Here is a 50,571-nt window from a genome sequence, read left to right as displayed (position 1 = left end):
GTCCAGTTCTGGAACCCGATTCATAAAAAGGACGTTCTAGAGCTGGAGAGGGTACAAAGACGGGCAACTAAACTAATAAGGGGAATGGAACATCTTAGTTATGAGGAGAGATTAAAAGAATTACATTTGTTTAGTCTGGAGAAGAGACGTTTAAGGGGAGGTATGATTAACTTATTTAAATATATAAATGGCCCCTACAAGAGATATGGGGAAAAGATGTTCCAGGTAAAACCCCCTCAAAGGACAAGAGGGCACTGCCTCCGCCTGGAGAAAAAAAGGTTCAATCTCCGGAGGCGACAAGCCTTCTTTACCATGAGAACTGTGAATCTGTGGAACAGTCTACCACAGGATCTGGTCACAGCAACAACAGTAGAGGGCTTCAAAACAGGGCTAGACAAGTTCTTAGACCAAAATAATATAGATGCATATGTATAGAACCTATCACCCCTCCCCCCTCCCTGCATCCATCCCCTCCTTGTATACCTCCCTTCCCTGCATCCATCCCCTCCTTGTATACCCCCCCTCCCTGCATCCATCCCCTCCTTGTATACCCCCCTTCCCTGCATCCATCCCCTCCTTGTATACCTCCCTTCCATGCATACATCCCCTCCTTGTATACCCCACTTCCCTGCATCCATCCCCTCCTTGTATACCCCCCTTCCCTGCATCCATCCCCTCCTTGTATACCTCCCTTCCCTGCATCCATCCCCTCCTTGTATACCCTCTTCCCTGCATCCATCCCCTCCTTGTATACCCCCCTTCCCTGCATCCATCCCCTCCTTGTATACCCCCCTTCCCTGCATCCATCCCCTCCTTGTATACCCCCCTTCCCTGCATCCATCCCCTCCTTGTATACCCCCCTTCCCTGCATCCATCCCCTCCTTGTATACCCCCCTTCCCTGCATCCATCCCCTCCTTGTATACCCCCCTTCCCTGCATCCATCCCCTCCTTGTATACCCCCCCTGCATCCATCCCCTCCTTGTATAACTCCCTTCCCTGCATCCATCCCCTCCTTGTATACCCCCCCTCCCTGCATCCATCCCCTCCTTGTATACCCCCTTCCCTGCATCCATCCCCTCCTTGTATACCCCCCTTCCCTGCATCCACCCCCTCCTTGTATACCCCCTTCCCTGCATCCATCCCCTCCTTGTATACCCCTCTTCCCTGCATCCATCCCCTCCTTGTATACCCCCCTTCCCTGCATCCATCCCCTCCTTGTATACCCCTCTTCCCTGCATCCATCCCCTCCTTGTATACCCCCCTTCCCTGCATCCATACCCTCCTTGTATACCCCCCTTCCCTGCATCCATCCCCTCCTTGTATACCTCTCTTCCCTGCATCCATCCCCTCCTTGTATACCCCCCTTCCCTGCATCCATCCCCTCCTTGTATACCCCCCTTCCCTGCATCTATCCCCTCCTTGTATACCCTCTTCCCTGCATCCATCCCCTCCTTGTATACCCCCCTTCCCTGCATCCATCCCCTCCTTGTATACCCCTCTTCCCTGCATCCATCCCCTCCTTGTATACCCCACTTCCCTGCATCCATCCCTTCCTTGTATACCCCCCTTCCCTGCATCCATCCCCTCCTTGTATACCCCCCTTCCCTGCATCTATCCCCTCCTTGTATACCCTCTTCCCTGCATCCATCCCCTCCTTGTATATCCCCCTTCCCTGCATCCATACCCTCCTTGTATACCCCCCTTCCCTGCATCCATCCCCTCCTTGTATACCTCTCTTCCCTGCATCCATCCCCTCCTTGTATACCCCCCTTCCCTGCATCCATACCCTCCTTGTATACCCTCTTCCCTGCATCCATTCCCTCCTTGTATACCCCCCTTCCCTGCATCCACCCCCTCCTTGTATACCCCCCTTCCCTGCATCCATCCCCTCCTTGTATACCCTCTTCCCTGCATCCATCCCCTCCTTGTATACCCCCCTTCCCTGCATCCATACCCTCCTTGTATACCCCCTTCCCTGCATCCATACCCTCCTTGTATACCCCCCTTCCCTGCATCCATACCCTCCTTGTATACCCCCTTCCCTGCATCCATACCCTCCTTGTATACCCCCCTTCCCTGCATCCATACCCTCCTTGTATACCCCCCTTCCCTGCATCCATACCCTCCTTGTATACCCCCTTCCCTGCATCCATACCCTCCTTGTATACCCCCCTTCCCTGCATCCATACCCTCCTTGTATACCCCCCTTCCCTGCATCCATACCCTCCTTGTATACCCCCCTTCCCTGCATCCATACCCTCCTTAGTTGAACTTGATTCACAATTGTCTTTCTTCAACCGTATTAACTATGTAACTATATTCCATATACACTGCTCAAAAAATAAAAGGAACACTTAAACGACACAATATAACTCCAAGTAAATCAAACTTCTGTGAAATCAAACTGTCCAATTAGGAAGCAACACCGACTGATTGACAATCACTTTCACCTGCTGTTGTGCAAATGGAACAGACAACAGTTGGAAATTATTGGCAATTAGCATTATACGCTCAATAAAGCAGGGGCTCTGTAGGTGGGGACAACAGAACACTTCTCAGTACCTGTGCTTCCTGGCTGATGTTTTGGTCACTTTTGAATGTTGGTGCTTTCACACTCGTGGTAGCATGAGACGGACTCTACAACCCACACAAGTGGCTCAGGTAGTGCAGCTCATCCAGGATAGCACAGCAATGCGAGCTGTGGCAAGAAGGTTTGCTGCGCCTGTCAGCGTAGTGTCTAAAGGCTGGAGGCGCTACCAGGAGACAGGCCAGTACACCAGGACACATGGAGGAAGCTGTAGGAGGGCAACAACCCAGTAGCAGGACCGCTACCCCCACCTTTGTGCAAGGAGGAACAGGGGGAGCACTGCCAGAACCTGGCAAAATGACCTCCAGCAGCCACAAATGTGCTTTCAAATGTGAAACTGACTCCATGAGGATGGTATGAGGGCCTGACGTCCACAGATGGGGGTTGTGCTCACAGCCCAACACTGTGCAGGACAATTGGCATTTGCCAGAAAACACCAGAAGTGGCAAATTGTCACGGCCGCGGCGGCGTCCCATGTTCCGGGCCACCGCCGCGACCTCCTCCTGCCCCATGCAGCCGCCGGCGTCCCTGTGCAGGGACCCGGCGCTGCTGCTAGTTCGGCCCCTGGGGGCGCCCCACCTCTCCTCCGCTCCTGTCTCCGTCTGTGCCGGCCGGCGCGCGCCGGCTGTCTCAGATTTAAAGGGCCAGTCCGCCCTTAATTGGTTAATTGCACCTATTACTCCCTATAAATCCCAGCATGCCCTGTCCCTTGTGTTGGAGCCTCTACATGCTTCCCATAGCGTTTGGCCCAGCTCCCTGTTGTTCCTGATTCCTGTCCGCTACCTGCTCCCTAGTCCTTGTCCCTGATTCCTGTCCGCTACCTGGTCCCTAGTCCTTGTTCCTGGTTCCTGCTTCCCCGTTACACTTTAGTTCCTGTGTTCTGCCTGTCACCTGCGGTCACGCCTATAGACCTCTGCCAATACCATCTCCTGCCTACTGCTCCTGCCACGCCTCGCCTGCCGTCACCAGCAACCAAGCCAGGGGTAGCGACCTGGGGGTCGCCTGCCGCAGCAAGTCCATCCCGCCTTGCGGCGGGCTCTGGTGAAAACCAGCGGCCCCTTAGACTCCGCTCCCTGGTGAGGTTAGTGCCATCGCTGGTGACGGTCCAGTGGATCCACTACTCCAGGCGTTACACAAATTCACCACTGGTGCCCTGTGCTCTTCACAGATAAAAGCAGGTTCCCACTGATCACATATGACATGAGTCTGGAGACGATCTGCTGCCTGCAACATCCTTCAGCATGACTGGTTTGGCAGTGGGTCAGTAATGGTGTCGGGCGGCATTTCTTTGGAGGGCCTCACAGCCCTCCATGTGCTCACCAGAGGTAGCCTGACTGCCATTAGGTACCGAGATGAGATCCTCAGACCCCTTGTGAGACCATATGCTGGTGCGGTTGGCTCTGGGGTCCTCCTACTCAGACCCTAGATTAGACCTCTAAATAAATTCAGACCCCAAAGCAGATCCTAAATGAATACAGACCCCAGATCATATTCAAGTAACTGGATCCTAGACTAAGGGTCCTATTCCACCGTACGAGCAACGACGTAAACGAGCACCGATCTGCTAGATCGGCGCTCTTTTACTGGGCCTATTCCACGGCCCCGATGATCGTGAAACAAGGGCTGCAGGGACATCAGTACCGATGCCCTTGCAGCCCTTGCTTCATATATTACCTGTCCGGGCCGCAGGTCTTCTTCTCCCGGTCCCGCGAGCCGCAGCAGCTTCGGAGCGAGGCAGTAAGAGTTCACCCGGAAGAATTACCACGGGACTACACACTTGCCGCAACAGAAGACTCTGGGAGGACTTCCAGCAGTAGTATACTGCCTATCCTAATACAAGCGATCCGGGCATTGGGGGGGGGAGTAGGTCGATCTCCCCTCCGAGAAGTGAGTGAACATTGGTTTACCTTCTTTTTATTGTATAATAGAGCTGGTTTAGAAGTTGATCGCTCCCCACTTTTATATTTTTTTGTGCTTGTTGCCGCTTTTATCTACCTATACGAGCCAGAGCTTACAACAGTGTCCGGAGGCAGCAGCGATCCCGGCTGAAATTATTGGATCCATGTGTATGGCCGTTGTATCTTTGTGTTTGCACCTCTCACCAAGTATAAGTGTGTCTTTTCTTTGTTTTTGTTACTTCATTTATAAGAACCCAGCCGCTCCCGCAGTATTTTTTCTTTTTTTCATTTAGTATACATGACAACTAAGAATAGTCCAGAACTAGACAGGGTTACAGCAAGGGATCAAATATAATGCAAAAACATATAGTGTGATAGACTATATATTTTAATATACTACAGAACAGAGGGCGGCTACAGATCATACACTGGGGTCTAGAAGCTTCTAGTTATAGCAGTAAATCCAGCCTTCTCGTTGTCTGCTGCTACTTACAGTACATGTTCTGTGCAGACTGGCTGAACAACAAAGCTGTCATCTGCATGACAGGAGCCAGTCCCCATTAATAAAGGTGACGCCTGCAGGACAATAATTCAATAAAGCCACAACTGACACAAACAAGAAAATCAGTCCTTAGAGAGTAATCCCTCGAAGAAAAAACCTGCCGACCTCGTACAGTCACATGGCTGCAGGTATATTATGTCCCCACCGAAGTCAATGTAAATAAGATGAAAGATTTACAATGACTGTGCTGTACGCAGGTGTGTGATGCTGTGCTGTACGCAGGTGTGTGATCAGGGGCGTAACTAGAGATGGCGGGGCCCCATAGCAAACCTTCCAATGGGGCCCCCCTCCCGGCTACTGGGGGGAAAATGGACGTGTGGTTTCGGCCACATGCAGTGTCCGAATTTTTTTTTCTGCTTACACTATCTGCATATTGTCTGTAGCCATTCTTGTCACAGGATTGGTAGGCAACAGCTTCAGACAATGCACATTTAAAGCACACAGCCACACCAGATCTGAACAATACCGTGACTGTATAATAAGTATATAATACAGTGCTGTATACCTACACAGAATGGGGATATATATACACTCATACAGGGTGGTAATAAGTATATAATACACTGCTGTATACCTACACAGAATGGGGATATATATACACTCATAGAGGGGGATAATAAGTATATAATACACTGCTATATACCTACACAGAATGGGGATATATACACACTCATACAGGAGGATAATAAGTATATAATACACTGCTGTATACCTACACAGAATGGGGATATATATACACTCATACAGGGTGGTAATAAGTATATAATACACTGCTGTATACCTACACAGAATGGGGATATATATACACTCATAGAGGGGGATAATAAGTATATAATACACTGCTATATACCTACACAGAATGGGGATATATACACACTCATACAGGAGGATAATAAGTATATAATACACTGCTGTATACCTACACAGAATGGGGATTTATACACACTCATACAGGAGGATAATAAGTATATAATACACTGCTGTATACCTACACAGAATGGGGATATATACACACTCATACAGGGTGGTAATAAGTATATAATACACTGCTGTATACCTACACAGAATGGGGATATATACACACTCATACAGGAGGATAATAAGTATATAATACACTGCTGTATACCTACACAGAATGGGGATATATACACACTCATACAGGAGGATAATAAGTATATAATACACTGCTGTATACCTACACAGAATGGGGAGATATATACACACTCATACAGGAGAAGGATAGTAAGTATATAATACACTGCTGTATACCTACACAGAATGGGGATATATACACACTCATACAGGAGGATAATAAGTATATAATACACTGCTGTATACCTACACAGAATGGGGATATATACACACTCATACAGGGTGGTAATAAGTATATAATACACTGCTGTATACCTACACAGAATGGGGATATATATACACTCATAGAGGAGGATAATAAGTATATAATACACGGCTGTATACCTACACAGAATGCAGACATATATACACCCACTGCTGTATACCTACACAGAATGCAGACATATATACACCCTGCTGTATACCTACACAGAATGCAGACATATATACCCCCTGCTGTATACCTACACAGAATGCAGACATATATACCCCCTGCTGTATACCTACACAGAATGCAGACATATATATACACCCACTGCTGTATACCTACACAGAATCCATAGCAGTCAGACAGCAGTGTGATGCTGACCCCCCCAGTGGAGTTAGGATGCCGGTAAGCTCCCGAGTGCGCTGGGACCACACAGTGTGACCTCTCCCGGACCCCTGTCTCTCTCTCTCAGCCCCCATAGTGAACAGAGAGGATTCTCCCAGATACAGAGAGAATCATCTCTCTGTAACCCTATAAATGCTGGAGCCGTGCTGGCCACAGCGTTTAGGGTTATCTGTCAGCACTGAAGCGCGGCTCCTGTGCTGACAGGTGAGGCGGGTCCCTGTCTGACAGCCGGGACCCTGCGTTTGTGTCATCTGTGAACCTTAATTACCAGGGCAGGAGGGGGTTACTTACCATCAACTCGGACTGTCTGCTGGGTGACTCTGGAGGTCCCGGACAGGCTTCTGGAGCTGCTCTTGGGGGTAACGTCCATCTGGGTCAGTCTCTGAGGGGTCCTGGTGGCGGCTGCTGAAACTTACCGCGCCAGGAGACCCAATGTACTGATTGGTTGCTGACCATCACATGACCAGCACATCCACCTTCAGTGATTGGTGGAGACTGGGCCATGATGGTCTAATGATATTAACTTGCCTGCAGCATATTGCGGGACACATTGGGGCTGTTCCAAAACAGCGGGACAGAACCCCGAAATCGGGACTGTCCCGCTTGATCCGGGACAGTTGGGAGCTGTGCCGTCAGGAGATTCGAGGCGGCAACTTAGAGATGCGTACTGGCCCCATCCTAAGTTTGAATGCAGGCTGCAGACGGTTTCTCCCCGATTAGGTAAACCGGGGAGAGATGACCAGCTGGCCGGGCCCGGGCCCCTTGATGCGGCGGGCCCCATAGCAACCGCTACGGTTGCTATGGCGGTAGTTCCGCCCCTGTGTGTGATACTGTGCTGTACGCAGGTGTGTGATGCTGTGCTGTACGCAGGTGTGTGATACTGTGCTGTACGCAGGTGTGTGATACTGTGCTATGCTGTACCCAGGTGTGTGATACTGTGCTGTACGCAGGTGTGTGATACTGTGCTGTACGCAGGTGTGTGATGCTGTGCAGTACGCAGGTGTGTAATGCTGTGCTGTACCCAGGTGTGTAATGCTGTGCTGTACCCAGGTGTGTGATGCTGTGCTGTACGCAGGTGTGTGATACTGTGCTGTACGCAGGTGTGTAATGCTGTGCTGTACGCAGGTGTGTGATGCTGTGCTGTACGCAGGTGTGTGATACTGTGCTGTACGCAGGTGTGTGATGCTGTGCTGTACGCAGGTGTGTGATACTGTGCTGTACGCAGGTGTGTGATACTGTGCTATGCTGTACCCAGGTGTGTGATACTGTGCTGTACGCAGGTGTGTGATACTGTGCTGTACGCAGGTGTGTGATGCTGTGCAGTACGCAGGTGTGTAATGCTGTGCTGTACCCAGGTGTGTGATACTGTGCTGTACGCAGGTGTGTAATGCTGTGCTGTACCCAGGTGTGTGATGCTGTGCTGTACGCAGGTGTGTGATACTGTGCTGTACGCAGGTGTGTGATGCTGTGCTGTACGCAGGTGTGTGATGCTGTGCTGTACGCAGGTGTGTGATACTGTGCTGTACGCAGGTGTGTGATGCTGTGCTGTACGCAGGTGTGTGATACTGTGCTGTACGCAGGTGTGTAATGCTGTGCTGTACCCAGGTGTGTGATACTGTGCTGTACGCAGGTGTGTGATACTGTGCTGTACGCAGGTGTGTGATGCTGTGCTGTACGCAGGTGTGTAATGCTGTGCTGTACCCAGGTGTGTGATACTGTGCTGTACGCAGGTGTGTGTGATACTGTGCTGTTCGCAGGTGTGTGATGCTGTGCTGTACGCAGGTGTGTGATGTTGTGCTGTACGCAGGTGTGTGATGTTGTGCTGTACGCAGGTGTGTGATGCTGTGCTGTACGCAGGTGTGTGATGCTGTGCTGTACGCAGGTGTGTGATGCTGTGCTGTACGCAGGTGTGTGATGCTGTGCTGTACCCAGGTGTGTTGTTCTATCTTTAGGACCTCAGGCTGATATAGCACCAACCATCAATAGTGCAATTACCTTTCACAATGTGTCTCCACCACCCTGCCACTTCTACCACTAGTATCTTTAAAGGGTCTATATCACTTAACAAAACTCTTGACAGGTCTCTTGGTAAAAGTGTTGATTGGTTGGGGTCTGGGTGTTCAGATCCTGACTGATCCTTAGAAAGATATGGTCTCCATCTGGTTGTAGGAGGTGCACTGCATTATAAGCCTATGTGGCTGTTCCCTTTAGTAGGACAGAGATTGCAGTGATAGAGGTAACAGCCGCACTATTCTCCCAGCTCACTGTAGTGATTGGCGGGTGGGGGTCTAAACGCCCAGATCCCGATCAATCAAAACTATTGGAATGTAAAATAGTTTGTTAAGTAACAAGGACACTTTATATTGATACCATGGGGACAGGCATTATTTAGGCACTGTACAGTCCTGTTATTTGGGCTCTGTTAAATGATCAGTTATTTTTACAAACACAAATCAATAGTACAAGCAAATATAACAAACTGTTATATATCTTATCAGAGTGAAGTGCATCTTCCTCCTCTTATCAAGCAAACTGTCCTCCACTCTTAAAGTAAAAAAGTGACCATGCTTTTCTAAGCCCTGATAACCCCTTTAAAGGAGAAGTCTGGCGCAAATTTTTATTAAAGTATTGTATTGCCCGCCAAAAGTTATACACTTAGTTATACACACAACTGCCAAATAGTGAGCAACATTTTTTCCATGACCACCCTTATGTAATAGGGCCAGTGTCCTATTACTGATATATTCCCTGACCCCCCTTATGTAATAGGGCCAGTGTCCTATTACTGATATATTCCCCGACCACCCTTATGTAATAGGGCCAGTGTCCTATTACTGATATATTCCCCGACCACCCTTATGTAATAGGGCCAGTGTCCTATTACTGATATATTCCCCGACCACCCTTATGTAATAGGGCCAGTGTCCTATTACTGATATATTCCCCGACCACCCTTATGTAATAGGGCCAGTGTCCTATTACTGATATATTCCCCGACCACCCTTATGTAATAGGGCCAGTGTCCTATTACTGATATATTCCCCGACCACCCTTATGTAATAGGGCCAGTGTCCTATTACTGATATATCCCCCGACCACCCTTATGTAATAGGGCCAGTGTCCTATTACTGATATATTCCCCGACCACCCTTATGTAATAGGGCCAGTGTCCTATTACTGATATATTCCCTGACCACCCTTATGTAATAGGGCCAGTGTCCTATTACTGATATATTCCCTGACCACCCTTATGTAATAGGGCCTGTGTCCTATTAGAATGTTGCTCATAATATATATTCATGAGCAAAACTTTTAAAATTCATATCAAAATTCAATTCTACATTTTTTAAAGATTTTTTTCCGACTCCAACTCCAGCCAAAACTAGCTCCGACTCCGACTCCACAGCCCTTATAGTGTATATTGGTGATTTGTATGCATTTTGGGGGACAATACAATACTTTAATAAAAATTTTCGTCGGACTTCTCCTTTAAGTTTAATAACATCAAATGTTTAGAATAGGGACTAGTAGCCTGAGAGGTTAGATTACATGCTGCCAAGTCTATGGAGGGGAGGGGAGGAGGGGGAGATGGGAGGGGGAAGTAGAGGCAGAGGCATTACAGACTGCAAACTGACTGATAACTATAGGTGTTAGGCCCCATTCACACGTCCGTGTCAGTTTTTACTGTCAGGAAATCCTGATCAGGAGACCTCAAAAGTCATCAGGAAAGTATCAGGATTTCCTGACAGTAATCCGTTTTTACCATCAGGAAACCATCAGGAAAAATCTTCAGGATTTCCTGATGAGTAAAAAGTGTTCCCACATTGCCTCTAGTGTACCTGGATGGCCACAGGCTGCAGAAGTACAACTCCCATCATGGCCTGTTAGAAGGACATGGTGGGAGTTTTAGTATTGGGGGGGGAGGGGGCTGTGTATCTCACCTGTCGGTGGAAGAACAGCGGCGGCAGCTGGTGGGAGTCGCGGGCGGGTGCAACCTGCTGCGGTCTCGGGGGGGGGGGCCAACAGAGGTCGGGAGTGGCGGCGGGGTGATGCAATGCGGCGCGGCGGGGTCATCGGGCGGCGGCGGCGGGGTGATGCGATGCGGCGGGCAGCTGATGTCCTTTTCGATCCCTTGGGGTGGTTGCGCTGCGGGGTGATGCGGTGCGCCAGGGTCATCAGGCGGCGGGGTGATGCGATGCGGCGGGGTCATCGGGCGGCAGCGGCGGGGTGATCGGGCGGTGGCGGCGGGGTGATGCGATGCGGTGGGCAGCTGATGTCCTTTCCGATCCCTTGGGGTGGTGGCGGCGCGCCGTTCGGGCAGCAAGGGGTGCCGGCGGGCTGTCAATCATCCGGAATCACGGGCACTTTCCTGATGTACATCAGGAAAGTGCCCGTGATTCCGGCGCTCCCATAGACTTCTATGGGGGCGTCCGGGACGGAATTCCGGACAAAAATAGGACATGTCCTATTTTTTCCGGATATATTTTCCGGAACGGACACCCTTCCGGAAAAATCCGGAAGGGTGTCCGTGACCAATTAAAGTCTATGGGTCCGGAAATCCGTCCGGATTTCCTGATAGGTAATCCGGATGGTTTTTCCGGACGTGTGAAGGGGGCCTTAGATCTCATTGATTCACATCTTCATTACTCCTCTATAATGCTCTCCATGCTGCTGCTGCTGCTTCTTAGGGTATGTACATACAGGAAAGCAGGATCCCTCTTCTGTGTCTGTGTGCAGTGTATGGCAGATACCATAGACATTAGGCTTCACCACTAGCTCAGTGACAATTACAGAAGGAGCTTGCAGGTGGGAAAACTGGTGAAAAATATCATATACAAAATATATAATGATGAGATACAATTCCCCTCCTCGTGTACACACATCAGACAGCTTATTCTGAAGGTTACCTGCAGTGACAGGTATGCACTGAAGTAAAAACCTGAAATTAAAGGGGTTTTCCAGAACTTTTTAATTGTATAGTACAAATGCCTAGCTTGGTTACTGTAGCTTGGCCCTCTGCATCACATATAGATCCATTCTCTATAGGGCTTCCCAACATTGCTGAGCGTGGGCCAGTCACTTTTATTTTATTCATTTATATAGCACCAACCTATTCTGCAGGGCTGTACAAACACTCTCACACTCATGTAGTTCACGTTTCAATATTTCTCAACTTTATAACTGTAAGAAAGGTTATCATTATTTAAGCGCTGACTATGCATTGAAAACCTGACAGAACATGACAGCCCAATGACCTAGTTACTAATAGTTTTATATTTTACATGTAAATGCCCTTAAAATTTTTTAGACTGAATATATGGGCACCCCTATAAATGAGCCCTTCCACATACTCTACAATGACCTAAGTGACGGACTGTCACATTGAGGGGCTATTATAGGGGGGGCTGGGGTTCCAGATACAGAACCCTGCACAAACACGTACCAAGTCTATGGGGTGTGACGCCCAGCAGGAGACAACAGAGCTCAGGAAGCCACGCCTCTTCGTAAATCCTGCCTCTCTTATTGGACAGTATATAAGAGCTCAGAGATAGAGGGATCGTAGAGCCAATAGGCGGGTTGGGGGCGTGGCTATAGCAGCTTGTTGTGGTGCTCGGCACAACGTGTGGCAGTGTCCGGAGCTGCTCGGAGATGGCGGCTGTCATGTACCGGCTGCTGCGCGGCTCCTCCTGGAGAGCAGCCTCGGCTTGTTACAGCAGCGCGGCCCGGGATGGAGCTCCAGCCCCCGCTCCCTCCAGCGTGCCCCCCGTCCAGCCGTCCCCGGGGTCTCCTTCCCCGGCGCAGCCTCACCTGCACCCACCTCCCCCCGGCCGCCGCTTCGCATCCTCCACCGCCCCCAAGACGGACAACAAGACGTTCCTGTGGTCCCGCTATGGGGAGATGAAGAAGCTGGTGCAAGGTACGCCCTGCCCCCCGCCATCCCCAGCCATAGGGAGCGCGGGGACTGCTGGGAGTTGTAGTTGCACTGGGGGATTACTGGACGCTGACACAAGTTTGTTTAAAGGGGAGTTCCACCTGTCAGATTACTGAAGTCATAAGAGTTTCCGTAGACAGCAGTGGAAGGAATAAAGGTGCATGCTGGGAGTTGTAGTTTTGCAAGCTCCTAGAACCCTATAAACTACAACTCCCAGCATGCCCTGCCAGGACTTGTAGTCTTGTGCAGATGACTAGACAGGCTGTGGCACTTGTGGACCCCCTTATCCATCTTGTCTAACTTGTCAGAGCTTTGCTGGGGAGTGGTAGAACTAGACCACAACTCCCAGCATGCCACTCCCCCCCCCCCCCTCTCTTGTCTCCAGATCAGGTGCGGTTTGCAATTAAGTTCCATTTACTTCAATGGAACTGTGTTTGAAACCCTGCCCAATCTGGAGACAAGAGAGGGGGAAAGTGGCCATGTTTTTGTAGCGCTGGATAACCCCTTTAAGGGTACGTTCACACTTACCGGATCCGCAGCGTATTTTCTGCTGCGGATCCTGTAGGTGTGAACGCACCCTAAAGGAACACTCTAAGCAGAAGTGAAGCTGTGGTATTACTAGTGCAGGGCGGACCACCTCACCCAGTAGTGATGGACGCTTTGATATATACTCCATAGGGAAGTGTCCCTTTAAATGTCCCATTGATTGGCATGTATGGTGCGTTACGCTGCAGTCAGTCTGATCAATATCCCGGTCGTGTCTTTGTGTCCGGGGCCTTTGTTCTCCTTGTTGTGATATGACTAGGGATATGCTGTATACAGGGGGATATCCTATAGGATGCTGTATACTGTGTATATTCCACCTCTCCCATAGGGACCCCTGCATGTATACCAGCTCGGGTGGGGCACATTACTAATGCCCCCCCCCCCCCTCTTCCCTAGGGATGGGACCATTTAGCCTTTGCACACAGTCGTCTGGCTCCTTAGATGAGGCTGTGGGACTGTGATGGGTTTATGGCCGAGCAGTGGGCTTTTATTAGTCAGGTTATCTGTGGTTAATGTATCTTAAATGGTCACAGGCAGATGGGGGGTCTTTGCATGAGACCCTCACTCGTAAAGACAGCAGGGCTAAATAAGAAACACGTTGGGGTCCCAGTGTGTCAACCCCACTTCAGGTCTATCCAGTACAATGGTTCAAAAATCCTAATAAAACAATTTGTTGATGTTATACCAATAAATATTATTACTTTTTATCACTCCATCCGAGAGAGCAGGCTGTTTTTGACATTTCATCCCAACGTGTTTTGCACATTGTTCTGATTCTTATTCAGCCCATGGCATAAGGACTTTTTTATTGTCACATGTGAAGACCTGGGATCTATCAGTAAAAAGGACGTTTCATTAGGATGTTAGGACCACTATGCTGGGCAAACCTGAGGTGTGGGTTTTGCATGGGACTCTATCACAGTTCAAACACTCTTCTTATTCAGTTCTTCTATCTTCAAAACACGTTGGTGTCACGTGCACAACAGAGTTTTCTGCCCATGTTGTGTTTTGTTTTTTTTACTGAACTTGGCTTACTATTCTTTACCCCAATTAGGACCCTGCTGTGTTAATCATGTGACTACTTCTGTGCAGGTCAGTGGGGGTTAGAGCTGTGCTCACCGGGGTCCCCGCTGTAATCTGCTTACCAGTTTAGGATCCTGTGGTTTGTCCAAAGCCAATTTGGACAAGTAGTATATAGATGCAGTTATCCAGTCTTAGCTTTTTTTGTGGACTACAACTCTCAGCAGCCTCTAATGCATGGTGGGAGGTGTGATTCTGTAACAAAGACTAGTTTAGGGTGGGTTCACCCTGCTTTATATGTCCATTTAAAGGGGTAGTTCATAAAAAAAATTCAATCAACAGGTGCCAGAGATATGTAACTTCTATTAAAAACTCTCAAGTCTTCCAGTACTTATCAGCTGCCGTATGTCCTGCAAAAAGTGGTGTATTTTTTTCCAGTCTGGAGAGCAGTAGAGGTTTTCTGAGGGGATTTGCTACTGTTCTGGACAGTTCCTGACATGGACAGAGGTGGCAGCTGTCAGACTGGAGAGAATTCACCACTTCCTGCAGGACATACAGTAGCTGATAAGTACTGGAAGACTGGAGGCTGTCAGGGCATGCTGGGACTTATAGTTTTGCGACAGCTTTAGAGCCCCAGGTTGGGGGCACTGCCAGTATACCCACTAATCCCTCTTTGCACAGCACTGGCAGGGGATGCTCTGGTTACGTTGCTTGCAGCACGTACAGGCACAGTCAGCGCTCACATCCACAGGAGAGAGCCAGCGGTTGAGTCACTGCACCTTTATGCAGGATTACCCTTGTTACTGTATAATTATATACAAGGATCCGCTCCGCACACTGCTACATTGTTACAGAATAACCTGCAACAAGTGTAACCACCAAATAACAATCCTGTGACTGCTGGATGTATAGCATGCTGTGGGAACTACAAGTCTCAGCATACCCTGGGAGATTTATCATAGATGTTCCTACACAATACATAGTGTTAGCATATACCCTGCAGTTTCCAGTAAGGCTATAAACCCGTGTTCACACTACAACCTTTGGTATTCTTCCTTTTGCAAACTACAACTCCCACCATGTCCTAGTAGTCTTCAGCTGTTCAGAGCTAAAATGCTGAAGTTAAAGGGGTTGTCCAGGATTAGAAAAACATGGCCACTTTCTTTCATAAACAGCGCCACTCCTGTCCTCAGTTTGGGTGTGGTTTTGCAGCTCCGTTCCATTGAAGTGAATTGTAATAGTGCACACAACCTAAGCATGGGGGTGGCACAGTTTTGGCAAGAAAGTAGCTGCTGTTATCATGGATAACCCCTTTAATTGAGAATATCCGCAACAAATCTGCAGTATTTCAGCCCTATGTGAACATGCCCTAAGGCTGCATGGAGATGAGAGGAGTCTGTTGCGACACGTCTTCAGATTTTTACTCCGACTTCTTAACTTCTCAGTTGCAGATGTTAATGCAGCTATGTGTGATTATACCTAATCCTCATACAGGAGACCGGAGGCAGGTGTGTTTTTTTTTTTTTTTACAATTGTAATAAAAAAATTCCATTCAGAATATTCCAAACTTGATTTTTATACAGAACTTTCTATGTTCAGAGTTCTATTGTTTGTACCTTATATTAATAATGCTGTTTTCTACAGCGCCACCCCTGCCAGCAGGTCCTGTGTGGCATGGCATCTGGTTCCAATTTTTAGGTTAGACCTGCACAGGCACAGAAATCATGTGATATAGCTGGAAAAAAAAACTGTAGGTGCATGTGACTTGCGTTAAAGGGAACTAATCACCTCAAAAACGCATATATAGCTTTTTAAATGTGCTGTTAGAGCCCACAGCACACTTTCCATACATGTTTCTATATACTCCCTGCCTCCCCCATGTAATCCATAAAGTAACTTTATAAAACTGGCGCCCGGTATGCAAATTACATCAGGTAGTCACCTGGGCGGTGTTCGGCTAGATGGTAGTCACAGTCAGTCCGGGTCCCCTGGGCGTTCTTCGGCGGTAATCACGCCCCTCTGGGCGTGATTCAAATCACCCAGTAGCTCCGACGTCACTCGGGAGCGCGCCGTGCACTATGTCAGCGCGCCGTGCACTATGTCGGCGCGCCTATGTTCTTACGCCGCCGCGCATGCGCAGTACAGCCGCTCCCATTCAGGCTGTACTGCGCCTGTGCAGAATAGCCTCGAACTCCGGCTCGCACTGAGTTCGAGGCTATTCTGCACAGGCGCAGTACAGCCTGAATGGGAGCGGCTGTACTGCGCATGCGCTGCGGCGTAAGAACATAGGCGCGCCGACGTCGTGCACGGCGCGCTCCCGAGTGACGTCGGAGCTACTGGGTGATTTGAATCACGCCCAGAGGCGCGTGATTACCGCCGAAGAACGCCCAGGGGACCCGGACTGACTGTGACTACCATCTAGCCGAACACCGCCCAGGTGACTACCTGATGTAATTTGCATACCGGGCGCCAGTTTTATAAAGTTACTTTATGGATTACATGGGGGAGGCAGGGAGTATATAGAAACATGTATGGAAAGTGTGCTGTGGGCTCTAACAGCACATTTAAAAAGCTATATATGCGTTTTTGAGGTGATTGGTTCCCTTTAAGATCAGTGCTGTGCAACCAAAACTTCATCAAAGTTGTATATTTTGCAGCTGTGCGACCACACTGATAATCATGAAGTTCAGTGTATTATTTCTATCATCATGTCACACAACCAAAGCCATTATATAGTCCTAGCTGTATGGTGCTGAGCTGCAATACCACACACAACCTGTAAACTGGGTGGTGCTGTTTCTGCAAGGAATCTCCATGTTTTTCTAATGATCTTTAACCCCTTTAAGCCCTGGACGCAGGAATAAGAATACACAACCAATGTGAGCAGAGCCCCATAGACGCACACACTGTTTAGTATCCGTGTTTAAATGCAGAAGAAGCATTAGAAGATCCCTGTGCATAAGAGCTTACACTCTAAAGAAAAGAAGGGGCAGAAACAGTACTCAGGGTTACTATTTACTTTGCCTTAGTGACTTTTAGGGAAGAAAGCCTGCAGCGTCTTATCAGATTTCATCAGGCCGGCCCCGGGCGTCTTGGGAAGCGATGATGTGGCAGTCTCAGTAGATGGGCAGTGACGCAGCAGAGCCATGTGTATCACCGCTGCCAGAATCCACAGTGGCCGTACAGCAGCCACCCCTCTGCTTATTTATCATGGGTGGAAAACTGAGAAAGTTGCTGAAATGTAGATTGCAGGCGGCAGGGCGGGGGAGCCTGCTCCATATACATTATATAGGTGCACACTGTAGATTGGTGGGGGGGAGCTGACTCCATATACATTATATAGGTGCACACTGTAGATTGGTGGGGGGAGCCTGCTTCATATACAATATATAGGTGCACACTGTAGATTGGTGGGGGGAGCTGACTCCATATACAATATATAGGTGCACACTGTAGATTGGTGGAGAGGGAAGCCTGCTCCATATATATAGGTGCACACTGTAGATTGGTGGGGGGAGCCTGCTCCATATATACATTATATAGGTGCACACTGTAGATTGGTGGAGAGGGAAGCCTGCTCCATATATATAGGTGCACACTGTAGATTGGTGGGGGGGAGCCTGCTCCATATACATTATATAGGTGCACACTGTAGATTGGTGGGGGGAGCTGACTCCATATACATTATATAGGTGCACACTGTAGATTGGTGGGGGGAGCCTGCTTCATATACAATATATAGGTGCACACTGTAGATTGGTGGGGGGAGCCTGCTCCATATACATTATATAGGTGCACACTGTAGATTGGTGGGGGGGAGCCTGCTCCATATACATTATATAGGTGCACACTGTAGATTGGTGGGGGGAGCTGACTCCATATACATTATATAGGTGCACACTGTAGATTGGTGGGGGGAGCCTGCTTCATATACAATATATAGGTGCACACTGTAGATTGGTGGGGGGAGCCTTCTCCATATGTATTATATATGTGCACACTGTAGATTGGTGGGGGGGGCCTGCTCCATATACATTATATAGGTGCACACTGTAGATTGGTGGGGGGGAGCCTGCTCCATATACATTATATAGGTGCACACTGTAGATTGGTGGGGGGAGCCTTCTCCATATGTATTATATAGCTGCACACTGTAGATTGGTGGGGGGGGGCTGCTCCATATACATTATATAGGTGCACACTGTAGATTGGTGGGGGGGGGAGCCTGCTCCATATACAATATATAGGTGCACACTGTAGATTGGTGGGGGGGAGCTGACTCCATATACATTATATAGGTGCACACTGTAGATTGGTGGGGGGAGCCTGCTTCATATACAATATATAGGTGCACACTGTAGATTGGTGGGGGGAGCTGACTCCATATACAATATATAGGTGCACACTGTAGATTGGTGGAGAGGGAAGCCTGCTCCATATATATAGGTGCACACTGTAGATTGGTGGGGGGAGCCTGCTCCATATATACATTATATAGGTGCACACTGTAGATTGGTGGAGAGGGAAGCCTGCTCCATATATATAGGTGCACACTGTAGATTGGTGGGGGGGAGCCTGCTCCATATACATTATATAGGTGCACACTGTAGATTGGTGGGGGGAGCTGACTCCATATACATTATATAGGTGCACACTGTAGATTGGTGGGGGGAGCCTGCTTCATATACAATATATAGGTGCACACTGTAGATTGGTGGGGGGAGCCTGCTCCATATACATTATATAGGTGCACACTGTAGATTGGTGGGGGGGAGCCTGCTCCATATACATTATATAGGTGCACACTGTAGATTGGTGGGGGGAGCTGACTCCATATACATTATATAGGTGCACACTGTAGATTGGTGGGGGGAGCCTGCTTCATATACAATATATAGGTGCACACTGTAGATTGGTGGGGGGAGCCTTCTCCATATGTATTATATATGTGCACACTGTAGATTGGTGGGGGGGGCCTGCTCCATATACATTATATAGGTGCACACTGTAGATTGGTGGGGGGGAGCCTGCTCCATATACATTATATAGGTGCACACTGTAGATTGGTGGGGGGAGCCTTCTCCATATGTATTATATAGCTGCACACTGTAGATTGGTGGGGGGGGGCTGCTCCATATACATTATATAGGTGCACACTGTAGATTGGTGGGGGGGGAGCCTGCTCCATATACAATATATAGGTGCACACTGTAGATTGGTGGGGGGAGCCTGCTCCATATACATTATATAGGTGCACACTGTAGATTGGTGGGGGGAGCCTGCTCCATATACATTATATAGGTGCACACTGTAGATTGGTGGGGGGAGCCTGCTCCATATACATTATATAGGTGCACACTGTAGATTGGTGGGGGGAGCCTGCTCCATATATATAGGTGCACACTGTAGATTGGTGGGGGGAGCCTGCTTCATATACAATATATAGGTGCACACTGTAGATTGGTGGAGAGGGAAGCCTGCTCCATATACATTATATAGGTGCACACTGTAGATTGGTGGAGAGGGAAGCCTGCTCCATATATATAGGTGCACACTGTAGATTGGTGGGGGGGAGCCTGCTCCATATATATTTTATAGGTGCACACTGTAGATTGGTGGGGGGGAGCCTGCTCCATATATATTATATAGGTGCACACTGTAGATTGGTGGGGGAAGCCTGCTCCATATACACATTATATAGGTGCACACTGTAGATTGGTGGGGGGGGGGGGAGCCTGCTCCATATATACATTATATAGGTGCACACTGTAGATTGGTGGGGGGGGGAGCCTGCTCCATATATATTATATAGGTGCACACTGTAGATTGGTGGGGGGGGGGGGAGCCTGCTCCATATATATTATATAGGTGCACACTGTAGATTGGTGGAGAGGGAAGTCGCTCCATATATATAGGTGCACACTGTAGATTGGTGGAGGGGGAGCCTGCTCCATATATATTATATAGGTGCACACTGTAGATTGGTGGGGGAAGCCTGCTCCATATACACATTATACAGGTGCACACTGTAGATTGGTGGGGGGGGGGGGGAGCCTGCTCCATATATACATTATATAGGTGCACACTGTAGATTGGTGGGGGGGGGGGAACCTGCTCCATATATATTATATAGGTGCACACTGTAGATTGGTGGGGGGGGGGAGCCTGCTCCATATATATTATATAGGTGCACACTGTAGATTGGTGGTGGGGGGGGGAGCCTGCTCCATATACATTATATAGGTGCACACTGTAGATTGGTGGTGGGGGGGAGCCTGCTCCATATATATTATATAGGTGCACACTGTAGATTGGTGGGGGGGGGGGGAGCCTGCTCCATACACATTATATAGGTGCACACTGTAGATTGGTGGGGGGGGGGAGCCTGCTCTATATATTTTATATAGGTGCACACTGTAGATTGGTGGGGGGGAGCCTGCTCCATACACATTATATAGGTGCACACTGTAGATTGGTGGTGGGGGGGGAGCCTGCTCCATATACATTATATAGGTGCACACTGTAGATTGGTGGGGGGGGGGGGGAGCCTGCTCCATATACACATTATACAGGTGCACACTGTAGATTGGTGGGGGGGGGGGAGCCTGCTCCATACACATTATATAGGTGCACACTGTAGATTGGTGGTGGGGGGGGAGCCTGCTCCATATACATTATATAGGTGCACACTGTAGATTGGTGGGGGGGGGGGAGCCTGCTCCATATATATTATATAGGTGCACACTGTAGATTGGTGGGGGGGGGGGAGCCTGCTCCATACACATTATATAGGTGCACACTGTAGATTGGTGGGGGGGGGGGGAGCCTGCTCTATATATTTTATATAGGTGCACACTGTAGATTGGTGGGGGGGAGCCTGCTCCATACACATTATATAGGTGCACACTGTAGATTGGTGGGGGGGGGGGGAGCCTGCTCTATATATTTTATATAGGTGCACACTGTAGATTGGTGGGGGGGAGCCTGCTCCATATACATTATATAGGTGCACACTGTAGATTGGTGGGGGGGGAGGGGAGCCTGCTTCATATACAATATATAGGTGCACACTGTAGATTGATGGGGGGGGCCTGCTCCATATACATTATATAGGTGCACACTGTAGATTGGTGGGGGGGGAGGGGAGCCTGCTCCATATACATTATATAGGTGCACACTGTAGATTGGTGGGGGGGAGCCTGCTCCATATATATTATATAGGTGCACACTGTAGATTGGTGGGGGGAGCCTGCTCCATATATATTATATAGGTGCACACTGTAGATTGGTGGGGGGAGCTGACTCCATATACATTATATAGGTGCACACTGTAGATTGGTGGAGAGGGAAGCCTGCTCCATATATATTATATAGGTGCACACTGTAGATTGGTGGGGGGGGGGAGCCTGCTCCATATACATTATATAGGTGCACACTGTAGATTGGTGGGGGGAGCCTGCTCCATATATATTATATAGGTGCACACTGTAGATTGATGGGGGGGGGCCTGCTCCATATACATTATATAGGTGCACACTGTAGATTGGTGGGGGGGGGAGCCTGCTCCATATACATTATATAGGTGCACACTGTAGATTGATGGGGGGGGCCTGCTCCATATACATTATATAGGTGCACACTGTAGATTGGTGGGGGGGGGAGGGGAGCCTGCTCCATATACATTATATAGGTGCACACTGTAGATTGGTGGGGGGGAGCCTGCTCCATATATATTATATAGGTGCACACTGTAGATTGGTGGGGGGAGCCTGCTCCATATATATTATATAGGTGCACACTGTAGATTGGTGGAGAGGGAAGCCTGCTCCATATATATTATATAGGTGCACACTGTAGATTGGTGGGGGGGGGAGCCTGCTCCATATACATTATATAGGTGCACACTGTAGATTGGTGGGGGGAGCCTGCTCCATATATATTATATAGGTGCACACTGTAGATTGGTGGGGGGAGCCTGCTCCATATATATTATATAGGTGCACACTGTAGATTGGTGGAGAGGGAAGCCTGCTCCATATATATTATATAGGTGCACACTGTAGATTGGTGGGGGGAGTCTGCTCTGTATACACAGTATATAGGCCTGCGTTGTCCGCACATGTGTCCTGTCATTACACCTCTTATTTACATTGTGCATCCCACTTGCAAGCTGCTATGAGTGCTTATATCCGTTCTGCACATAGCTGAAGCCTGTATGGAGCAAATATGATCTGATGATGATGTCTGGGGCAGTATAATGGCTCAGAGGTTAGATATGTTGCTTTGCAGCGCGAAGTCCTGGTCTCACGTCCAACATACGAAGGTGATGTGACGTCTGTACAATGCTGCAAGATATGAGTGCTGTAGAAGTAAAATTTAAGTTTAAAGTGGGTTTCCAGGATCCAAAATATATAGCTGCCTTTTGTGTGTGTGTGTGTGTGTGTGTGTGTATATATATATATATATATATATATATATATATATAAATTTTTTTCTACTCCCTATCAGTAGTCTAGACAAATAAAAGGGGAACCTAGATGTTGCAAAGCCATGGTGGCAGTTGTAGTTATGCAACAGCTGGAGGGCCGCAGGTTCCCCTCCTGACCGAGCTCACCAGGGAGTCCGTCTGGTCATTCCTTATATATGGGAGGTCATTGACCGTGACCACCCTGAGCCCCCTGTATACACAGCTCTCAGCCATGATGCCTCATGCTTTATCATGTGCTGCGGTGACCCTGTATCTACTCTTCAGAGGGTCTGACCAGTCGTCATGCTCAGATATCTAATGTCCTTAGGAAGCTGCTGTTGTTGTGGTCCTGGGCTGGGGGCAGCCACATGGTCCTGATTATCCTGCTCCTCTGACTTGCGGCCCCCTCCCCCACCACCGCCATGCAGGCTTGTTTTGATGGGTCACTAGATTAGGGGGATGTAATGAATGGGAATAGTTCAAAGGAAATTCCTGCAGACTGCATAAGGCCCTTTTTGTCTAGGGGGCAAAATCCCAATAAGTTAAAAAAAAAAAATTCCTTTCAGTTTAATTAAATTTATTTAAAAACTTTATAACTCCCATCACATTGAGAGATGTCCACGTTCCTTTGATGAATCTGGTTTCTCTTTCATCCTCAGACCTCTTACCTCCTGGGGTGTGCAACCTTTTGAATTCATCCACCATCTACGCCAACAATGAAGTGTGTCTTGGAGACATAGAGATCTATGGCTTTGACTATGACTATACCCTGGCGTTGTACTCTAATGCACTGCACTCCATGATCTTCAACACTGCCAGGGACTTCCTGGTGCAGCAGTACAAGGTAGGGGGGTACTAACCAAGGTGGTCCTGAGGGGAACACATGGTATAGCGTGAAGGGTGGCAGAACGATGACTGACACACCTGAGGCTGCTTATCTGCAGAGAAAATATCATATTCATAAGGTTGCCAGTCTTGTCTTATAACATGCGCAATGACCCTTTATCATTGGTTGGAGCTATGGGTACATGTGGTGTAAGGGGGGGTACACAATAGGTGATTACATAAGAATAAGAGGGGATTTATCAAACATGGTGTGAAGTAGAATTGGCTCAGTTGCCCCTAGCAACCAATCAGATTCCACCTCTCACTTTCCCAAGAATCTGAGGAATGAAAAGTGGAATCTGATTGGTTGCTAGGGGCAACTGAGCAAGTTCTACTTTACACCAGTTTGATAAATCTCCCCCAAGATCTCCTTGTGCTCAGTTGGGGCTTGTTTACATGGAAGTTTATGGAGCTCATGCAGCTGCTTTCCCTATGTACAAAAGAATCAGACAGATAAATTCTAATATGCCATATCCTTACCCTCATCCCTCCCCCAACCTCTGTCAGACAGGGCCTTAACGGGAACCAGTTTAATTGAAAATCCAGTGCACTCTGCCGACATGGTGTTATAGAGCAGGAGGAGCTGAACTGATTGATGTACGGAATTCTAGTTAAAGAGGATGTACCACCTGGTACACCCTCTTTAACCTGAACCCACAGATCGATCGGCGCCGGCACGGGGAAGCCGGTGCCGCGGTTCATTTTTCGGACCGCCGCCCGGTTCCTGTGCACGGCGCCGTTCGATCCAGCGGTACCGGCCGGTGCCGAAGCACTGGAGGTCGGCCCCCTGTATGACGCGGCTCCATTCATTCTAAGCGAGCTGCGTCATACAGGGGAGGGAATTCCCTCCCACTGGGGGCGGCCCGGGCGACCTCCAGTGCTTCAGCACCGGCCGGCACCGCTGGATCGAACGGCGCCGTGCACTGGAACCGGGCGGCAGTCCGAAAAATGAACCGCGGCACCGGCTTCCCCGTGCCGGCGCCGATCGATCGTCGGTTCAGGTTAAAGAGGATGTATTGGGTGGTACATCCTCTTTAAAAAAAACAAAAACATGTATCATTGTGTATACAAAGTTGTTTGTCTTTGTAGGACCGCCTACTGGACTCCTAAACTCAGAATGAGCAGATCTTCAGAGGAATTAATTTCTAGTTGCATTACATTTATTCACACAAAACTATATATTAATCTGCTCGGCGTCTCCCCCACTATAACACGCGTCAGCATTCTCAGTATAACAGGTTCCCTTTAAGGGCCAAACCTTTTTTACTTGACTGATCTAACCTTGCATAGCGATGAAATGATCAGAGGAAGATGGCCATTTCCATACGTGACACTGTTGTTTCTGCTTCCTAGTATCCAAAGGGAATCTTGAAGTACGAGTATCTGCCCAACTTTGCAGTGCGAGGTCTGCACTACGACATGAATAAGGTAATGGCGGCTTATCAGCTTATCTGTAGAGTAGGGTCAGATTAGCATGAATGGGGCTCAGGATTTTGGAGAGTGGCCAGAAGCAATGTTTACTCCTCCATACTGTCCTATGTGCTGGAGGCTGCTGATAGCTGCTGCTGGGATCCACCAGATAACAAGCACATGGCGGAGATCTCACTCAGCATGTGGGGCCCAGGCTATATGTGCTGTAAAACCGGCCATAAATTACTCCACTTATGCTCTCTTGTTTACATGGACCTTCCTGTCAGGGTTATGTATGGAGCATAACTCATTGCTGTTCTCCTAGTATCTGTCCCTGCCAAATGGTATGGGGAATTAGGAAGAGCCTGGACCCCATAGCCCTGTCCCCTGTGGTGTCTGGCAGCCCATCCTTTAAGGCAAGGATGGTGAACTTTAGCCCCCCAGCTGTTGCAAAACTACAATTCCTATCATGCCTTGACAGCCAAAGCTAACGCTTTGGCTCTCCGGGCATGATAGAAATTGTAATTTTACAACAGCTAGAGGGCTTGAGTTTGACACCTCTGTGCTAACACATCCCATAGACTTATTTTGTGCATATATGTATACATCATGTATGTATGTCTTGTATACATCATGTATGTATCATAGGTGTGCATATGTTTGTCTGTATATTATATGATCCTCCATTGTCTTGGTACAGGGACTTCTCATGAAGATAGATGCCTACCACTACATCGAGCTGGGCACAGTATACAGGTAGGTGTATAATAATGGCCGTTCCATATGACCGTATGGTGGTCAGTTGCTGTGACGTAGCAACTGACGTAGCAACATGACGTATAGCCATACTCGTGACGTTGGGCAGTTCTTGTCCCTCTTTTCTAGCGTGGTGTGTTCTCCTAACCTTTCATGCTGTAAAATTAACCTGATCTGCCTCCCTCCCCATTCACCAGGGGCCTCAGGCCGGTCCCAGATGAGGAGGTGATGGATATGTATCATGGAACAAACCACATCCCGCTTCACCAGGTCAGCGGGTTTTACGGCAAGGTAAGGACTTAACACGCGGTGGGCTTCTAAGATTGGTCGGTGCAGTTTGCTATCGAGAGTCTACTGACCAAGCTGCTCGCTATCCTAATACTTTTTTTTTTTTTTTTTTTTTTTTTTTTTTTTTTTTGCTACCGCATGTCCTTATATAATGTAGCTAGGCCTGTTTAAGCTAATGGGGTTGATTGCAACTCCCCGCATATCTTATCGGTACAAGGAGGCATTTGTCTTGTTGCTTTGTACATTTTAAACTTTCTCTATGACCCCATAGGCATCTAATGATTATAACAGATGTCATGTGATGCCTTAATGCAATTAAGCAGATGGCTTAAAGGGATTTTCCCATCTTGGCGAGATCTTGGTTGCCTTAAGCCTGCTGGCAGATGTGGTGGAACAAGCTGGTTTACACTTTTTACACACAAATATATTTTTTATATTTAATATATATATATTTTTTAAAATATTTTACACAACTTTGTATAACTTTGACTGTTATGTAAACCGAATAGCTGTTCGGGCAACTCCCATTAGTCAGGAAGACAAAAACCAGCCAAGCCGTCTTATCCAATTTGTATAACCTCACTAACTGCAGGCGCGAGCAGGTCCTATGGTTCGGGGAGCCCCTGTATTTAGATGGGATTACCCCTTTAAGTGATGAAGATCGACCGCAGGGAAGAGGAACAGAATGTGCCCAATCTAGATTACTATATACAATGGTTTGTAATGGTTTCTGGTCTGATTCTAACCATCTTTAGTGATCCAGCAAGAAGATCTTTATAGTCCTTTCTATAACCTTAAATGCTGTATTCAGATGTAAATGACAAAACGTCTGTCTGATATTACCAGGTTTATTACTGGTATCGTTGACTTGGGGTGTCTCCTTTTTTTTTAGGGTCCTGCTATTAAACAGTACATGGACATCTTCTCCCTGCCCGAGATGACCCTCTTGGCCGTGGCCAATGACTTTTTCATCAGCAATGACATAGATTATGATCCGGTCCATCTCTACAAGGACGTCACTGTAAGTTTTGTAATAGTATTCTGTTTAGGTAGCCCTTCTAGATTGATGTGGTGCAAAACTGCAATTCCCAGCAGAAATTGCAGTTTTGCAGCAGCTGGAAGGTCACAACATGGGCATCAATCTACAGTATTCTCAATCCTATTGTAAGGAATGTGTAGGGTCTGTGTGTCTGGAGGGGGGTGGGCTCACTGATCCCACCCTTGTTTTTCACAAAAAAAAGTTCTGCCTCAAACCAGCGTAGACTGGAAATGCTGAGTCGAGGTGGTGGAGGTTTTGAGGAAGCTTCTCCTACTTGTTTTGGTTTTCGCTGGCCGCCCTGCCCCCTTTTCCCCCCTCATAGTACTTGTCAGGCTGAGGCACAGTAACCCTCACAAGAACATTATGTGCCAGAACGTGAGCGTGTGATGTAAGCCTCCGCAGATGTTTATCGCACCAGTAAGATGAGACGTCCTCCTTCCGTCAGTGGGGAGAAGGCTGGCATATTGATAAGGCTAGAACACATGTAGACGTGACTGCATGTGGTGGTTGTGTTTTTGTGTGTGTTGCACTTTATCACCAGTAGATCTTGCCCAGCAAAGCAGCTACATACAGTATTCTCTTTCTATGTGCCTATGAGGGATATAGCCCGGGGGAGAGGTGTAGCGATAATCCTTGACCCTACCCTCACCTTACAGCTGGAAGAGCAGATCTCCGTCACGTTCCCCTCTCACACCTGTGTGGCCTTCATGTCTATTTGCCCTAAAAACCTCATAAGGCAACTGCTGGAGGCTCAATGATGCAGAACACAATGGGTGAGAGTTAATCATCCGAATCACAAGGTGATTCATGTGTTTTATGACCAGAGGTGTGTGTTCTTCACACGTTGACTCGGGGACATGGTGGTGGTGCAGATGGGGCTAGCAATTGTTCACTTAAAAGTTTTATCTATTTTCCTTTCTCTGATAAGAACACAGTGTCCTAGTGTAGGTATATCCCACTGTATTACAGCGCTGCATCAAGGGTTGTATATTACACTCGATAAGTAAGAATAGTGCACATCAAAATGTTGAAAACCTTGATGGAATCCAAAAGGACCCAATTACAATTTTTAGGGTCTACATCTGGCATAACAAAGTGTAGATGTGAATCCCTGGTACTGCAAAAATAAAATAAAAGAATACTCACCTCTCCCCATTCCCCCAACAACTTCGTCCCTAGTGGCAACCCTACAGGAATAGCTTACTACACCGATAACTGGTGACAATGGAGAGCTGAGCAATTGGCTGTCTTGTAGGGCTGGTATAGTAAGTAGGGAGCCAGTACAACGTTGTTCATGGGGGTGATTGGGTAAGGTGAGTATTTTGTTTTTTGGTAGTAGATGAAAAATGAATCTGCTGACATGCCTAATGTTGGCTAAGCACTTATTCGGCCAATGGCTATTCTTCCAAGCTCTCTCGTACCTTTTCCACTGTCTGAGTGTCGGAGGGGAGAGGGGGAGTATACTGCTGGACTGACTATTTGTTGTGGCTTATCTCCTATAAGAATAAAAGTAATGGGCATGCTATAACATGCAGCCCCTTTCTTTCCCTAATATCTGCAGCTAGACGGTATAAACAGTATCCCCAATCTACTGCATATGGGATAACTATCTGATCCTGAAGGGGCCTAGCAGTGGGACCCCTACCGATCGCAGCAACAGCAGTCCATTGTCCAAGTCAATGGAGCCAAAACGTTTCACTACCGCTCTATTTGTTCCCATCGGGACCGTTCCCTTTTCTGTATATTTTAAGGATGTAAACACTGACTGTTCAGAACAACTTATCCCTCACCAAACGGGAAGCCTCTTGGAAACAACATAAAAGTTCTTGGCGTTTAGTCATTGGGGAAGGGTTGGTTTGTATCTATAAAGCAGACTGTAGAATTCCTGTGAAGCCGCTGCAGACGTCCCTATATACTGCGTTGATTTAATATTGTTGGAGCGGAGGAGGGGGGAGTTGTTTGCTGAGGAAATCTGGGACCGTTCATATCCAGGAATTCAGGGAGTCCATATCTAGTTTGTTCAGCGTGGAGGGTTTCAGGTTTCCTTTCTGCTTTTTTACTGTAGCTGTCGAGAAACATTTTGTACTTGGCAAATGTCATGGGAATTAGTAATGGTGTTGTCTTACTGCAGGGATGGGGCACCTCCAGCTGTTGCAAAACTACAATTCCCATCATGCCTGGACAGCCAAAGCCTTCGGCTTTGGCTGTCCAGGCATGATGGGAATTGTAGTTTTGCAACAGCTGGAGGTGCCCTATCTCCCCCCCCCCCCCCCCCCCCCCCCCCCCCCCCCCCCTTCTTACTGTGACCTATTCCTATTCGAGGATGTCAATGAGGCGCCACATAAGCAACAGGAAACAAATAAAATGCATCTCCTAAGAGGCCATATTTTCTGCACCACTTCAGACGTGTAAAGTGCACTTATGTCGACGTCTTAGAGGTGTCAGGGTAACAAGCTTCACCTTGTAAAACCATTGTCTCTTGCAGGATTCCATCCGGGACGTTCACATCAAGGGATTTATGTACAAGTGGATCATGCAGGATCTCGGTGAGTGGCCCCAAATTACCCGCCTAATCTCTCCTCTTAGGGAAAAGTAGGACGTGGCACATACCCATATAGCAGAGCTAAGTCTGTCATTTGACTCCCTTGGCCGGCATTGTTTGTTTGGCATTAAGGCGGATTTCCAGGATACCCTGCCCCCCACCACCTCAGTCAATACGTGGTCTATCTCTGATTATATTTATTTTTCCCTCTCGGTTTTAATTCTTTGCAGTCTATAATCCTTCAATGGCAATGGACGCTCTGTGCACAGACTTCCTTAAGCTGTTTGTTCAGCCCGTCTATATTAACAGCTGCATTGCAAATCATGGAGGGGGCATTGACTTAAAGGGGTTCTTCACCCCTTCAATTTCTTTAAGTCAACTGGTGCCAGAGATTTGTAATTTACGTCTATTAAAAAAAAATCAAGTCTTCCAGCGCTTATCAGCTGCTGTATGTCCTGCAGGAAGTGGTGTATTCTCTCCAGTCTGACACACTGCCCTCTGCTGCCACCTTTGTCCCATGTCAGGATTTGTCCAGAGCAGGAGAGGTTTTCTATGGGGATTTGCTACTTCTCTGCACAGTTCCTGACATGGACAGAGGTGGAGGCAGAGAACACTGTCAGACTGGAGAGAATACACCACTTTCTGCAGGACATACAGCAGCTGATAATTACTGGAAGACTTGGGATTTATTAATAGACATATCTTACATATTACATATCTCTGGCACTTGCAGGGACCAGTTGATCTAAATGAAAAAAACATTTTTTGTGAACTACCCTTTAATAGCAAATGTTTTAATATCTGTCAGGCTGTGTAATAGTCAAACCTGTTACGCAAGGACAACTCTCACTGCACGCTCTGCTGCAAACACATCTCTGCTACGCAGACTCCTGTTTTCCTTGCCGGTTCTTGTTTATTTTGTACTCTGCAGGCAGTCAGCGTCTTATTGTATTGTTGGGTGGGGGGGGGTCTTAAGAGGGATGGGGAATGTCTGATAAATCCCTTCAACAATGTCCTCTTTCAGCAGAACATGAACGTAAAGCGTCACAAGGGTCAGCCGTATGCCCCCAGGCTAAACCTGTCATCGGCTCTTAGGGTCACTAATACGCCCAAACTACAAGTTTTTCGTTTCCCTGCATTCCTGTATATTTGGATATAGACTCCCCACCCCCCATCACATCACATGTCAGGTCTGAGTGATGGGCCTATTGTACGGATGTGACTGCAGGGGGAGAGAACAGTCTGGAATAAGCCGGGGAATAGGCACATATTTAAAGGGGTTATCCCTTAAAAATGGAAACTGCACCCCTCCTGACCTCAGTTTGGGTGTGGGATTTTGAATCTCAGGTCCATTGAGGTGAATTGTAATACCACACACAACCTGAGGACAGGGGTGGCGCTATTTTTCCAGAAAGTAGTTGTGCTTTATATTGCAAATGGTTTCAGTGTTGGTTTATGTAAATGTAACCAGAGATCTTTTGTCTCTAGAAAATTACATCCTCCGAGGGGAAGAGACCTACGCCGTCCTGCACCGTCTGGCCTCTCACGGCAGGAAGCTTTTCCTCATCACAAACAGTCCTTTCAGCTTTGTGTAAGTTGATGTCTGTCTATTGGGCCTTGTTCACATCGGGGTCGGAGATTTTGGAAATCTGTCGGCTGTATATCATGCCCAGAATTACATACAGGGACAGATAACCGATCAAACAAATGATGCCTGCCTTAGTCTATGGACAATTGCAAGGTTATAAATAGTTTTTCTCCAAAGCTCAAGAGTCGGAGGCTCGGCTGAGCTGCAGCATGCACACCACCTTGCTTGGTTTACAGTATGTCCTGTACAATAATCATGCAAGGGGATATGGAAGAAGTAAAAGGCGTGAATGCTGCAGCTCAGCCCGCCCTTGGACTCGTGAGCTTAGAATGAAAACATAATTTTATAACTTTGCAACCAGTCATTTGGCTTTGGCTTCAAATCTTTGTCAGATAATTTGTCAGATAATCTTTCTGTGTAAATGGACCCTAAGGCAGCAGGTATCATTTTGTTTTATTTCCCTAACTGCCCATATCTGCAGCTCCAGACATGATCTATAGAGCTGATAGATTCCCTTTAAATCCTCCTCATGGTCTATAATGTGACCTTTAAGATAAAAGGGTTTCCATCATGTAACCTGATGACCTATGCCATTACGTTCTGATCCGTGGGGGTTCATCTCCAGGATGGCCCACTGATTCCCTTTAAAGTTTTTCTTATTTTTTTCCCCCTTGTACGTTGTTGCTCCCAGTAACCTGCTGAGTAAGGAACCGTAACTCTGCTCCATTGAAGTCAGTGACCCCATGTGCGTCCCCTGCAGAGCTACAGGGTAATACTGAGCTGGCACTGCAGCGGCATCCAGCAGGGCAACGGCAGCCCCTTCACTTTCAGAATAGATCAGGGTCTCAGCTGTCGGACCCCCACTGAATGCAATGTCACATGCTTGTAATAATGCTTCACTTTGTCATAGGCAACCCCTTTAAGAGCAGTTTAGTTTAATATAGAGACCATGTGTAACTGGAAATAGCTTCCCTCGCAGAGGGGTTGTTCCTATGGCGGCTCTACTTTAAATGTGTTATCCAGGAGTAGAAAACCATAACTTTACTCTTTCAAAAATGGTGCCACCCCCTGTCCACAGGATGTATGTGGTATTACAAATGAGGGCAAGATTGGTGCTCTTTCTGAAAGAAACAAAACCCGTTTTTTTTCTAATGCTGGACAAACCCTTTAAGTGATAACTTGGTATAGTAAAGCAATAGCGGCTGTGGAATCTCCAAGCTAATGACTTCTGTGCATGTATTCTCATCCCACAGGGACAAAGGAATGAAGTACATGGTGGGCAAGGACTGGAGGGACTTCTTTGATGTTGTGATTGTTCAAGCAGACAAACCCAATTTCTTCAATGACTGCATTAAGTAAGTTCCCATGATGGATTCACTGATTATAGCTCGTAGGGAAGTGACCATTGGGTACGGACAAGAGGAGGGGATGGGTGAAAGCCACAGACTTTTTACCCACGCTTTATCTGCTTGGACAAAACCTGATGTCTGTTTTTGAGTAGTTATATGCACTACTTCATGGGTTCTCAACATGTCTTGTAGTCAGTGAATGGGACCACCAGTGTTTATTTCTAGTGCATGGGAATTTTTCCTGGTCATGTGACGGACCTTTAAGAGCGCAGCATGTTAGTTTCCCAGCCTGTTTCAGGCCCGGCTCTAGTAACTCGATGAGAGAAGTTTATAAAGAGCGGCGTCTTGTATGCATAAAGAATTGGCGATGTTTGTGCTGTTGCCAGCTATCCCTTTTTAATAGACAGTGATCATTGGATTGTTCCATTTTTATCAGATTGGATTGACTGCGGAGAGTATTGGTGCGTTAACACAGAGATTTATCTGACCGATTTTGGAAGCCAAAGCCAGAAACAGACTATAGAGATCAGGTCATAAAGGAAAGACTGAGGTTTCTCCTCTTTTCAAATACATTCCTGGTTTTGGCTTCCAAAATCTGTCGGATAAATCCCTGTGTAAACGCACCATATCTCTTCTATTGTAGGATTTGGTCTGTGTGCAGTAAGGCCCTATTACACGATGCGGTGATCAGCAGTATTCGTGTAATAATATACAATAATCAGCTGATATGAACTATGTCAGCTGATCGTTGTCTGTACATGTTGAAAGACAAACGACTAAAGGCCCTATTCCACGGAACGATTATCGGCCGTATTCGGACGACATTGGCCATTACGGACGATAATGGTCCAGTGGAATAGACATAGTTTATGTCCGCTGATCGTTGTGTCACTTGTTTTTCAAACATGTTGAAAAACAAATGACTGTGATAGCAGCGATCTGCTGCTGCCCCATGGAATAGGAGCGGTGGCAGCAGACCACCACTATCCTCTATGGCCTGCCCGGACGATCTAGCGATCATCCAGGCATTATACCCGCACTCACCCACTCAGTGCCGACACGTGGAATAGCTGCAGCAGCGAGCGGGGAACGAGGAGCAAACGATCGCTTACAGCACTCATTTGCTCCTCCTCGTGGAATAGGGGCTTTAGGCAGCAGACCATTGCTATTTTCTATGGGATATCTGGACGATCTAGTGATCACCCAGGCAGCTCCCTGCGGCCCCCTGACTCTTACTCGCTTGCAATGCAATAGCAACAGCAATAGCGTGCAATAGCGCCAGCAGCAAGCGGGGAACGAGGAGCAAACGAGTGCTGACAACGCTCGTTTGCCCCTTCCAATCGCCCCATATAATAGGGGCTTTACACAACAGCGCTGCAGGGAAATTAAAGGGGTTATCAAGCACTTCAAAAACATAGCCACTAGCTTCCAAAGACAGCACCACTCTTGTCTCCAGTTTGGGTGCCGGTTTTGCAACTTGGTTCCATAGAAGTGAATGGAGCTTAATTTGCAAACCACACCTGACCTGGAGACAAGAGTGATGCTGTCTCTGGAGGAAAGTGGCCATGTTTTTGTACTGCTGGATAACCCTTTTAAACAGTAGCCACTGTTTCCCTTATTGGTTACTACTGACTGCATTCTATTGTGGAAGGGGCACCCTGTGATCTGTTTTTGTCTGGGTACCTTTAATGGTGTATTCCATCTGGACCTGTTATGCCCTCTCCATCTCTAGTATGGGAAGCCAAAAATCGTGGCTGATAGGAGGTGTCTGCCTCGTATTTATTGTCTAAGAAGGCAGCTTTTGCCTTCATAGAGGCTGAATGGAATAGTGCGACCCATAGCTCCATTCTGCTGCTATTTAGAGGTTCCTTTACCAGAGATTGTGGTGGCTACTGTGGACAAGGCAACTTGTCCAGATGAGAATACCTCTTTAACAAGGGATTTCTATGGTGGACAACCCCTTTAAGCCTGTGACACAGAGCCTGCAGTGAGAGAATATACGTATTAGGGGAAAGGCTTCAGTGTAGATGTGCATGTTATTTCCCCGTTACTGTTACATGACTGGTGTTTGTCAGGCCCCGTACATAGTCACTGGGGGTAGCCGAGCTGTCGGGTGACTCGGGTCAGTTACATAAACTGAATGTGAGGTTACAGGATAAATCTAATTTCCTCATACGGGGACCGTCCTGTAGACCTCACTTGTTGTACCCTGATGCCCGCTCTGTGCCAGGCTTTATCCTATTAAACCATTACCCAGCTTGGTGCCAACCTCCTGTGACACCTCTGGACTTGTTAGTCACGGCCGCACGGTCCTCCAGCCCCGGATTACAATTGTTTCACTGTTAAATGGATTTGGCGCAGCTCTCGGCAGGATTAGAGCCAGTTTCCTGCTCACATCTTCATCTTGGAGTCTAGACAACAGGGGATGTGTCTGTGTGACGTCCGACTAGAAAGCCTGAATGTGGATGGGCCTGAAGGAGTTAGGAGCTAAAATTAACCCTCTTGTGACCTCCGCAGACCCTTCCGACGAGTGGATGGAAATGGAGACCTGAAGTGGGACCGCATTACTAAACTGGAAAAGGGAGAAGTCTACAAACAGGTAGGTTATTGGCCGACTGGCTGCAAGGGATGTCATCTTAAAGAGGAAATAAAAACAAAGCCACACACCCCCTCAGGTTGTGTGTAGTATTACAACCCCACTTTATTCATATAAGGCTATATTCACGTATTCGTTCTGTCTGAAATTGCTGACACAACATAGAACCTATGGTATTCAATGGCCCCGTTCACACATCCTTACATGTGTACGGGGCCGCGATCCGTGCTGCAAAAAAGGACATGCTGTAAAGCAGACAGCATTTTGCAGCACGGATCGCTAGGGTACTGGAGTGTGACTATAGTGCTCCATGGAGCACGGATCACTACAGATGCACATTTGTTGTGCGGGCTGCGGTCGCGAGCTGCACTACGGATGTGTGAATATAGCCTAAGAGTGGCGCTGGTTCTAGAAGAAAATATTGTGGTTTTCTCTGATCCTAGTTATGTCTGAGGGGTGTGGAGTAACAGTATTCATGCCTCCTCCACCCCTTCCTGCTTGGCTTCTGGTACTGGTTACTGGAGGTCAACCAGTCAAGATGGGGAGGGGCACAGCTCAGTTCCACCTCCTTGACACTTAAAGCGTAACTGTCATGTTTTTTTTTTTTTTTTTTTTATTGCAGAAATCGGTAGTATAAGCGATTTTAAAAAACTCTGTAATAGGTTTCATCAGCCAAAAAAGCCTCCTTCTGTACTCAAGAAGCAATCTCCCAGCCTCCCCCTCTGACTTCTTATCTGTGCATTATCAGGCAAACACGTCTTCATTACAGAGAAGCCAGTGAAGACTGGTTCTGCTCTCTCCATTGTAAGCCTATGGAGGGGGGAGGGGCTGAGGGAGATGAGGGAGCAGGAAGAGGTGACATGAAGGTCAGCTGTTTGTAGACTCTCTGGGCACCTAAAATGCTAAATTTAGGTGTCAGAAAGGTCAGTGCTTATCTATGAACTTACTGAGAGAAGATTGCAGGGTGTTGTGCTGTGCAGGACTGCTCCGTGCTCAGTCACTCCTAACAGCCCCTCCCCTCTCCATAGCCACATAATGGAGACAGAAATCCTGCTTCTTCTGATGTGAGGGGGGAGGCTGGGAGATTGCTTTTTCACTACAGAAGGAAACTTTTAGTACATAAAACCTTAAATCGCTTGAACTGTTGATATTTAATGTTTTCAGAAAAATGACCCTGAAATGACAGTTACGCTTTAAGCTCTGGGCATGATAGAGTAGTGCTTCTCATTCAAATCCTCATAGCCCACCAGCAGGTCATGATTTGAGGATTTCCTTAGAATTTCACAGGTAATCGAATTATAGTCAGTGCATCAGGTATTATCACAGGTGCTCTTTGTATAAATTACCTTGAGTTGGGTTGAGTTGGGGAGGTCCCACTCCTGAGACCATCATTAGACAACTGCTGCAGCCTCTATCGGTTACCAAGCACTGCTCTGTACATCTCCTAGTGGCTGTGTCTGGTACTTCAATTCTCCCTATAGCTCTGTCCTATTCAAATCCAATGTACTGAGCTGCAGTTCCAGGGACAACCACTACAAAGTGTGTGGTGCTGTTTTTTTTATTTAAATTACAATCGATAAAACTTTGCATTCAACTTAAACAGGGGTCACATATAACTACAAGATGCATGACCGCTACTATACACCCAAGGAGGAGCAGTGATGTTTGTTCTCTGGTTTGAAGCTGCTTTTATCACTGATGTTTTGTATTATACAATAATTCAGATATGCCCCCCACCCTCCCATTTTCTACCCATCACTCCACTTTTCTTGTTTGTAATGCAGATCTCTTTTGCAACTTTGGGTGCAAACCTACTTATTATAGGAGCAGTAACCTGTAATAATCAGGATGGCTGATGTCAATGTCTCCATTCATTGACAAATAAGTGCAGAGTCACATGTCTGCTCTATTGTTCTGGGAAGAGTGACAGCCCCCCCCCCCCCCCCAGCTCCGTCACTTCAGAGACTCCTCTGTGACTGCTATTTTAGCATCAGGGGGAGACGTCCTCATCCTGCTCCCCTTCACACCCAGCAGGAAAGAGCCGGCTGTGCATACGTGGTGGTGGTGGTGCTGTCGTCGTCCATCCTGCACGGCCCCCGTATATTACAGGATGTTTTGTATCTCTCGGGATTATAGAAGCCGGAAGGTTCTGGCCACAGTCCAGGTCTGGACAACAAGTTCCAAATCCCAATGACTGACCAGCATGATGGGATTCCCCATGTTGTCATACCTTTTTGGAGTCTATCGATCTAAGTGGTCGTCCACGAATAAAGAAAGCTTGGCTGCTTTCTTTCAAAAACAGCGCCACCCATGTCTTTAGGTTGTGTGTGGTATTACAACCCCCCCCAACTATTTTTGTCCTTTCTGGACTTGGACTTGACCTGATGTTAGTATACATCTAGTGTTACCAGTCAGGTGTGATAGAGACTAAAGCTAGAGAAGATTCACTGTTAAAAAAAAACCAAAAAGCACCGAAGAATCTACTGTACTAGTATGCAGGGCTTGGTGTGTGGTGCGGCTTTGGACTTGGGTGTGCCCGCAGCCCGGTTAGCTGGCCCCTTGTTTTTGCTGACACGGTTGATGACTTAGGGAATTTGTCAGACCGAGCTCCTCACCCTCTCCCGGCCGCAGAACATTGTGTCACTTTATTTACTTCGTCTAAACATCCCGTCCATCTGTCAAGTGGCTGCCGAGTGATTTCTGTGTGTCGCTATTGTTTACGCTAATGTATACAGCCATGTTCTCTCCCCCAGCACACAGCGGGGGTGCTCGGGCCTCCCCTCTATTGATGCTCTATTTGCTGTGTCACCACCTTTCTAGCTGTTCCCATGATTGCCCCTGTGGGCTACGTGATCTCCATAGAGGCCTGCAGAACAAAAAGCCTTGTTTACACTGCAGGCACATATGAACTTGGGCTTAGTTGAGGATGGGGGCTTATCTATTCAGTCACTGCTATGCCTGGTAACTTGGCAAGCTAGGGGTTAAATGGGTGCTCCGGGGGAAGGTTTAAATCAACTGATGTCAGAAAGTTATACAGATGGGAGATCTTCTTTTAATAGAAGTAAATTACAAGTCTTCCAGTACTTATTAGCTGCTGTATGTCCTGCAGGAGGTGGTGTATTCTTTCCAGTCTGACAGTGCTCTCTGCTGCCACATCTGTCCAGAGCAGTAGCAAATTACCATAAAAAACCTCTCCTGCTCTGGACAGTTCCTGACATGGACAGAGGTGGCAGCAGAGAGCACTGTCAGACTGGAAAGAATATATCACTTCCTGCAGGACATACAGCAGCTGACAAGTACTGGAAGACTGGAGATTTTTTAATAGAAGTAAATTACCAATCTGCATAACTTTCTGACAGCAGTTAATCTGAACAGAAAAAATCCAGAGTACTCCTTTTAATCTCATGTAAACTTTGAGATCGGCCATACTATGGTGATGTAGAAGTTCCTTGCACCCATTACATTGACTCCCTATTGCCTAGAAAGAATTAGAATTCTAAGTTTCACCCGCCGGCACCCAATGGTAAGGGGGGGGGGGGAGACACCACCAAGAGAAAGATGGCAGCTGCCGGCCAACCCTAACCCCTGGATCTCTTGTAGTTTGTGAGATCTCTATTTCTATATAGCACTGTCCTACAGCCCCCCACCAATCCTTTTATCTGCCAGTATTAGGAGTGTACAGGGGCTTCTGGCTGTAGGAGCGGAGTAGCCGCATCTATTAAAAGGGTTTCACAAAGTGCAGGAAGGAAACGCTTGGAGAAGTGTCTTGTGCAATAGTCAAGAGGCTGAGATCTCATAGGAAGTGCCAGGAGCAGGGGCTGGCTGGCAAATTTTAGCCTGGGGGGCAAGCACACAGCAGTGGCCCATGAGAAGCCAGCTAGCGGCCCATCATTCAAGGACCACTCTGGCCCTCACTTATTATTACGCTCCCCACATCAGTGCGAGGAAGGTAGATGGCAGCCACTCCAATACTTCCTCCATCTGCAATGTTCTGACAGTTCGGATAACACATTCAACCCTTCCATTCATTTGTAAACAGGGATTTCCTACTGCTCGCTGTGAAGGGGTCGGAAGTCACTTTCCTGTATAAGTATATGGGACGGCTCAGCACTGACACAGAACCATAGTCCCATAGACTTACATTGACAAAGTGACTTTTGGCCCCTTCACACAGAGCAGTAGGATCTCGCTGGTCACAAATGACCAGCAGGGCAGTACAGGCCTGGGGTGCCATCCACCGTCCCTGCAGTGATGTGAGGAGGGTAATAAGAGCTGGAGTGCTCCTTAAAGGGAACCAATTTGCACAATTGTGCTGATATGGTTTTCAGCTGCACAGTATAGAGCTACTGTTCAGCTCCCTGAGGCTACCAGCCACTGAGTATAAGATGGTGGGAAAGCTGGTTGACCATATTATACTGAGTATAAGATCCTGGTAAAACTGGGTGACCTCCATTATACTGAGTATAAGATGGTGGGAAAGCTGGGTGACCATATTATACTGAGTATAAGTTGCTGGGAAAGCTGGGTAACCTCCATCATTCTGAGTATAAGATGGTGGGAAAGCTGGGTGACCATATTATACTGAGTATAAGATGCTGGGAAAGCTGGGTAACCTCCATCATTCTGAGTATAAGATGCTGGGAAAGCTGGGTGACCTCCATCATTCTGAGTATAAGATGGTGGGAAAGCTGGGTGACCTCCATCATTCTGAGCACAAGATGCTGGGAAAGCTGGGTGACCTTCATCATACTAAATATAAGATAGTGGGAAAGCTGGATGACCACATCATACTGACTACAATACAATATGCTGGGAAACTGGGGTTTCTGTATTTTCATTATAGTTTTTATCACTTTTGCTAGAAGTCTAAAATTATAGTATCACTGGAGTTTTCCTGGGCAATGTCACCAGAAAAAAAATGTTTCATATGTCATAAAAACATATAAATATTTTTTATTGGTCAGAGTGTGAATGTTTAGACAGCAATTAATCAGAACAAACTGAGAGAAGTCCATGCTCTGTATGTTCCCTTAGCTCTGTGTCACATGACTGTAATGGTCACATAATGGAAGTCTTTGGGGACAGGGAGGGGAGTGAGGCTTTGGCAGTTCATGTCCAAAATACCCAACAAAATAGTGCAGCCTGCAGTACTATTGTTATTTGTTCAAATGTGCAGAGTTGTATCTTAGACCTTGATAAAGGTCTGTGATAGACAGACCGAACACGTTGCGCTATTAAACAGAACAATTGAGTCACATCTTTGTGTGATGCTCCTAATGCGATTTCACTGGTCTCTTGGACGTCGACCTGTGCTGACCCTCCTACGGGTTCTCCTTTGGTTCCTGTGATCTGAGATACAACTCTGCATGTTTCTACCCACCTTCGGTGGCTGCAACCTGAGGGGTAGCGCGGTCCCTGTCTGATTGACATCATATACCTACAGTAGAGTTGTGCCTATGATGTCAATCATTTGCACAACTCCACAAGGTGAGTGCGTCCATTTCCCACTGGAATAGTAACACTAGCCCACTACGTTATTGCACCAGGAGGCCCCCTCTGTCCTCTTGTTTCCTATTTGTTCAAATTACACTATGCCAGAACCCAGATGTGCCTTATTAATATCAATGGGGCCCATACAGTTCTGTAAGGGTGCGTATTGTTCTGTATGGTTCTGTATGGGTGCATATTGTTCTGTATAGGTGTATATTGTACTGTATGGTTCTGTATGGATGTATATTGTACTGTATGGTTCTGTATGGGTGTATATTGTACTGTATGGTTCTGTATGGATGTATATTGTACTGTATGGTTCTGTATGGGTGTATATTGTACTGTATGGGTGTATATTGTACTGTGTGGTTCTGTATAGATGCGTATTGTACTGTATTCTGTATGGGTGTATATTGTACTGTATGGTTCTGTATGGATGCATATTGTACTGTATTATTCTGTATGGGTGTATATTATACTGTATGGTTCTGTATAGGTGTATATTGTACTGTATGGTTCTGTATGGGTGTATATTGTTCTGTATGAGTGCATATTCTGTATGGAAGCATATTGTACAGTATTATTCTGTATGGGTGTATATTGTACTGTATGGCTCTGTATAGGTGTATATTGTACTGTATAGTTCTGTATGGGTGTATATTGTACTGTATGGGTGTATATTGTACTGTATGGTTCTGTATAGGTGTATATTGTACTGTATAGTTCTGTATGGGTGTATATTGTACTGTATGGGTGTATATTGTACTGTATGGGTGTATATTGTACTGTATGGTTCTGTATAGGTGTATATTGTACTGTATAGTTCTGTATGGGTGTATATTGTACTGTATGGGTGTATATTGTACTGTATGGGTGTATATTGTACTGTATGGTTCTGTATAGGTGTATATTGTACTGTATAGTTCTGTATGGGTGTATATTGTTCTGTATGGGTGTATATTGTACTGTATGGTTATGTATGAGTGTATATTGTGTTGTATGGTTCTGTTTGGGTGTATATTGTACTGTATGGCTCTGTATGGGAGTATATTGTACTGTATGGCTCTGTATGGGTGTATATTGTACTGTATGGGTGTATATTGTACTGTATGGGTGTATATTGTACTGTATGGTTCTGTATGGGTGTATATTGTACTGTATGGTTATGTATGAGTGTATATTGTGTTGTATGGTTCTGTTTGGGTGTATATTGTACTGTATGGCTCTGTATGGGAGTATATTGTACTGTGTGGCTCTGTATGGGTGTATATTGTACTGTATGGCTCTGTATGAGTGTATATTGTACTGTGTGGTTCTGTATGGATGCATATTGTACTGTGAGGTTCTGTATGGGTGTATATTGTTCTGTATGAGTGCGTATTGTTCTGTATGGATGCATATTGCACTGTATGGTTCTGTATGTGTGTATATTGTACTGTATGGTTCTGTATGGGTGTATATTGTACTGTATGGTTCTGTATGGGTGTATATGGTACTGTATGGTTCTGTATGGGTGTATATTGTACTGTATGGGTGTATATTGTACTGTATGGGTGTATATGGTACTGTATGGTTCTGTATGGGTGTATATTGTACTGTATGGGTGTATATGGTACTGTATGGTTCTGTATGGGTGTATATTGTACTGTATGGGTGTATATTGTACTGTATGGCTCTGTATGGATGTATATTGTACTGTATGGGTGTATATTGTACTGTATGGGTGTATATGGTACTGTATGGTTCTGTATGGGTGTATATTGTACTGTATGGCTCTGTATGGGTGTATATTGTTCTGTATGGATGCATATTGCACTGTATGGGTGTATATTGTACTGTATGGTTCTGTATGAGTGTATATTGTTCTGTATGGGTGTATATTGTACTGTATGGCTCTGTATGGGTGTATATTGTACTGTATGGCTCTGTATGGGTGTATATTGTACTGTATGGGGGTATATGGTACTGTATGGTTCTATATGGATGTATATTGTACTGTATGGGTGTATATTGTACTGTATGGCTCTGTATGGATGTATATTGTACTGTATGGTTCTGTATGGATGTATATTGTACTGTATGGTTCTGTATGGGTGTATATGGTACTGTATGGTTCTGTATGAGTGTATATTGTACTGTATTCTGTATGGATGCATATTTTACTGTGAGGTTCTGTATGGGTGTATATTGTTCTGTATGAGTGCGTATTGTTCTGTATGGATGCATATTGCACTGTATGGTTCTGTATGGGTGTATATGGTTCTGTATGGGTGTATATTGTACTGTATGGGTGTATATGGTACTGTATGGCTCTGTATGGGTGTATATTGTACTGTATGGCTCTGTATGGGTGTATATTGTACTGTATGGCTCTGTATGAGTGTATATTGTACTGTATTGTTCTGTATGGATGCATATTTTACTGTGAGGTTCTGTATGGGTGTATATTGTTCTGTATGAGTGCGTATTGTTCTGTATGGATGCATATTGCACTGTATGGTTCTGTATGGGTTTATATGGTTCTGTATGGGTGTATATGGTACTGTATGGCTCTGTATGGGTGTATATTGTACTGTATGGGGGTATATGGTACTGTATGGTTCTATATGGATGTATATTGTACTGTATGGGTGTATATTGTACTGTATGGCTCTGTATGGATGTATATTGTTCTGTATGGATGCATATTGTACTGTATGGGTGTATATTCTGTATGGATGTATATTGTTCTGTATGGGTGTATATGGTACTGTATGGTTCTGTATGGGTGTATATTCTGTTTGGGTGCTTATTGTTCTGTAATGGTGCTTATTGTTCTGTATGGGTGCGTATCATTCTATCTGGAGCATTTTTGCAGCATCTGCATTTTTTTTCCATTCTTCTCCTTTAGTGAACAGGAGCAGAAACCAAAAGTGTGTGTGTGGATATTACTCACATAGGCCAGGTTCACTCTATGTAAAGACAACAGCTATATTTTATAACAATGACCGTAGTTGTGCAAAAAATGCATAGTGTGAACCTGGCCATACATACACATACATGTTACAGACAAGTATACATACAGTAGTTCAGTCATACTGTACATACAGTCACACTTACTTTTGTGCAGTATAACTGGACGTCTTCTGGTACAATTAGGAATCCGAATGCTAATGCTAACAGCCAGAAGTGTGTGGGGGCCCAGCACCCTGAGCGGGAGAAGACAGCAGTCTGGGGGGGGGCACACTGCACATAACAGGTACAGGTGGAGAGAGGCAAAGCAGCGTGGGGGAGAGGGTGCAGCTATAGGGGGAACAGGGCAGTGGCTACAATGCTAGAAGACTGTGTGTGTGCTTCTCTCAGCTCTGCAGACTCCCCCTTCTCTCTGTCCCGACCTCCCTCCTATCTACAGCCCAGTACCTGACAGGAAGCAGGAGCCTGTAGCTGGAGGAGGCTGTGTAGCTGGAGGTTAGCAGCCAGCCTCCTCCTCACCACACTGTATCATACAGGGAGTAGTACAGGCAGCTGCTGAGGACACATACAGGACCTGCTGGTGGCAGCTGGAGCTAGGGCACCTATGGTCCCCTCACAGCCAGTCAGTGAGTGTGACTGGATGTGAATAATAGGCTGTGCTGCCCTGCCGCCACTGCTGTCCTCTACTCCTTCAGAAGAGGCAGGAAGTCCAGGGCCAGGAGGAACATGGTACACGTCCACAGGGGGCGGGGCTTAACGGCTGGGGGGGGGGGAGCAGCTTCAGCCCGCATCCCAGGCCGGCCCTGCAGCTTCTTTATGAGTTAGAGAGAAAAGCGCTGGGGCGGTAAGCAGCCTCAGCGCAGCCCTCTAATGTACAGTGGAAGACCGGCCCAGGGGGCAGATGCCACCCTGCCCCCCGGCCCAGCCCGCCCCTGGCCAGGAGCCCTGTTAGTGTACAGTATGGGGGCTGCAGAGAGTTACTGTAGTAAAGACTATATCTTGTAGGGTGGTAACTAGAGGTGAGCGAACGTACAGCAGAGGTGGCCATACACTTCTAGAGGCTGTCTAGGAAAATGTACTTTTTCCCTATCTACAGTAGGAGTTCCGACCTCTGTACCCCCTGCTGATCTCCCTATCGGGCCCCGCTGGTTATATTCATTCCTATGGAGCCAATGGAAGAGGCCGAGTACATCGCTCTTCCGGGCTCAGTCTTTGGCAGACTCACCAATAGAGAGCACTGACCTATGCAATGCAATAGTATCAGAATCTTTGTATACTTTAGACTTTTTTTTTTTTTTTTTTAAAGTGTGTGTCCATATTCTGATATTCTGGTATGGTGACATCCCTAGTCCGCCGTGTGAGTGACAGCTCTGAGGCTAGATTATCCTGTTCCTCCTCTTCTGTTTTGATTCCTTTGGTTTATTTTGTTCACGTTTTGTTTGTTTTTCTCCTCGTTTTTCAGGGTAACTTGTTTGACTTCCTTCGGCTGACAGGCTGGCGAGGCTCCAAGGTGTTTTATTTCGGCGACCACCTGTACAGCGACCTGGCAGTAAGTGACAGCTCTTCCTGATGGATTGGTCCTCCACTTAGTGTGACTTCCGTGGACACTTGAGTGATTACTTCTCCCTTGCAGGACTTGATGCTCCGTCATGGATGGAGGACGGGGGCCATCGTGCCCGAGCTGGAGAGCGAAACTAGGATTGTCAACACCGAGCAATACTCTCAGTCCCTGACCTGGATGCAGGCGCTAACTGGACTTCTCGAGCGTATGCAGGTAAGGAAGGAGCGCACAGGTACCATCGATAAGAGTATATCTATGGCAGGTATCGTATTGTGTATCTGGCTGTATTACCCAGACATAATGGGAATTGTAGTTCTGCAGAAACTGGACGTCTGCAGGTCCCCCATCACTGAGCATGGTCTGTCCATAGACCTCAGACTTCTGGCTGCTTACTGACCAGCCCAAAACTGGGGTTATCCTCTATTCCCCAGCAGTGTAAGCGGTGCCCCCCCAGCTGTCGGGTCAGTGGCGGAGAATTGTTCCAGAGTAACCAAATGTGCCGACAACCAACATTTTATACCTGCATGGCTGATCGGATCAGCTGATCATCGGCCCACGTGGACGTCCCTCTTCCATCACAAGTGTTTGCGTTTCACACTCAGCTGCATCATATGACTGGTCTTCAAAAGGGATGATAGAAGATGATGTCCAGTCAGTTGTCCCCATATCCCGCCATCATCTATGCCCCCCCCTCTTATTCAGGTGTTCCAGCTATAAGAATTCTTGGCTTCAGTACAATCCTCCTTCCCTGTGTGAACCCGGCTTTAATCGCTAGTTTTTCTTTGCAGAATTTCCGTGACCCGGAGTCTCAGCAGGTTCTACAAGACTGGATGAAGGAGAGACAGGAGCTCAGGTACCAACTGCTATTAAAGGGGTCTTCCTATCTGGTACATTCATCCCACTGGACAAGCAGGGTTTGGGGAGTGATGGGGTCCTAATCAGGTCAATTCTTTTCTTTTATTTAGAAATAATCTCTGTACCCTTAAAGGGTTTTTCCAGCAAAAAAAAATTTTCTTTCAAATCAACTGGTCTCAGATAGTTATACAGATTTGTAATTTACATCTATTTAAAAACCTCAAGCCATCCAGTACTTATCAGTTGCTGTATGTCCTACAGGAAGTGGTGTAATCTTTCCAGTGTGACACAGTGCTCTCTGCTGCCACCTCTGTCAATGTCAGGAACTGTCCAGTGCAGGAGCAAATCCCCATAGAAAACCTCTCCTGCTCTGGACAGTTCCTGATTTGGACAGAGGTGGCAGCAAAGAGCACGGTCAGTCTGGAAGGAATATACCACTTCCTGCAGGACATACAGCAGCTGATAATAGAAGTTACAAATATATAACCCCTTTTTAATACAGCCACACATCCCGGCTAGAGTTTGTCAGAGTGTGCAGCATTTGATGAGCAGTGGCTGCTAAAGGATGCCGCCCAAAGGAGTGCTGGAAATCATGGATACAGCCATTGGCTGATAACAGTGAACAATAGATGACATAACCCATACCTTACTTTACTTTCAGAGCTGTGACCAAGAACCTGTTCAACCCCCAGTTTGGCAGCATCTTCCGCACCTGCCACAACCCCACCTACTTCTCCAGACGCCTCTGCCGTTTCTCCGACCTGTATATGGCCTCAATTAGTTGCCTCCTGAACTACGACCTGAACTACGCCTTCTTCCCTCGCCGCACCCCCCTCCAGCATGAGGCGCCTCTCTGGATGGACCAGCTCTGCACCGGCTGCATGAAGACTCCCTTCCTAGAAGAAATGGCGCACATCCGCTAAATGTGGTTTACGTCTAAGACATTGTAAGCAAAGACTAAAAAAAAATTTTTTTTTTATTTTTTTTTTTCCCCTTCATTGCCAGTGCTGTTTGCACAGAGGAGAGTATGGCGTCTTCTGGGAGGCACGGGAGATGGATTCTTCTTAGTACTTGTACAAATAAGCTGGGAAACAGGGTGTACTAAGATTTCCTAAAGATCTATTCCTCTTGTCCGATAAGGCTCTTTACTCCTCCTTAATCTTAATCTGGCTCCTCCGATATTATTCTGCCCTTGATAATGTTAGGTCAATGGAGGGTGGGATTTTTAATTTTTTTTTTTGTTTCCCTTTTAATTCCATTACCACACTGAAATGCCATGTGCTCTGACGTGTTTTGCCCCCCTCTTTCCCCGGAGGGGTTTGAAGACAACCTGGATTACCAGCAAGCTTTGAGGCTGAAGAGCTGCACATGTTCATATGGAAGTGTGAAATTTTTAGGAATCTACCATCTGTCGTCCGGCATCTGCTTTTACGTTTGGGCCTCTCCGTCAGTTCTTATGACTGCTGCCAAACGCTGATGGACGAGAGGTCCGGAGCTGTGGCCACTACCTTGCAGATGGAAAAGGAACATTATACTGGGGGGAGGGGGGGGGTACTTGTGGTCTTTAGGGATCAAGAGACTCTGTTTTCATGTTGGACTATAGAACAATTTTTAAAGTTGAAAAACGCACAATTTTATTTTTAAAAACATTTTGCAGCTTTTCCTCCTCCTCCGAAAAAAAAAAAATTAAAAAGTCAGTATTCACCCGTACATTGATTGTATCGGTATATTACAAAATGTGGCCGACTACCTATGATACATTCCCTCCTGTTCATATATTTGTGTATGGAAGATTTGCCATTCTGGGAAAGTTGGGAGATGTCAGAAATTTAAAGGCAGGTTAGACAAATCTAAGCCGCTGATAGATCCCTAATGTGCACAGGAGACATCTCTAAGGGTACTATTACACCAACAGATCTGACGAAAGATTATCTGCCAAAGATTTGAAGCCAAACCCAGGAGTGGATTTGAAAAGAGGAGAAATCCAGTCTTTCCTTTATGACCTGATCTCTGTTTATAGTCTGTTCCTGGGTTTGGCTTCAAATCTTTGGCAGATAATCTGTCGTCAGATCTGTTGGTGTAATAGTACCCTTACCTTCCTCCTCGTCACCGTTCCCATGAAGTTAGCAGTGTAAGGGTCCTATTCCACGGGCCGACCAGGACCCGATCAATAATGTAAACGAGCACCTATCTGTTAGATCGGCGCTCGTTTACTGGGCCTATTCCACGGCCCGATAATCATTTAGTGAGGGCTGCAGGGACATCGTTACTGATGTCCTTGCAGCCCTTGCTCACACCATACATTACCTACACATGTTGCAGGGCTTCTCCTGCACTCCTCTTCCTCCCAGTCCCGCGTGCAGCAGCAGCTTCGTGCGGCCTGTCTGAGCTGACAGACTGCTCAGCCAATCTCTGGCCGCTGCGGTCCTGGCAGTGATTGGCTGAGAGGTCTGTCAGCTAAGACAGGCCGCACCGAAGCTGCTGCATGCGGGATTGGGAGGAAGGAGGAGCGAAGGAGAAGCCCTGCAACATGTTAGTTAATATATGATGCTTATGAACGCGTCTGTTGCCCAATTTTAGGTTTGAACCTTAATGAAACGATCAGCCGATGACCCGATCATCAGCTGATTGTTCTTTCTATTCCACGGAGCGATAATCGGCCGGTTATCTCTCCGTGGAATAGCACCCTAATCCTTGATCTGGAGCCCCACCCCATTGCACGAGCCGGCCTGCTTCTTCTAATGATGATTAACGAATCGGCGCTCCCCCACAGGAAGACGCACACCTTCCTCATAGGGACATATCAGCAGGTTAGATTCGTCTAATCTGCTGATGGTTCCCCATTTGTGTACAGGGAGATCAGGGGAAGGAGTGTCTTGAAAAAGGGTCTCCTCCTATTGAAGGGAGTGTTCACACACATTGCAGTACTTTTTGCTGTACTGCAGTGTTTTTGGTGTGATTATGCAATATCACAACAGTACTGCAATGTGTGAACATAGCCCCAGATTTTATGAGCAAGCACCATCAGTGTGTCTGAGCTGCAATACCAGACACAGCCTTATCTATGAGAGTGGCGCTGTTTTGAGAAACTACCTATCGTCGCACAAATTTCTCAAAAGAACCACAGAATGGCTACTTCGCTTTTTTTTATTTATGGCAACAGGAGCCTTTTATTTTTATTTTTTTTAAGCATTTGTCCATCAACAAGGCAAGAAATGACAGATGGTTGTAGCTCCAATAAAGAAAGAAAAGCATGTGACATATGTCCGGTTGTGACATGCAGGAGACAGTTAAAGGGGTTTCCCATCTCTAGTTATCCCCCTAGACCAGGGGTGTCAAACTGGTGGCCCCCACAGCTGTTGCCAAACTACTACAAAAATTCCCATCATGCCTGGACAACCAGAGCTTTAGCATGATGGGAATTGTAGTTTTGCAGCAGCTGGAGGGCTGCAGTTTGACACCCCTGATCTAAGGGATCACAAGCTGGTTGGGGTGTGATCACGAAAATTGATCAAATTTTGTCCATTGCTGAAATGGAGTGACAATTGTTTCTCTCTCCTTATGATCAGTGGGGAACCCTGCAGTCGGAGCCCCCAAGGATCAGCATAAAGGAGTTATACAGGAATTTAAAAAAAAACAGCACCACTTTTATCCATGGGCTGTGTCTGATATTACAGCTCGTCCTTATTCATTTAAATGATATGCAATACCAGACACAGCCAGTAGACAAGAGTGGCGCTGTTTCTTCTCATCTTGATTCTGGACGACTAGTGTAATGTCCAGCCTAAGTGCAGTTTACCAGTGACTGATCTCTGATACCGACACAGATGGATGTCCTGGCAAGTACGTGATAAGTGGACGTGGAAGTGACGCCCTGCATGTGGGGTATATGGTGCTTAACACATTGAGGACATGCTGGGTTTTTAACTTTTTTTTAATTTATTTTCTGGGACATGTTTTTTTATGAATGTTTTGTTTACTTCTATGCGATATATTAAAAATGACTGGAGGATTCGGCTGTACACGGCGGCCATGATGGAGCTGTACGGCGAGAAGCGTCAAATAAACTTTCAATAAACTGCGACTCTTGTGTTTGTGTCCTGTTTGGAGACTGAGAACGTCCTAAGAGGGTGGCACTCTGCTCGGCTGAACACGGAGTCATTGTCTGTAATGGAACTCGATATAAGCAGCAGGAACAGAATGTCTCTGGCTGGTATTTGTGCGGCGAGGTTAAAGGTGCCCGTCCTCCCAGGGTTTGGAGTAAAGTGCAGCCAACAATGTAACTTCCCGTTTCTGCCAAAAAAGTAAAACCGAATAACATGTTACAGAAAGAGGTGAAAGTTGTGAGATGGAAAGTTTTAAGGGTTTGTCTGTGGTGCTACTGTGCAGAAGTATTACTAGTGTGCAGAAGGGCTACAGACCCAATGTGCACTGTGCCTGTATCCCATGGGGAGCTCAGTAATAAATATGGTGGCCCAAGACACATTTTGTTTATATATATCT

At 46.9% G+C, this 50,571-nt stretch overlaps 1 protein-coding gene across 1 annotated transcript; it reads left to right on the top strand.

Annotated features, from left to right (window-relative positions):
* The first annotated feature begins 12,403 nt into the window (after positions 1 to 12,403).
* Positions 12,404 to 50,152, top strand: LOC138802618 (5'-nucleotidase domain-containing protein 2-like). The gene is made up of 14 exons (XM_069986121.1): positions 12,404 to 12,709; positions 23,417 to 23,601; positions 24,996 to 25,070; positions 25,753 to 25,808; positions 26,006 to 26,099; positions 26,989 to 27,117; positions 29,621 to 29,681; positions 31,166 to 31,268; positions 32,519 to 32,620; positions 35,132 to 35,213; positions 45,115 to 45,201; positions 45,286 to 45,426; positions 46,002 to 46,066; positions 46,730 to 50,152. The coding sequence occupies exons 1-14, from the start codon at positions 12,442 to 12,444 to the stop codon at positions 46,989 to 46,991; spliced, it is 1,710 nt and encodes a 569-aa protein (XP_069842222.1). The 5' UTR covers positions 12,404 to 12,441; the 3' UTR covers positions 46,992 to 50,152.
* Positions 50,153 to 50,571: the final 419 nt, after the last annotated feature.

This window comes from Dendropsophus ebraccatus, chromosome 10, assembly GCF_027789765.1.
Source record: "Dendropsophus ebraccatus isolate aDenEbr1 chromosome 10, aDenEbr1.pat, whole genome shotgun sequence".
NCBI lineage: Eukaryota > Metazoa > Chordata > Amphibia > Anura > Hylidae > Dendropsophus > Dendropsophus ebraccatus.
The sequence above is the reverse complement of the archived record's forward strand: the minus strand, read 5'-3'. Positions and strand labels throughout refer to the sequence as shown.

Excerpts from the sequence above, each read along its gene's own strand:
- LOC138802618 (XM_069986121.1), top strand. The coding sequence starts at position 12,442 with ATGGCGGCTGTCATGTACCGGCTGCTGCGCGGCTCCTCCTGGAGAGCA. Across the intron at positions 25,809-26,005 it reads GAGCTGGGCACAGTATACAG|GGGCCTCAGGCCGGTCCCAG; the intron begins GTAGGTGTATAA and ends CCCATTCACCAG. Across the intron at positions 32,621-35,131 it reads TTCTTCAATGACTGCATTAA|ACCCTTCCGACGAGTGGATG; the intron begins GTAAGTTCCCAT and ends TGACCTCCGCAG.